At 45.0% G+C, this 71,482-nt stretch overlaps 2 protein-coding genes across 2 annotated transcripts; both read left to right on the forward strand.

Annotated features, from left to right (window-relative positions):
* The first annotated feature begins 21,268 nt into the window (after positions 1-21,268).
* Positions 21,269-27,437, forward strand: LOC309436855 (lymphocyte antigen 6E). Its single transcript, XM_082046419.1, has 3 exons — positions 21,269-21,419; positions 25,381-25,500; positions 26,606-27,437. The coding sequence occupies exons 1-3, from the start codon at positions 21,368-21,370 to the stop codon at positions 26,812-26,814; spliced, it is 381 nt and encodes a 126-aa protein (XP_081902545.1). The 5' UTR covers positions 21,269-21,367; the 3' UTR covers positions 26,815-27,437.
* Positions 27,438-40,860: 13,423 nt separating this feature from the next.
* LOC309436217 (ly6/PLAUR domain-containing protein 2-like) lies at positions 40,861-48,318 on the forward strand. The gene is made up of 3 exons (XM_082045203.1): positions 40,861-41,085; positions 46,044-46,163; positions 47,767-48,318. The coding sequence occupies exons 1-3, from the start codon at positions 41,034-41,036 to the stop codon at positions 47,976-47,978; spliced, it is 384 nt and encodes a 127-aa protein (XP_081901329.1). The 5' UTR covers positions 40,861-41,033; the 3' UTR covers positions 47,979-48,318.
* Positions 48,319-71,482: the final 23,164 nt, after the last annotated feature.

Here is a 71,482-nt window from a genome sequence, read left to right on the forward strand (position 1 = left end):
TGTGTGTCTGCTGAAGTCTGAAAATTTCAGCTTCATCTGTAACAAAATACTAACTTTGAAAATAAATCTTTTATGTTTGCTGGTCAAGTTCCCTGTTGGGGTTAACATGGAAGGAATTAGCTCATCTGCACTGACCTTCCCTGTGGATCGTCTTAGCAAGGAATGGGAGATTTGCTCACTCGCACCTTTCCAAAGTGAGTCACAAGAGGCTGAAATGCTTTCTCCCGAGCTGAAGAAGCTCTCCACTAGGATTAACCCAACAAGGTCTCCCAGGGTAATTAGTTGGGTGCAGCTCACCCAGCTGGTTTCCTCTCCGTAGACTCATTGCACAGGGAGAGCAGCTACACACTTTGCTCGCTCTACCAGGTATTTGCCGAGAGCATAGGAATAATAACACTCAGAAACAGCCAGATCTTTATAACAGGTTTGCAAAGGAAATGTGGTCTCATGGCTCACACTTGCTCCCATTCCTTCTTGTCCACCCTTTCTCCCATCCACATCCGATATGCAGCTATGCACTCCCTGGTTGTTTTCTCTCCCAGCCTTCCTCATTGTATCCTTCACCCAGGCTTAGTCTGGGCTTTACCTCTGACCTGTATTTTCTTGCTATAGCCACAGCTCAGGTTTTTTTTGCCTTGGTGCAAAGGCACTTGGCCAAGGATACTCTGTCTTAATCCATAAGACTCCCTGTTGTCCCCGTGCTTTCTATCACACTGTCATCCCACTGCTGAGCTGGCTCAATTCTTCTGTCCATTCTTCTGCCCTATCTACTCTCTTCAACTTTTCTCCCCTCCTACCAGATCTAGAGATACTCAAGTGGCACACATATCTGAACATCTCAAACAAGCCAAGAACGGTTCCGTCACCTTGGATGGCCATACTCTGCCTCATACCCAGGTGATAAGATGGTAATAACTGAACTATTGGAAATAGCCTCTATCCTTTTCTATTCACAGCTTTAGGATTCCTTAGGGACAATGCTAGTTGGCACCAGCCAAGGCTAAGCTGGGGCTAGTGCTGTCACAGGTTTTGTCCTGCTGAGTTTGTGAATATAGACCCACTCTTGGCATCCAGGTTTAAGATAAGGTCTTTTATTGTGTTATCTGAACTTCACAGGTGCCTCTGGTTTGGGTTGGCAGGGAAGATGGCACATGAACAAAGGTATAAAAGCATGTGGGCAAAGGAAGTGAAAGCAGGTGTTCAAGCTTGCTCCTTCTGTGAAGGGTTTCATGGCCTGCTTGTGGCTGCTGCATGGAAAAGTTATGAATGGCACCGGGAAGCCAGAATTCCTGAGCTTAAGGAAGCAGCTCCATCCATGGGCACCATCCTGCCTGGTTTCTCCCCAACCCCACAGGTTTTACATTCCCTCCTGCCCAGCAACACCACTCATGTGTGTGGGCCAAAGATTGACCCACATCTCAAGTTACATAAAAGTGTCCTTATCTGTGGGTGGGAGCAGCAATTGCCCTGAGAGATGGGAGGTTCTAAAACCATGAAAGATCCCTTAGGGAGCCTTCCTTTGGCAACGGGTGTTGTATGTGAGGAGACTTGTCTCTATCAGCCTTCCTGAGAAATCCTGGTGTGACATCTCCCACGCAGATGCTGCTGCCCAATTCCACGTCTCTCCTCCCATGTTTTCTTATTTGTTGGCTCTCATGGTTGCATACTCCTTGGACGAGAGTGGCAAGCTGCCATGCAGAGACATCTGGGATGCCTGGAGGGCTCTCAGGAAGAAGACGGGCTTGGTGTCTCACTCAAATATTTGGGATTACTCCTGGGAGTTAGCTGGCGGATTATATAAGAGTTTTTGGTGCTTGGAGTCATCGTGCTAGGACCTGAATCAGCCAAGAGGGCCTTGCTCTGCCTTAATTAGGCACCTGGAGGATGTGGTTTAACTTAGGCCCTACTTTTCCCTCACTCAGGACTGTATCATCACTGATTCTGAAGCACCCATGCTGCCTTCTGCTGTCCTCAAATAATTTGTCTATCCTTTCCCTCACAACGTGAAATTTCTTCCCTTTCTCTCTGCTTATTTGTCCAGATCCGATTAACACCCAGTGAATCAATGACAAAGCAAGAAACAAGGTGGTTGCAAAACAGCAAAGCAAGGTCTTCACTAGGTCTGGAATATGTGGTGACAAAAGCATCCCTTTTTCAAAATCAACTGCTGTTCTGTTGTCATACACTCAATTAATGGCTCCTTTTTGAGGTCTGTTTTAGTTTTCCCAAATGGGCAACAATGAGATTACTCCACAGAGGTGACTCCGTTTCCTCAGGTTTTTTGCCATCTTCTCAATCTTACATCTCACTTGGTGTCCCTGGCTTCCCTGCTCCAGGCTCTCCTGCAGGCTGAAGGATATGATGTTGGGCAGCAGGAGACACCCTCCCCATACTGGATGCTGAAGTGTTGCCTCTGACTGCATTTGAGTTTCATAATCTGTTCTCTTGAGAAAGAAGAAATCACTGTGATTCAGAAAAATAACTGCTCTGCAAATGCTGGGAAGAGGGATTACAGTATGTCTAGGTACTAACAAAGACATTATTGTCCTGAGGACAGCTCCCAAATAACGATTTGACACAGAGGAGCTTGTTTCCTACTCAAATTTCTCTCCTTACTACACATTTTTTGGCAGTGCCAGGGCTGTTTTTATAATGAGGGTGGTAAAATACTGGCCAAGGTTGCCCAGAGAGGTGGTGGATGAACCATCCCTGGAGACATCCCAGGCCAGGCTGGACGGGGCTCTGAGCAACCTGATCTGAGTGAAGATGTCCCTGCTCATGGCAGGACTTGGACTGGAAGAACTTTAGAGGTCCTTTCCAACCACTACTATTTTATGATTCTATGTTTTAGCTTCTCAGTTCTTTCAAACCCAATTTGCACTGAGCCAACATCCTATGGCATGAAGGTTCGTGTAGGAGCAAACGGAAGTTTGCAAAGTCAGCATGAGGGGGGATATGGCAATAATAACAACACTCTTTCATTAATGGACGAAGGGAAAAGGAACATATGTAACAGAAGTCTATGGGATAATTAATAGGAAAAAAAAACAAGGAAAAAATGGTTGCTTCCTTTTTACCCTCATTGTAAAATGCCAGCAAGAAGACACACCCACTAATTACGAAGAGCAACCTGTTTGTAACACACTTGGGCTGTAAAATGAGTTGCCTTTTGCCAAGCAGAAGGCTCTATTTGATCATTCACCAGCACATCCCCTGTTGACCTCACAAACCTCCAAAAACAAGAGTGGGGATATCTATTTTGACATCGGTCTTGAACAACTCTGGAATTCACCACCTGATGTTGTCATTCTAGGAGCAGATTATCAGGGCCTGAAAAAAGTGTCAGAAATTCACATGAATAAGGAAATCATCCAGTGTCAGAATGATTCACATTAGAAAGAGCCAAAAATACCCTACTGATGGCTACTTCTAAGGAACTGTCTGTTATGTTATTCCATGATTGGCAATTTTTTCTTTTGCACATTCTGCTACCTGCTGTCCAGGGCTAATTTCACTTTGGAAGAAGCTCGAGATGACAGCTCAAGCTCTTACAAGATGCATCTTGTCTTAGGATCTATTTCCCAGAATGTCAGAAACAGATTTGAAGAAACTCAGAGGAGTCTAACACAGAGGAATAGAAGAAAAGGGATGGATTTAAGAGGAAAGGTTGAAAAAGAGACAGTTTAGGAGATTTTTTTTTCAAAGTAGAGCATCAATTCCAGGATCTCAGTTTGCGGTACTGTAAATGGAGGTCTGATTTCCAGAAATTGTTGGGCATGGAGAAAAGCAGACCCTCTAAATCAGAGGTGTCCAACTCCTTTTCACCAGGGGCCACGTCAGCCTCGTTGTTGCCTTCAAAGGGCCGAATGTAATTTTAGGACTGTATAAATGTAGGATATCCAGTCCTAAAATTACATTCGGCCCTTTGAAGGCAACTGTGAGGCTGATGTGGCCCCCGGTGAAAATGAGTTGGACACTTCTGCTTTAAATGATCCTTGAAACAGAAGCAAAACTTCATTAAATAAAAAGCGTAAAAGGTATTTGACAGTTACAACCAAGGGTGGAGCAAGCAGAGCGATTAATTACAAGTAATGGAAAATTGATAAAGAAATAAAGACTGACATGAAAATTTGAGGAAAATCTGTTTAGCTAACCATCAACTAACTTCATTTAGTGTAAAATACACTGATTTTATTGGAGGTAAACCAGCACAGGTGAGTTTAGAGTCCGAGCTTTTGGTACTGTGGAATAATTAAAGAAAATGAATGGTATGAACCCTGGTACATCACGTGCTGATTATTCGAAGGGATTATAAAATTGCACTGGTAGGACTATCTCCCCGTGCCTCCAGGCTCCACCATTTCATCAGTGCAGATGCTGCTTCTGCTGGGAGGAAGGAAAGGAAGAAACTTGAAGGAGAAGAGATCAGATCCTCATTTCCCATCACTCACATGACTGGAAGAGCAAGAAATGTGTTGGCAAAAGGACTTTTCCCCAAGGTGCCAGCCCCATGGACTCCATCACGGAGAACTCCCACATGCACATTACACACCCTTGGGCTGATTTCAGGCAGACCCATGAGCCATCTAGAACCTGTAAAACTGCTGTTCAAAAGATATAAAACCTGCCCTCCAAACATCTTCCCAGTCTGGCTGAGAGAATCTGGTGGAGATGAGGACTATTCTTGTCATCTTGCTGGCTGCTGTCCTGTGTGTGGAGCAAGGTGAGCCTCTAATCCTGCTGCTAGTTAAGATGAGTCTTATAGAGAAGATGGTGAAAACGTTGCATGTGGCAAAAATGTAGAGGGCTGTGACCAGCTTTGCAGTAATACAACACTGCAGCCACACTGCCACCAACTTCCTTTAGCACCTTGATTAATGATTTGCTGGAGAAATAAGGTTCTGATAAATAATTCTGCTTTTCAGCAGGCAGTACTGAGCAATAGAGCTCTAACTGTACGATGCTGGATGTCAGGTTACATCCGTGCAGCGGTCTATGGGATCTTCCCAAATCATGCAGATTGAAAACATAACAAAACATATTTTTTTATGCATATTGAATATTTTACAAACTTTTCTGTACTGCTGCTTCCTCCACTGTGGCAAACCATGTGTTTTGACATGTGTCTTGCTTCCTAAGAAATGCACCAGTGCGAATTTTTACAGACTAAATCAGAGGTGGACCTGAGAGCACTTTTTCACACTGAAGGCATCCTTCTCCCAAAGGGAAGCCTGAGGTACTTTGAATATGTGTCCTTCTGGGACAGACACACATGTTGCTACATCTCTGTTTGCACATAGGAATACTGACCAGATTGCCAATATTTCCCCCACGCCTGATGGTTTCCCAGAAACCATGATACATATCTAGCAGGGGTTGAGAAAGAGGAATCTAATTAATTCTTGCTTTCTGATCTATCAGCCTGCTACTCCTTATAGTATTTGGACAGATGGTTCTGCATGCCTGAAAGATCGGAAGTTGTGGGCAGTTTTGGGGTGGGGAAAAGGGTATTTTATTATTAAAAAAAAAAAAAAAAAAAAAGAAAAAAAGAAAAAAAAAAAAGAAAAAAAAAAAGGCAAATGATTTGATCTTAAAGGTCTTTTCCAACCAAAATGATTCTATGATTTTTATGCCCATAACTCCCTAATGCAGTGACACAACATGGACAAAAGGAAGTAATTATCAAAGGAAACATCCTCAGTGTTATCCACGATAAAGTGGAAAGCTAACAGAGATATAATACTCTGGTAGCACCCATCCATGGTGGGATACCATATTTCTGCAGTAAGCTCATGACATTTTATATTGGCATCACCTTCCAAATGGACTTCAGGGCAGTCTTTCACACAGCACCTTTCTGTAGCCCATTCTAGATAGGAGAAAGATAGTAATTCTAATATCAAGACTTTCATATTCAAGAGTAAAAGATCCTAACTTTCTAGTCTAGTACAGGGAAAAAAGAAATCTTGGAGACAACCATTATTTGATCATTTTCATGTATCTGGGGTCCCACTAAAGACCAACTTTTGATTGAAACTTTTGACCTCAAAGGCCACCAAAGAGAGTCTGTTGCCATTTGCTTCCATGAACTCACTGTGACAGGTATATTATGTCCAGAAGAAATATTTAAAGGTCATGATCTTTTTTCCTGATCTAATGCTGGACCAAACCAGGTAGAAGTTTGTCTAAGGTGTCCTCGAAGATTTTTAAGAAAGAACATTCTGGAGTCTGGAATTGCTCAGATCCTCCTCCCTTTAGAACGTTAATATATCTTAACATCTTTTTTTTGTACCATTGTCCTGTGTTTTCACCATAGAATGTGTAGAACAGTTTATTACTTTCTTCTTTGCATCTTCTTTTTGTTTGCATGAAGAAGGGTATCGTGTCTTAGCTCAGCATTCTATCATTTCTAATTAAACTAATGCTTCTAATGTTTTTTTAAGAGGTCATATTTTCAAGATATCTGACCATTTCTCCTCCTTTCTCCAAGTGGTTCACATATTTTTTGAAGTGCCGCATACAGATTTGGCCATTGGCATTCCACCTGAGGCCTTGCCAAAGTGGAAAGGCCACTTTGCGTATCTCGCACATGACATTGCTGCCTGTTGTTCCCTTTGTTTTCATTGCTGCAGTGTGACACGGTTGACTCCTGCTGTTTACACCTTAATTTAAATTGCTGTTTACACTCAACCAGTTGTTCCTCATCTTACATTTAAGTGGCTGACTTTTATCTTAGTGTAATGTATTTCTCTTTATTGAAATGTATCCATTGCTTTTTTTTATTCTTTTATTACATCCATCTGTCAAAATCACTTAAAACTCTATTTACAGCATGTTTTCAGCTCTTTTGTCTTCAGGACCATCTGAAAATGTGATGTGCATCCTCTATCCCATCCCTGCTGTCACTAGTCATGAAAATATACAGATCTGAGCCGGCAGCAAAACTTTGGAAAACCTTATGAGTTGCATTGGTCTAACTGCTTGGTCTAATAACCATTGTGAACCACCTTGTGAGTGTGTTTTTATGTCTGGCTTTGCACCCATTCTGTTGCATTTTCACTAGCTTGTATTTCCTGGGCTTGTTCATTACAACGTCGTTCAAGATTGTACCAAAAATTTTGGTAAAATCTTATTGAGTCTCCTCTATACTTAAATGAAGATTCAAATTTTGTAGTGGTGAACAAAGCAAAAAAAACACACAATGTTACGTCCCTCTCAGCACCAACAGTTTATAACTTTTCCCTTCCATTCCCTTCATTAGGAAATTCTCATTTAATGGACTCTCTGACCTGACTGCCCTTCCACTTTCTTGCTGCCAACTGCTTATCGGGCAAAATGTCACTCACAGGCACGTGTCCTCAAGTTGTTTTCTGCCCTTTACATACTGACAGACTGTCCCCAGACTTACTAGGAACTTAGCAAGCATTCCATGCTATGTTTGCTTCCCTTTCCAAAATGCCTGTGTTTTTAAAGTAACTCATCTCCTCTCCTACACACAAAACCACAGGCTTTGCTCGTGGTGATTTCACAAGCTCAGAACCCAACCACCACCACAAAACCTATAAATCAATTAATCTGCCTGGCTGGGGAGTGCTCTGTATACACTTTGGTGTGGTTTCTCATCCAGACTGTGTTTTCGCTCTTCTCCTTTTTTATCATTACTTTCCAGAGGCTTTCCAGATGTCTACCTACCACCTTCTGGATTTGAGGGTAAGTGGTGCATTTTTGACAGACAAGACTGCTCATCCCTGCCTGCCAGTCATCTTCTATATCTGTGTTGCAGATGTATGAATTATCCCACAAAATCTGTGTTTACCAGTTAAACCATTCTTTTGATTAAGACTTCCCATTTATTCTCTATCTCACGGTAATATGCAGAAGAGTTCGACGGAGTGTCTGACTACTGTCACCAGGCTTCCTAGGACTGAGGTTAGGCCAGTTCAGTTGGTACAGTTCAACCACAAGAAAGGGTATGTGGCAGTAGTCTCTGAGACAGTTCAAAGAGAAGTAGGACACTGGACATTGTCCATCTCCTCAAAAATACTCCAGGCATGCTCAGGTTCTCCCTGGCAAGTCCTGTATAGGCTTGGTCAAGAGAAGCGACTGAGCAGTAATTGGGAATTCACGTGGCAGAGCTCTCAGGACAGAGAAGCTATTGCTCAGCAATAATCTCCATCATAAAAGACCTCAAATCCTTGAATTCCACTCACATCTACTGCTGCCAGAGATTGCAAACAGATCGATAACACTTCGCAGTCTGAGACGTATGAGACAGAGAGGGATTTAACATTGCTGCCATGGGTCAAGGGATAAAGAAAATCACTGGTCATTCACACACAAGCATTCATCAGGCTATAACTAGGAAAATGGAGATATCAGGATTGTAGGTATTGTGGTTCCTAAACCATGTAATGTGCTTTTTCTTTTTTCTTTCTTTTTTTTTTTTTTTCTTTCCCTAGCTTACCCATTTATGTGCTACGTGTGCCAAGAACAAGAGTCCAACAAGAACTGTTTGACCATTTCCATGTGTGCAAACGAAGACAAATACTGCGTGACCATTCGTAACAACACTGGAACAAGTACGTTTCTGAACAACACCTGTTTCTGCTGTAGAAGAGTAGTCCCAGAAACAGGCTTTCATCCTGGTCATGGTCACATATGGAAACAATAGCCCCCAGTAATTTTTAGGAAATACTGACCTTGTTTTTTGCTGTTGCATTCACTGTGGTGTTGATTGCAGTCACTGAGGTGTCAATACTTACTTGATATTGGTACTTGGAGTGGGGAAAATGCTGAAAATACATCCAGCAAACCAGAAAGTGAACTCAAGCCTGGGTCTGTGTGCATTGCTTCATGGTTAGGTCCTTCCAGCTTTCTGCTGACCACTCCAGCCAGCTCCTGCTACAGTAATTTTCACTCCCAGGGTTGTTTTCAAATATGTTTGGGCAAAACTACACCAGGGCTGAGTCCCTTTGCCATGCACAATCCTTCAGGTCTGTCCTTGGGGCTCTGCACCCTCAAACACCCCTATGTGCCCTCAGACCAAATCTCAGGTCATTTAACACATTCCCCCTGCTCTTATGCTGTGGGAAAACCACCCTGGTGGGCAGTGACCCAGCCTGAGCATTGCTTGAACTGAAAGGCACCTGAAAACTAATTCTGCTTTAGAGACAGATAAAACATGGAGCCCAGAGAAGACCAGCATCATGTTGCAGCACTGTAGACATGTCCAGACTGTTGCTAGTCCTGAGCAGAGGACAAATTTGCCTTGAGGACTAGCAGCTGGCCGCCTTTTATTCACCAATGCAGATTTAGCCATGGAAACATGTTAACAATAATTCTTACACTTTTTTTCCCCTCTTTCTCTTCTGCATTAGAGCCCGACAGCCTAAATATGTCATCTCTAAGATGTGCTCTCCAACGTGTCCAGCAACACAAAACCAAACCTAGCAGAGGGTTTCTTGCTGTGAGAAACCATTATGCAATGTGAATGGAGTCAGCAGCAAGCAAAGCAGCTCTGGAGTGATGTCCCTGGGTGTCCTGGCCAGTATCATTTACATCTTTGCCTGTGGACTGTGATGGGTTAGGAAAAGCTCTCCACAATGGTATTGTTGGCTGAAATAAAAAGTGCGTTGCTCTGGGATAATTACTGCTCTCAGAGAGTCGTGCTTTGCGGCTGAGCTTCCCCTGGGGTTTTTGAGAGCGTCTAAACAAGTTAGGTGCTGAACTCCCATTGATTTCCTAAGCCTACTTGAATCCTGAGTGTCCCCAGACATTGAAGTCACCTACAAAAACACACAAAGCACAGCCTTTTTGACATGTTTGGGCTTCAAATCATTACAGCTCTGAAGAGATCCTTGAAGACATATTTTTATCTCCTTGAGTTTCAAAGCACTGTGAGGAATAACAACCCACCCTGCTTGAAAACACAGGTAAATAGCTCAATAGTTATGTCAGCACAGAGGGGATGTTCAGTACCTTCTGTTCACAGCAAGTTGGTTATCACACATCAGTCAAGCAGTTCATAAACAAGCAAGCAGAGGTAAAGTTTATTTCTGGCAGTATTTTGGACATTCCTCCAGCCTCAGCGAGCAACAATTTTTGGTTCTTCTGGCTCGTTGCTCTCATAGGAGTGTCACATTTTGAAAAGAGCATCTTTTATCGCCCAGCTCCTATGTGTTGGCTGAGTTCAGGGAAAAGGCAAATGTGGCTGAGAAAGGCAGCAGCAGGGAACCAGAGGGGAGATGGAATGGAGAAGGGAAGGGTGAGGAGCAGCATCATGAGCACTGAACTTGGAATTGCCTGCATACTGCCTCCTCATGGACCTGCTCCAGCTGGAAAAGGCGATGTTCTTATATCCATTTCCTTCTTTTTATGCTGTGCCAAACCAACCTGACAGCTGCTGCCAACCCTGGTCATTTAGAGATTGTGAGATGGTTTCTACAAAACCGTATTCCTGGCAGAGAAACGACTGATTGTGCTGGGCTTTGTTTGGTTTTGCACTCCAGGCTCTCCTCTCCCTCCTTTCTCTGTGAGAGCTGCAGTGGAGAGGAGACAGAAAAGCTCTTTAGGAGGCCTGGGAGTGTCTACAGAGAAGAAGGGCAGGCAGCCAGAGACTAACACAAACAGCCTAGAGCTTCTTGGTCATAACCCCTGCTGCAAGATCATTTTTCTGGGGAAAAAAAAAATAAAATAAAAAAGGAAAATTTGGCAGCAACACTAGCTCAGCTGTTTTCTGGGGAAACCAGAGCTTGTCCAAGCAATTAAAGTGTTTGAGCTTGTTTTTGGATGAGATGTTGTATCTGATGGCTAAATGACATCTCTGGTTTATCTGAAGTATTTCCTTGGAAGCCTGCTCTGTTTTGGTTGCACATGTGGAAGGGTGCACATTTTTGAGATGTTTCATACTACCTGGGTTACAAAGCAAGAGGACGAATATGCTCCATCAACTTGTTGTTTCGTACCAAGAACTTTGAAGGCTGGTGCCTGGCTTTAAACATTTTGTTTAATGGACAGGAGGGAAACAAAGCAAATGAAGGAGGTGACACCACAGTGCTGGGCAAAGACAAGAAGACTGTGATGTCCATTGATCTGTGAGCCATGCCAGGGACAATAGATGTCAATGCTGCCAGTTCAGAGTCTCCTTCCCAGACACAAATCATGTTTTCTGTCTGGCCCAGGTTGCTCAGAGAGGTGGTGGATGCCCCATCCCTGAAGACATCCCAGGCCAGGCTAGACGGGGCTCTGAGCAACCTGATCCAGTCAAAGATGTCCCTGCTCATGGCAGGGGGGTTGGGCTAGATGATCTTTGAAGGTCCCTTCCAACCTAAACCATTCCATGATTCTATAGTTCCATGATTCCACGTCAAAAGGGCCAAATGTGAACTTGCCAGCAGAACATGCTGTGAATTTTCTCTCACTAAATACAACCACAAGAGGGAAGGAAACCTATGATGGTGAAGGGGAAGAGAAAGACTTTTTAAATTAGAAGGAAGGAAGAGATGTCCAGCTGCTAAGGGCAGGGGCTGGCAGCCCTGGTATGGGCTGTAGTGTCTGTGCTGCATCCTGATGCCATGAGCACATGCTCCACAAATACCCTGCACAGAAGGAAGACACTTCTTTCATTAAATACATCAGATGTTTTCAAAAAACTCCATGAAAGTTGGGCTTCAGGCCAAAACTGTCCATTACTGTCTTCACCACCAGGCAAGACGGAGCAGAAAAGCAGAAGCAAAAGGAGCAATTTTTATCTCAACCATTTTCACTGGATGAACAACTGGTGGGTGTGAGCAGCTGGTAGGGAGGGAACGAGTCAAGGGTTGGGACAAGTCACAGAATCACAGAATGTCAGGGATTGGAAGGGACCTCGAAAGCTCATCAAGCTCAATCCCCCCACTGGAGCAGGAACACCCAGATGAGGTTACACAGGAAGGTGTCCAGGCGGGTTTTAAATGTCTGCAGAGAAGGAAACTCCACAACCTCCCTGGGCAGCCTGGGCCAGGCTCTGGCACCCTCACTGGGAAGAAGTTTCTTCTCAGATTTAAGTGGAACCTCTTGTGTTCCAGTTTGAACCCATTACCCCTTGTCCTGTCATTGGTTGTCACCGAGAAGAGCCTGGCTCCATCCTCCTGACGCTCACCCTTTATATGTTTGTAAACATTAATGAGGTCACCCCTCAGTCTCCTCTTGTCCAGCTCCAGAGCCCCAACTCCCTCAGCCTTTCCTCACACAGGATTTGCTCCACTCCCTTCAGCATCTTTGTTGCCCTGTGCTGGACTCTCTCCCTGTCCTTCTTGAACTGAGGGGCCATGGAGGCTGGTGACATGTGGGGTGCTGGATAGGCAAAGTGAGGAGGGAGAACAAATGTAATTCAGATCTTTCCTATAGAGCAGCAGAATGGGAGCTGCTGTAGGGTCTGGAGGGAGAGCTGGTCTGCTCAGAGCACAGATGAGCCCAGAAACCACTACTGAGGGCTCCCTTTCGTGGGCTTTCACTTCTGCACTGGGATCCCCACCTATCGTACACTCTTTAAAAAAAGATTTTTGGTTCTGCTTACAGGGACTTTCTCCTGCTGGCAGACTTCTGCAGGCATCGTTCCCCCTTATAGGCCCTATTTTTCTTCTTAACTCTTCCCGTTATCTTCACCGCAACAGTTTAAGTGCTGCCTGCTGATAGCACCCAAACAGACATTGCCTCCAACAAGATAAAATGTACAGAGGGGTTCCTAATTCTTCTACAAATTTAGAGGAACCCTTTCCTTTCTTTAAATTTCCAGAAGCCATAGCACCTGACCACACTAGGATTATGCTGACTGATCCTTTGCAGATGAAGTGCCTTAGGGTTTTCACTGTGTTTAAAAGGATTATAGCAGGGCCTATTGTGATAGGACAAGGGGTGATGGTTTTAAACTAAAAGAGGGGAGATTCAGGCTGAACATGAAGAAGAATTTTTTTACAATGAGGGTGGTGAGAGCCTGGCCCAGGTTGCCCAGAGACGTGGTGGATGAACCATCCCGTGAGACATCCCAGGCCAGGCTGGACGGGGCTCTGAGCAACCTGAGCTGGGTGAAGATGTTCCTGCTCATGGCAGGGGTGGCACTGGATGAGCTCTGAAGGTCCCTTCCAACCCAAACTATTCTATGATTCTATGATTTACTGGTTGCATTGCCAGTCATACCAGCAACCACCTGGTTCCTGGACTAAAAGCCCAGAGTCATGAATGAGGATCTGAAAGTCTCCGAAAAGTGAGTGTGTGGGTAGGATTTATGAATGGACTTTGTCAGAGCTGATGCTCTGAGTGAGAAATCACTGAAACTCTTCCAAATACATAAAGAAGGAAGTGGGACAGTTGAAATCTGTCTGAAATCTTCTTGTTGGGGATAAGAAGTGAAGTACCTGTTGGTCTGGTTAATGACAAGGCCACAGCTCCCTTTCCACACTGGCACCTGCCTTCTCTGGGCTGAAGGTGCAGGGGCTACATGAAGATGAGGGTTCCTGTGGCCCGGGAGTCTAAATACAGACAAGTCTCCTCTTCCTCCTCACATCATCTTCATCAATCACATTTGCCTCCTCAAATGAAGCTGCAGTACAACATTTTGTTGATGGTGCTCTCCAGGCTTAGCTGAGCTTGCTGGGAGAAGACATCCAGATGATGGTTGGAGGTGCCACTTCGGTGTAGAACTTGTTTTGCAATCTCACAACAACTTTGAATTGCACACCCAGAGTCAGGAGATGTGTTTTTGCTTCCAGCCTGCAGTACGTGCAGAGTAGAAGGGAGGACAGGTGTGGAAACACTGACCACATCTAATACAAGAGTAACAGCCATTTTGCTGCCGCAAATGTTCAGGAGATTGACATGGATTAGCCAACTAACACATCAAAAGCAGGAACATTAAAATGAAGTGGGGCACAGGTCTAAGCAAATAAAATGTGGTGTTTTCAATATGAATATGTACATCAGCAAGGGATATCAGCCAAATTAAGTGGTGTCTAGGCACACTGGGAAAAGAAATCTCTGGCATCCATCGCAGCTACCAAACCCATCCTGTTTCACATGCTCCTGTTTCCTCACAATAGGGAAATCTGGGTATTTCAGAAGACTGGATGCCACCAAATGCATCATCCACCATTATAAAGAGGATGGGGAAGACTCTGGAGACATACAGAGCATCAACCTGGACCCGAGCCTTGGAAAAAAACTCTGAAATAAATCATCAGACAGTTTGCAATGGTGTAGGGGCTATCAAGGAAATAGGGATGAGCAGCAAGAGCTTTGTGACAGATGGGTGTTATTCCCACCTGTGACAAGATGGCAAAATGTGTAGTTAGGGTAAAAGTGGTACCTGTCACATAACTCAATGTTCATAAAGCTTTTGGCACTGTATCACATCACAGCGTCATAAGCAAAACTAAGAAAACACAGGCCAGCTAAAATCATGAGCAAATAACTGCCAACAGTTTGCTGTCAAACTGGAATGATCTATCAAACAGGGTTCTTTGTGGGTTGCCTTGGCTCTGGTATGATGCAATGTTTTAATTACCAGTTTTAATGATGGATTAGAGAATAAATTGATTGAACTTGCAGGTGACAAACTGAGAGAATCTGCAAGCAGGAGAATTCGGGGTGACTCGGGTAAATCTAAGCGATAGTCTGAGAAAGAGGATGTAATTTAGGAAGAACAAGAACAAAGCTTCACAGTTAGTGTGGACCCATCATCTGCACAAATACACGATGAGGAAATCTCCCTTGCAGAAAAAGAAGTTGCAGTGGGTGTTGTATCAGATCACAAGTTTAACATGCATCAAACTTCGGGAAAAAATATGACAAAGAAGGCCTTGTTGGAACTCTGCAATTCATTGAAAAGTCTTACCCATTTTACTGGGAAGTATTAACTGGTGTGTGATGGGATGAGATCTTCCCAGTCTCTTCTCCAAAGGGAAGGCCTGGGCTGCTTCATTCTCCCCACTTTTTGCTTTAGGGTTCACACAGCAGCAAAGAAGCTTTTAGATTGGATCAGAAAGGTTTCCTGGCATCTAATGTATAGTGAAGGGCAGGAGAACCGCCTCTAGCATCAGCAGCTTGAGCATCATTATCAAGATGCATCAAAGCATGATAGAAGAAGACCGTCTTCAGTATCTTGTTGGTGTCTCCACTGGGGCTGGAGGATGAACTCTTGCATTTCTTGATTCTCTCTGTCTCCTTTCTGTCATTCTTGGGTATCCATTCTTGCTCCCTTCACTAAAGCAGAACTGTGGTGTTCAGGCTTGACTTCTCTTTATCATAGAATCAAGGAATGGTTTGGGTTGGAAGAGACCAGTTCCATCATCCAGTTCCAACCCTCCTGCCATGGGCACGGTCACATTCCACTAGATTAGGTTGCTCAAAGACAAATATATAGCCCTGTCTAGCAGCAAAGCTGAGCCAAAGATGCTCTTCCACTGACATCATGTAGGAACTTTACTCCAAAGTATGTTCAACTTTCAGAACACCTCCAGGTTTCCCAGGATCTCAATTAACAGTAAAAGCAAAAGTGGTGCTGAGGTAGTGAGTGGAGGGAAAGCATTATATGAATGACATATGGGGTTTTTTTTTTCCTCTTTCAGCTGGTTTCTCACCTACACAAATCCCTAAGCACCACACAAAGTGTTGTCATCATGCATGGGGGTGATATGGATTTAATCTTCCTTGGTCCAGGAGGGCCAGAACGCAGTCACTGGCTCCTTGCCTGGTTCTCACAAAAGCTCATCTGGGACATGCATCCAGCTCCAGGGCCTGCTCCAGCATTAGATGTTAATCAGCAATTAGATAAAGTGCAGACACTGCTCCTGGGAACAAGAAACTCCCTTCTGCAGCATACAGGAAATTAGTGTAATAAAACTTACTGCAAGATCTTCTGGGAGGGGAGAAGAAAGCAATTTTTATCATACAAAAATCTCTAAAAAAGTTGATTTTGCCCTCTCACAGTCGTCTGTAGGGATTTAATTTAATCAGTGTCTCACAAACACCCACACATGTGTGCCCAATTCATCTGGCCAGTGTCACTTCTCTGCCACAGGTAGCCAAGAGATGACAGCTATGCCATTGTCATCATGCTTTTGAGGTTCTTGGCAGAGCACTACAAAACCGATTTTGGACTTGCCTTCTACAGCTTTTAAAAAGATGTTTTGATTCGCTTTCCCCTTTATTTTGCCCCTTTTAGGTGAAATTCCTGTATTCCCCAGTTCTTTTGTTTCCTTTATCTGGGTGCTTTATGCCTCCCACCCTGTTCTTTGACATCTGGAGACTCTTATCTAAGGTCAGTTTGTTCCTCCTCTTCATTTGAATGAAGTCAGACACAGGGTGCTCCAGAGCATTTAACACATGCCTCTCATTTTAACCCTTGCTCTGCTGTTTCTTCCTGGTGCTTTCACACACTTGCACATTCCCACTCCTCTGTCTTTCATACCAAACTTTACATTTCTACTACAAATCTCCACAAGCCCAGCACCTTGCCTACAGCTTCATCATGGTTTATGCAGCCTCCCTGGAGCCTGGAGTCTTTTCTACAGAGAAGCATATTTTTGGTGGAAGGGATGGGGAAAGGCCTGAAATGCTGCTTCTCTCCCCAAAACAACCAAGTGATGAGGTTCTTGCTGTGGGAGAGGAGATGCCCCCAGGCAGAGGAACCTTTGCAGGTCACTGCAGAACCTCAATGATGGTTCAGAAGAGGCCAGGGCTGGAAACAAGGCTACAACATGGGTCCAAAGTTCACCCAGGAGATGGAGATAGGACTAGAGACAGGTGTAGCTGCTACATATGTCAAGGGCCATCCAGCAGATAGAGTTAGAGACAAAGTCACAACCTGAGTCCAGTGGCCATCATGAGGCCAGAAACAGAGCTGGCGGCAAACTACCCACAGCACAGGTCCAAGGTCCATCCAGGAGATGGCTGGAGATAGGCACACTTACAGCATAACCCTGGCAAGGACAAAAGGTTCAGGATCGAGCCTACATGGGGCTCCTGGATCCATGGGCACAGTCTGAAGAGAGGTCCTTGATGAGACTGTCCAGGACAATTAAGGCCTGTGCATGCACTCAAGGCATGACAATGTGAGCCCATTTGTAGTTTATGATGCTGGACCACCCTAGAGCAACCTTTCTTCAAAGGCAGTCTGGTTTCTCCAGACATGGACATATCTTCCAGCACACTTCCAGCAGCCTGGAGACACCACAGCAGCAATTAAACTCTAACTTTTTGCCTGAGTGATGACCCCTGCTTAAAGATTCACAATTGTTTTCCTGTCAGAAGCCCAGGATAAACAAGACAGGGGGTGAGTCATGCAGACTTGGTGTGAAAATACTGATTTATGCTGTACCGAGCATGCACCTGCCAGCGAACCACCTTCACCTTAGCCGCTCTGGGAGAGAAGGAAAACGGAAACATTGACGTCAGTGGCCAGAAATGAAAGTTCATAAACCTGACAGCCTGATTACGTCTGCAGGCTGTGGTTTAAGTGAGCAGATGAAGGTCCTATTCCAGTAGGCACTGCAGCCCAAAGATGTACCTGGTTATGCACCCACATTTTCAGGAACCTCAGTAACTGAGAGCTGCCTCAGGTCTGTCCCCATGGCCTGTCAGGGTGACGGAGGACAGATGTTTGACACTGTAGACAGCAAGAAGTCTCAAAGAAGCACCTACGGCTTGATTTGCCCACGAAGAACCTGTGTCTGGAGCATCCTTGAATGATCGAATAATGTTCTGAAGGTTTTCTGGGAACTATGAAACAGAGCAAACAGGAGCTTCAGGAGGAGAAACATCCAGGGGTGTGATGGTGGGGAAGGTCTAGCAGACTTCTTATTCATCCAGGTGGAGCAGGACAGTGTGAGCAGGAGTCTTGGGGATGGTTCATCATGGCTCCAGTGCTCTTCACAGTGTAGAAGGCTGTGGAAGCTGCTGGGGTGGTGAGGACCTTTATACCATGACCACATTGCAGCAGGCTGGTCTGGGCAGACTTGTCTGTTTGAAAGGAAACACACCTTGCAGCAAGGATGGAGATCCTGGGCTCCTGCTCTTCCAGGCTGGAGAATGGATCATGTCCTCCCAGTCCTCTGCTCTGCCAAACTGATACTCCACGTTTTACTATGAAATAGCTTGGACAGGACTTTTCTATGAAGCAATCCCTATCCTCTCTGGCAGAAGAGAAATCTGAACACCTTTCATTTCCAGAGAATAACGTATTTATTGAAAACAAAGGACTTTGTCCCCTTCCTGTGCCACGTATGCAGGGCAGTTTCAGCAGTTTTGCTCCACCGATCAACTCTGCTCCACTAACTGGGGAAACATCTCATTTGCAAACTTGACTGGGGGTTTAAGTTCCTCACAGGGACCCACGTGCACAAGCTTGGCCAAGCTCAGGAAGTTTCATCCAAGCCTTGAAACAGAAATGTGGTTGTGAAGGAAACTCTGCATGCCACCTGTGTCCACAAAAGCTTACTCAAGCTTTTAGCAGGCCCATGTTTCAAGCTGAAGTTCCTGAAGTGCCAGTTAAACACCAAAACCTTTCACACCTGGTAATTCTAGTTTTAATTGCTGCACCCACCTCTGCTACCCTGCTCCCTTGACTCATGAAGGGAGCAGCCATACTCTTCATTTCCTGATTTTAAAACCAGCCATTCCCCCTCACAGTGCAAGCAAACCTTGAGGTATTTAGTCCATCTGATTTATGATCCAGCTGCTTCTTATCTCCTTTTCCCTTAAGCATGTGTTTGTACCTATCTCCACCTTTCCCCAGCACAGCTCACATTCCTGTTGCTGGACTGTACCCCTGCTGCCTTTCTTACCACCTCCCGCTTCTTGTGAAGAGACATTTTCTTGCCTTGCACTCACAATACAAAGCAAATGGTTCAATGAAGACCTCCAACAACTCCCAAACTTGCAAGTAGAGCATTCAGTGCACTGTTTTGCTGCGTGTTGGTCTGGAACAGAAAGCCCCGACATCAGAGTCACTGTGTTGAACTTTGCAGGCTGTTGTTCCAGAGCACAGCCTTGGCAAGCAGGTGGGAGAGATAGGCTTAGACTAACAAGCTTTCAGAAGAGCTTCCTTACCTGGCGCATCTTCCACCATAGTGATTCGGTCCCCAGTTTCTTTGCCCACCTCTTCCGTTTGCAGCATCCTGTAATTAATTCTGTCCCCACCCAGACATTTCAGCAGTATTGGGGTGACTCCAGATCCCGTGGTGAGTTGTTCTCCGTGTGACTCTTAGGTCCTCTTTCTTCCTTTCTACCAGCAGACAGGTCCTCTCCAGGAAACAGCAGAACTGATAATGGTAAATTTGTGTGGGGGAGAAAACCAGGAAGCTGTAGGCCCTTCTACACTTCTTATGTGTGTAGGAGACAATTATTTTGCAAATATAATAGGCCCAGGCAGGATCCCTCAGCAAAGCATATTTTAATAATGATTTTGCAAGACGGGGTGTTCTACCTAAAGGTAGGCACACCTAATAGGGCAAAAAGCCCCTGCTTATATCCCCCCAAAATCCCAGCTGCAATTTCCTTCCCCTGTTCCCCATTGGTTGGGTACTTCAGGGTTTACAGACTACACTGACGCATACAATACCCTTCCCCTTATCAATCTGTTTAAGATATGGATTCCTGGTACTTTGGCTACACTTCCCCTAAATTAACTTGTAAATACAGGTTTCAGTATGTATACAGGTGTCAGGGAAAAGACTGTTTTACATTAAGGATCCACAGTCTGATGCCTCTTGGTCCTTCCCCCTGTGCTGGGGTCAGGTGCCAGGTCCTCAGTTATGTAAAAACAACAGTTCTTTGTTAAATGTTCCTTACATGTGGAAGACATCTATGGAAAATGAGAGCTGAGGGGACATGCTATGCCTTCCTGATACCCAGAAATTAAATCTCAGGTGCTGCACTTCAAAGCTGAAATAAATGCTATGATATGTAGGCTACAAAAAGCCAGACTGACTCTTATGGGCACAAACAGAACTTGTTCTGTATGAGACATGGGTCTTCTGAGTGTATCTCAATTATGGTTGCTCAGGCTACTAGAAAGCTAAAACTTCCCAATTTTTTAGTATTCAGTTGTAAACCAGAGAATGAAAGAGTCCCAGCAGCCTGTTCCAGTGCAAGATATTAGACCACAGAAACACACTGCTCACAGTCAGTTCCTGCCAGAATAACTGGCAATGACAAATAAAAATGAGCCGTACAAGAGAAAAGGGAAATGAGGGTTTGCAGGCATGGATTTGTTTTTCAAGTAGAGTGCTCTTAATGCACCCTGACAAGACAGGAGCTGGAATTTCTTCTGGCAGATGCATTTGTCAGGAAATGCTGATTCTGCAGAATTAAACCCATCTGTGGCATATAGAGTTTGTCAAACCTGCCTGTTTCTTGAACTCCTCCATTCCCAGGCTTCCTTGACAGCCAGCTTCACAGGGTCCCTCCCCCCATGCCCTCCCTGCAGCTCATTTCCTAGAGGATTTGACTCTTTCTGTGGGACCTACTGAACGTGAGCCGCTACAATAAATCTTTCTGGTGGTCTATCCTATTCTCTGATGACCCATCCTGCCAAGCAGCACAGGCTGCCCTGTGCCATCCCAGTTGCTGGGCCTTTGTACCTTCAAGTTTCCCAGCCCTGTATGTCTAATCCCATTTAGGCTTTGGTAAATTGGTTCTGTGTGTACTTCAGTTTTGTGTGAGACCTGTGTATGCAGAGGGGTTATACATGAAGATGGGATGTCCTGCTTGCAGGGGGCTTGTCTTGCATGCAGGACATCCACGGGTGAAGGGAATCCTGCACACAGAGGTTTGCATGTGCATGGCATGCGTGCACACAGGGTGGTTCTGAAGGTACAGGGGCTGTGTGTGACCAGGGAATCTGTGAATGAAGATGCTCAGGAGAGGGAGGCACGAATGCAGCAGGTCCTTGTGGGTGAGGGAAGTCATGGATGCAGGCGGCTGCACTTGAAAAGGGCTGTGCACGAGTGGGGTCCGGCATGCGGGGTCCATCCTACTCCTCCCTCTTCCTTCACGGAAAGGGAGGGGAACTGAAAGGGCGATGGAAAAAGCCTTTGGGACAGGGCCAGGGGAGAGGTGGCTCTGCTCCGGCCAGGCTCTCAGCCCACTCGGCAGGTCTGGCCCTGGCAAACCGAGGCGCTACGTGGACTATCAGTTTCCCCGAAATCTGCTCTGCGGAGCGGGTAAACGAAACCAGGCGGACCCGGGAAGGGGGTGGGGGAAGGCGGCGCGGGGCGCGGGCCGGCCCGGGGGCGGGGCCGCTGGCCTTTCCCCACCCCCGGCGCCCGGCCCTATTGCCAGCCCTGCGCGCAACCAGCCGTCCTGCGCATCTCGCTGGCCGCACCGCCGCACCATGAAGGCGCTTCTGCTCGCTGTGTTGGCTGCGGTCCTGTGCGTGGAGAGAGGTAAGGGCGGGGGTGGTTTCCCCATCACCCAACCATCACCACCCAGCCACCACCTTTTCTTCCCGAGGTCCCCCAGTCCCTCCCCCCAGCCCTGGGTTTCGGATCAAACTGGGGAGGGGGGAGGTGTGCTCTGCGTCTTGCGGGGTGAGCTCTGGAAGTTGGATGTTTGCAAAGGGGAACGAGGGTTGCGAAGAGCATGGGGGTAGAGAGAGCTGAGCCCTGCCGAGGTTTGCTGGGGGGTGAGGGGGTGTCTTTCCAAGCCCTGCCTCACAGCAGTGACCCTCTTAAAGCAGGAACTTCGGGGCTTCCGTGCCTCTGTGTGTAGGTGTCCATCTCCAGCTGTGCGTGCAGATATTTCGGAGCTTTTTCCCAGTTGCAGCTCGAACAAAGACCAGGGCTGACTCCGCTCCCCCTTTGCGGTGCAGCCAGCCGGGATAACGGTGCCGAAATGGGCTGAGATGCAGCCCGAAGGGAAGGAGGGTGGAGGGGAGATGGAGCCCGGCAATGGCTGATGGAGCCAAGTCTGGGCAGAGCCACTCGTGATCCTGACTCCAGCATCCTCCGGGCCAGGCTGCGGTGGCCAACACGTGGGGTGGTGGCCCTCAAGGGACTGTACCCTGTGAAGCACACCTTGGGGTTGCCACCAAAGCTTGGGGAGAAGGTGCTTCCTGTTGCTGGGGCACTGAACTGCAAGTTTTCCAAGTCGCTGGGTCTGCAATCCTTGCCTTCCAGTCGACTCCCATTTCTGACCATCCAAACTCAACGGGGCCGTGCAAAAAAAAAAAAAAACAACCCATATTGCTTCCATATGTCGATGCTTGGAGAAGCCAAACAAAGAGCAAACAGGAGAGTTCTGGCCCCTCTGAGCCCCCAGCTCGGGAAACACGCGCCCTTCTTGTTTCCTGAGGACATGGGTGAGAAAAAACTGGTTGTTTGTTGCCCTTTCCCATGGGGTTCGGGAAACAACTGGCAATTCAAGCGTTGGGTCTCGGTCAGAGCCCAGCTGGCATGTGCTCAGTTCCAGCTGGGAGGATGGGCTGTCCAGGCCAAAACAGTAAAAAGGTTTCACTCCCCCTCCTATGCCTTCAAAAAACCTTTCAGCTTCAAAGTAAGTTGTTAGCCAGGCAGAAGGGTTTGTTCCAGGTCGCTTTATCCCCAAACACATCATGAAGTCTTTTACAGAAAAGCTTTGCCCCCCTGCTTGAAGTGCCCTGAAGATCTTGCATATGGTATATTCTTGTATATGATGTGGACCTTGTCTAAGAGCAATGGAAAAAGCACTTGGCATAGGGACCGAATGGAAGAGCTGCCGAACCAAATTGCTACTGAGCTTCAGAGTGGGCTTTTAAATGCTTTTTTTTTCCTTTCGTTTTTTCCTACATTGCTCTTTGCAAGAATGAATTCAACCTCTCATCTTGAGGAATTCCCCCAAATGATCTGCTCTGTTTTGGTAGCTCTTTGTTCCTCCGAGAAGCCAAGCAGCAAACAAATAAACACATAAATTCTTCCCCTGGAAGAATGCTGCATTTTTCTAGTTTATGAAAACGAGGCTTCCCTTTTGCATTGTTCAGTCTTGGGCACTTTTTTCTTTCCTTTTTTTGTAGCCTTGAGCTCCAACTCTTTGCTTTGTCTCCAGCTGCGTATAATAATTCTGCCACCTGTCTTCTGCCTTTTGTCTTAGACACTCAGCCTGCCTGTTCACTTAACTCTGCAGTGGGTTATTTAGTTATCATCTGTTTTGCTGGGGCAGAAAGTGGCACTAGTTATGACTCTGTATTTCCTCTCTTAAACTATGTTGAAAGACTTGCTTCTCCTGGAAAGATTTTGTCTGTATTAACGCAAGGGTTAATAGGTAGGTGTGACAAAGAAAAGCATGGGGACAGGTAGGAGATGCTGTGGTAGGAGCATAGACTTAGTCGCATGGTGGAGAATTTCATGCCTAAAGGCACTTTTATGTGCATGTACAAATATTTCTGATGTGTTTGTATCTGGAACCTTTAAAGCCTTAATGAATAGCACTGCACCACTCGACTTCTGTGGTCAGCCTAGTGCGCAAATACACATAAGGACATGTGTTCCACCATAATGTCCATGGAAAGCCTATAATCCACTTCATTCCTGCTCACAGATGGTTCCTGTGAAATAGGATGAGTCAATTTGCCCTCCTTGCTTTACCCACAGGGTGGTTGCAAAGACAAGGGTTTGGGACAGGTCACCTGAGATTTGGGAGCAAGAGAGCGCTGGGCTTCACTTTTGAGGTCCCACACTGGGTTTTGGCCAACGTGGTCAAAAATACCACCAATGGAAACAGTCTGAGGGTTCAACAAGGGACAATGTTGGCCTGTAGGCTCCATGTCTGGCTCCATCCTCCTGTCTCCTAGATCCAGAGGCAATGTCCACTGATGTATCTCTCCTTTTGACTCAGGTGGTGGCCCTGTAATCCTGGGTGCTCTGTGTAGGCTATGGTTGCTATGTTGAAATGCTCAGGTAACTTGGTTTTGTCGCAAGGGTCATTTGGAAACTGATGATCATTGGAGGATGGATGAGACAGTCCAGGAATTCTTGCTTAGGGGGTTCTGGTGTTGACCTTGTCACCAAAGCAGAATTATAGGGCTGCCTTGATGTGGCATTCAGGATCTCCCGCTAACCTGCTTTAATCCAATTCCCTGAAATGATGTTTTTGCTTTCTTTCCCTGCCTTGAAAGTCACTGCTCAGAAGTCATTTCTCAGAGCAGAATTGTTATTTTTATCTTGATTGCCCCGTAAAAAGCTTTTATTTTCCTGTATGACCTAAAGACTCCATGACAGGGACTACTGAAGTGAGCTCTCCCAGGGCTTCACCACCTTCACCTCCTTAGGATAAGCTGTTTGTGGTGGGGCTGAAAGAGGTAGGAGCAGGAATGACACTGCCTTGCACTTCCCACCCTGAATCAGCCCCATGCTCCGTTTTGCATTCCATAAATTCAGAAGAGAAAGGCAGTGCCTCATGTAAGGGCTTGCCCATCCGAGCGCTCAAAAATCGGAGCCCTTGGAGCATCGGGAGCAGACCTGATCTGTCTGCCTATGTAGGTCAACAATTGCAGTGTGGATGTGATGTTCTTTCATGTAAAATACAGAGAAGATCATCCGTCCACTGTAAATTGTGTATGTCCCTGCTGAGTCACCGGTCCAGGCTGTTTCTGCAACTGTTGCCCGCCACTGAATGCTGTTTTCCAATCTTTTGTGCTTCTTGGGTAGATCTAAAGGATGAGGAGTGGGAGCCAGCTGGGGTGGTCCATCCTGCTTGTGTAGGATAAACCATTTTAGGGGACCTGCAGTGGAGGAAGGCATGCTTTTTTTCGCTTTTCCTCAAATTAAAAAGCTTGGTTTAATGTGCTACCTTCATAATTCTATGACTCCCTAGGTAGTGGGACAGTGCATGTCCTTGCAGGTCTTGGTGCAATGCTGGGCTTGGTCTAGCTGAGAAGGCATTTCCACTATGTGTGCCAGATCAAGCGTAGCCTAAGCTTTGTGCCCTGCTACCAAAGGCAGGTCACGGAAATACTCCAGGCCACACCTGGAGCATTTTCCATCAGTGTTCGTGGTAGCTGAGCTGAATAAGCCCAAATATCAGGCTACAGGTTGCAGGCTCGAACTTGTCTCCGTTGCTTGGTTTCAAGTTGTCAACTGTATCTTGAACCCCCTCGTGGTGCAAACAGGAGCTTGCCATAAAGTACCAGCCTGACCTGTGGTTGTGTTGAGGCTTTAGCTGACAGTTGATGCTGCCAAGAGCTTGAAATATATGTTTGAACCCTTCACTTGGCCATTTTTTTGGGGAGAATACCTATTGCGGATTGATACAGCCAAATTAGCAAGGGTGGCTGTGGCCAGATGCAGCGGGTGCCGTGTGTCAGAGGTGGGGACCACCAATCAAGGAGGTGTTCCCACCAACCCATAACTGAGGTGTATCCTTCCCTTGCAGCCCACACGCTCGTCTGCTTTTCATGCAAGGATGCCTCCACCAACTGGGCCTGCCTGACGCCTGTCCAATGCGGGGAAAATGACAACCACTGTGTGACAACGTACGTCGGAGTGGGATTTGGTGAGTGGTGACAGGACCTTCTCCTGCCCCTCTTGGCTGCTCTCCTGGGCCACTCGCTGATCTGCTGAAAGCCTTTGCTTCCTTTGGCTGGAAAAAAGGGGAAAGTTCTGCTTAGCAGCTGAGTGTCAGTCCATCCCAAGGGAATTTTTACGAGGGACGTGCTGCCGGATGGAGTCACGTTAAAGCCCACGTGCCTGCACTGGTGGCAAGAGTACGAGGGGAATTTCAGGGTGTGGAGGTTGCTGAAGAATAAGTGAAAGGGTGGAGGATGCTCCAAGCTTCCTCTGGAGGAAGCTTCCGGGTTGCCCTTCCTGTGTTCAGGTTGCTCATCCCTCAGTCCCATCCTCTCTTTGGATGAAGTGGGATTACCAGGAAGGGAGATTTGCACATTTTCCTCCCTAAGGAGGTGGCTCTGTCCTTCCTGGACACTGTTCCTAGGGAAGAAGGCTGCTCTGGCAGGTCTGGCACCGTTGCAGAGACCAGAGCCCAACCTGGACTGCGTTGCTCTCCCTTGCACGTGGGAGGGGTGTTGCATGCCCGAGCTGCACAGTCTGCAACGTGGGCGAGTCGTGCATGCACAAACGGAGGCTGGGAGCTTTTACAAGCCTGTTGTCTTAGTGCAGTGCTAATGGTTTCCTATTTCCTGCTGCTAAATGTGTGCTGTGCCTCTCTCTCAGCTGATGCTCGAAACGCAGCCTTCGCTCGTGAGTGCCTCCCCTGGTGCTCTGTACGCCCTGTGCTCCCCGTCTCGCTCTAGGAGTCCCAGGGTCATGCTCGAGTGAGATTTTTGAGATATTTCAGTGGAGCCGTAGTGGCCAGACTTTGGCCGACAGCCTGGAAGGGGTGTCCCTGGGGTGTTGCACGGTCTCTAAGGGCCATGTGGGAGGTTATCATGGGTGTTCCTTGAAATGTGTGGGCTGGCTGAGATTACTGCTGTAGCCTGACGCCGAGAAGCACTTCATCCTCTCTGTGCCACCTGTGATGCTTCGGCTATTTCAGTACTGTTATTTCCTTTGTGAAACGGGTGATCAGAAAGCCGAGAAACATTCTAACCCCGTCTTCTTTTGCTTTTCTTCCTTTCCCACCCCCCTTAACCTAAATTCAGGCAGCAAATCTGGCCAGTCCATCTCCAAAGGATGCTCTCCCATTTGCCCCAGCGCCGGGATTAACATCGGCATAGCGGCTGCCTCCGTTTACTGCTGCGACTCCTTCCTCTGCAACATCAGCGGTTCCAGCAGCGTGAAAGCCAGCTACACCGTCCTGGCCTTGGGTGTCCTCGTTAGCTTCATCTACGTCCTCAGGGCTCGCGAGTGATGGGGCTGGCTGAGGAAGACCCACCTTTCACGGGCCGTCGCAGGTCTGATTAGCCAATATCTTCTCTGTTGCTGTCTGCAAGGAGATCTTCTACTTCTCAGCAGGCTTCCAAGGTGGTTATTTCCCAGACTTTATGCTCTTCCAGCATCGGAGACCTGGGTGGTTTGGCCAAGCTGTTTTCCTCCTTCTGTGGACATACCCCACTGCACCTTCACACCTCCTTGGCAAAGGTGGATCATTTTGGAAGGGTTTCTGCTTTTATACCTAATACTTCCCTCTCTCGTTTCTAAAGTTGGTTAAAACAAGGCTGGGACTTTCCAAGAACCAATTAATTAACTCGAGATACCACCCGGTCAAGCGTTCAGACGTTCCTTTCTCTCACCACCATGGAGGTGCCCAGCACTGGCGTGTTTTGGCACATGGGTGTTCCAGGCACCGGGAATGCATGACCCGAAGGGAGACACATTCCCAGCCCCTTGCAGCTGCAGTCTCTTTTTATAAAGTAGTTTCGTTTCTTCTGATCCTGGGCTGACTTTTTCTGGAAAACAAATGACGCGTACCTTGTCCTTCCAAGATCTGTAAGTGCCCGACCTCTGAATAAACATGCTCCTGTTGTTACCTGAGATGGGAAGTGTGCTGTTTGTGTTTTCTTGCTCCAGACAGAGAGATTAGAAAAGCTCTTAGAAGAAACTCAAATATTATGCTCAGCACGAGGGCTTGTTACCCTCTCAAGCGGCTTTTGAGTGCTCCATATCAACATTCTTTCTGGTTCACCTCTGAGCAGCAAGTCCATCTTCTCCTTGTCCTTTCTGATAAACACCCCTGGGCCAGTTTGTTTCACCTCTCTTGGGAATCGCCTTTTCTGGGTGCATTTTAGTGAAAAATGCCAGTTATTGGGGTCTGAGTCAACCCCATTGCTCCTAATGGGCCAAGCGCACTGGGAACAAGATCTCTAAAAATTAGTCTGCATGTTACAAAGACCTTGATTTCCCCACTTTGGACTTGTGATGGTGATAGACAATAACATGAATACCCAAATGATCCAGGGCAACAGGTCTGTTCACAAAATGTAGTGAAGTCAGAGGCAAAGATATCAATACTCAGATCTTTAAGTTCAATCTGCAATCACTGGCTGATGGTGCATGTGGACTGCAGAAGGTGACTTCAACACCAAACCTGCCACTCCTGCTGTTCCTCAGATTCCAGGATCTTCCCAGGTCTTTCACCCGCGTTGCTCCTGGAAGTTCTCTGCTGTCCCATGGGAGATGTGTCCTCCTACCATCTCTGCGTTGTGTTGGTTTCCTACCTATGGACCTGCTAGACACAAAACAAGCCAAAATTGAGCCTTAAACTGTCAGGTGAAAAAATGCTGTTACTTCCTCTGATTGATCAAAGGTGCACTGGCTTTTTTTCCTCTTTAACAACAGAAATCAGGAGTAGCCTTGGCACTCTTTAGCCATGCCCTCCTTGTCTCCTTTGTACATGGTTCTCTTATTTTGTATCAAAAAACAAAACAAAATCCTCTCAAGCTGCACATGGTTTGATTATACCTCTGTCCCCACTTAAATGAGTGATAAACAGCTTCTTTTGAAAGATGTGTGCAGATGTACAGAAATATTTGCAACAAAAGGAGTTGCATGTTTTTTTCCTCCTTCTTATCCCCATCTTTTAATTAAAATGACACAGATGCTAATGACAGCTTTTACAACAGGAGGGACCGTGACATGACCTGCAATTAGGTGATGAGTTTGGTAAGAATGCATCGCTTGTCTCGTTGTTCCTCAGATGTGCCTTCCTCTGGTTAATGCATCCTCCCTTTCCTGCTGGGACCACGGCAAACCTCTGCTATGCACATAGAGCACAGGGAAAATTGAGGAAAAATTATGAGAGATGGGGTAAATATTTCCTGTGCCTGAGCCTTCCTTCCAAGAGGGTTAGAGACCTTGTTCGAAGGGTTGATTTGTTCCTCACCACTTGCTGTGAGTAGTGAGACCAAGGCAGCACCCAGAGTGTTCTACCTTGCAAGTAATGGGGCTGTGAGTCTTTTTTAGCCACCTGGTAAAGATACCTTGATTTTGGACTCAATTACCTTCACAACATCTCTGCTGTGAGCAAAGAACTAAACTTATAAGCCATCAGCATAGCTGTGTCCTGATGCCTGCTCATGCTTTTGCAAGGGTCTTGAGGATGCTACAATGGACAGCCCCATGGGCTAAAAAGCTACGAGCAGGGTTATGAGACCTGGCTGCCTCCTCCAATCATAGAATCATAGAATAGTTTGGGTTGTAAGGGACCTTCAAAGGTCATCTAGTCCAACCCCTGCCATGAGCAGGGACATCTTCACCCAGAGACCCGTCCAGCCTGGTCTGGGATGTCTCCAGGGATGGGGCATCCACCACCTCTCTGGGAAACCTGGGCCAGTGTTTCACCATCCTCATAAAAAATTTCTTCCTTGTATCTAGCCCGAATCTCCCCTCTTTTAATTTAAAACCATCACCCCTTGTCCTGTTGCAACAGGCCCTGCTAAAAAGTCTGTCACCATCTTTCTTATCAGCCCCTTTTAAGCACTGAAAGGCCACAATAAGGTCTCCCTGGAGCCTTCTCCAGGCTGAATACCCCAACCCTCTCAGCCTGTCCTCCCAGCAGAGCTGTTCCAGCCTCAGATCATTTCTGTGGCTCCCTTGGCCCTTCTCCAGCAGGTTCAAGTGTGTCCTGTGCTGAGGACCCAGAGCTGGACCAGCACTGCAGGGGGGTCTCACCAGAGCAGAGCAGAGGGGCAGAATCACCTCCCTCCATATGCTGGTCATGCTCCTTTTGATGCTTTGGCCTTCTGGACCATCTCCTTCCTATCTTAACTTCTCAGAGTTTGCTCATACCAAGTACTTAGTTATGCAAGGGAACAAGGGCTGATGGGAAGAGCATTCAGCAGGCTACTTACCCTATACAAATAGCAAGTTATATTAATGGTATTGCCAGGGGACGTATCTGAAGGTCAGTTTGCACATGCTCTCGAGCCTATAGATGAGGAATAGATTACATATGCAGATCTTTTTCTTTTCCTCTTCACTCTCTTTTTGTCTTTCTCTCCTACTCGTGGGCTATATTCTTGTACGCTTAGGATATGGTAGAAGAGATATTTGCAGTTTTTCCTTTTGAACACATGTGGCAAAGATTTCTTTGATAGATATATGTATATTTGAGAGAGAGGGAGGGTATGACAGCTTGTCAAATGCAAGAGATGTTATTCAACAGTTTAATCCCAAGCATGATATGATCAGTTCTGCCAACTCTCACAATTTCTGGTCCTACTATACATCTTTTTTTTAATTCCCAAGACCCCAGCACCAGAAATTATGAGAACCTCAGCTACTGTAAAGCCCAGGAGTGAAAGGCCTGAAAATGTGCAGCTACAATAATTAAAAACATAAATAATAATGGGAAAATAAATAACAAGAACCCAGCATTTATAGAGCATTAAAACTAGTGGCTCATTAAACCCAACATGTGATTTGGAACTTGAGGGCCATGGTGGGACAGCCCTTAAGTGCTTTGAATGTGTTTACTTGGACTGTGGAGGTAGAGATCGAAATCTCAGCAGAAAATTCAGTTCTTCATCTTTTCTGACAAGACAAGAGGTTACGAGGGGGGGCAGATTTGCTCCATACAAGCATAAAATATCCCCAACAGTTCTCACTGGAAAATGAGAAGAGCTTAAGTCAGAACCTGCCCATTTTGGAGCATGCTAATGAGAAAGTGGTGTCTGTGCTTCCACCCTGGAAATTGCTGTATTTCAGTGGCAGCTGCTGCCATCTACCACTATGCCAATGTCGCAAGGGTTCTTATTTTTGTGTATAGTCCATACAAAGCTTACTGCGACACCAGCCCTTTCCACTCAGGTTCGCTGTTTGCTGGAGGATTTAAAAATGAACAAAGTTCTTCCAACTGTTTTTGAGATTTTTTTTTTTTGCAAAAGGTGTTTTGGAAAACACAAACCTGATGTGACTTTGTTGCACAAACAGCCAGAACAAATAAGGCCAGTTGCTTAATGATTACTCAAATGATCCACCTCATTACTCAAAAAATGTCCTTGCTTGGTGTTAAGTTACTCAAGTTACAGATTATTTGAGGTTATTTGCCTCCCAGGGACCCTATTTGCCATGAAGGAGGCTGTAGTCCCATCACACTTGCGGGAAGCTTGGTAGCTCTGGTCCAGGTCGCTATTTGTCCATGCTGGAGTGAGATATAAGCATCGATGCTCTTCTGTCTCTGGAAAAGCAGATGTGGTGCACATCTGGATGCTTGGAGGTTTAGAGCCCTATCACAAGCCTATTACTCCTGTGATCCCAATGCTTTTGCACTTTGAAGTTGGGCTGTGCTATCACTGTCATCCTTGGTGGCGAGGTGTTCCGGGTCTCAGCTGTTAGGGGTGAAGATGGCTCTGAATCCTTCCTTGATCCCAGAGGAGTTATTTCGCCCCTGGAAAGCTTCTGTCTGAGGCTATAGAACTGGAATGGGGATAGACACACCCCATTTTGCATTTTGGGAGCGCCCATGGTGCCCATGGAAGCGAAGTCCTGGGTCGGTCCTGCCATCTACTGGCTTTTGACAGATTTGGTAGAGACACTTTGAAGCCCAGATCTCACAAGTCAAGGAGGAACCATCAACCCGTGGAATCAGGAGTAGGGAGCCAAGGGCGAGTTATCTTTAACCAGATAATTGCATGCAAAGCAGGGAATCAGAAACCTTAGAGACAGATTGAATGTTTTAATTTGTCCACCTTTGCTCTGATAGTGTAAACTGAGAAATTAAAGGCTTAACAGGCTTCCCAGGTCCAATGCTTTCCGAGGGAACACTTTTTCCAGCTCAAAATCTGCCATTTCATCAACACTGAAACTCTTAATGAAAATATAATGAGGCAAATAAATTTTTGCAGAAAAAATATTGACACATTTTATTTCAGCTTTGTTGGGTGATTTCGCTTCACTGCGATGGTTACACTCAAATGTTGATTTTACTAATACATATATGTGAGATTTGTAATTGTGTAATACCTTTATTGTAACAGAATAAGCAAAATAAAGTAAAATAGATTCCTTTAAAAATATTAACATAAGTGTAGTGTATGTTACATATCATTTCTTATACTCTAATAAAAATATATAGAATTAATAAAAAGGTGCACTTGGAACAAAATTTTTTGATGGTTCTGCAGATATTACAGATATTACCTCTTGCTTTGTGTGAAAAGAAAGTCCTTGGGTTGGATTCAAAGCCCAGAGCTGAGGCTTGCAGGCTGGTCAAAAGGACAGACATGAGGCTGAGCCTGTAGAATATAGGGACACATAAATCCATAGATGCCACCTCAAGGCCACTGGAGTCTCTTCCTGGTGATGGATAAAGAACAGGGATTGTCTTTGCCTTCAATAGTCGTGCTCATAAATATCATTGACTTGCCCATGACCCTACTGGGAATGGAGGTGGGATTTGTTCTGTGAGCCTGCTCTTTTTTTTTCGTTGGAGATGGTGGCTATTTTGGGCACATAATGGTCCCTGTGTGGGTGTCTCTGGGCAGCTGCTCCTATTCCTGAGCTCTCCAAGGCTTCAGAGGCTGCTCTGGCGTCTCTAAAATGAACACATGGACACACAGACACATGGACATGGGGCTGGTTGCTCTGGAGATTGCCCCCTGCTTTCCTGAACTCATGCTGCTGTGCAAAGATGTTTTATTCTATTTTTTTTTTTTATAAGCTTTATTATTTTTTTGGGAGCCCACTTGGATACCATGGGAGAAGGGCATCATGTTCTCTGGAGAATGTAAGATAAATGCAGAATAATAACGATGGGCTCTCAGGAGATTCTCAGAAGCAACCACAGGCTGTTTGAAACAAAGACATAAAAGTATATTTCTTTTTCTCTAGATAACCCCAGCCTGGACTATCTCCTTCCTGGGAAAGGATCTTCAGCCCCTGCTCTCCCTCCTTGCAATCCAAATTTTGCAGCCTTCCTTACAAGTGTTTTTGGAGATGGGAGGGCACCAGTGGTGATGGGGAGTATTCTGGGAACTGGAGGGCATTGCACAGCATGTGGTGACATAAGAAACTTGTCCCCGGGAGGCGACACATCCCTCCTGCTTGGCATCCCCACCGTTTCTTCAAGAATTGCCACCCATGTCTCTGCTCCTACTGCTCCGTGGGGACCTCTCTATCTCTAGACAGGCCCAGGATGGGCTGTCCCACATTTCAGGTGTTCAGAAAGTTCAGGGAAATTGTGCCTTCTGTCCAAATCAAAAAGGAGACGCTGTTAATGTTTTGACACAGAGGTAACAGAGCTGCTTCATTCATTATGGTCTGTATTTCCAGGTGAGCCTCGTTAGGGGATGCAGTGATACCAAATGCCTGAAAGTATTTCTGGAAACTAAGCAACGTGGGCTGTTGCCAGTGTTTTGGTTGGCTCTGCAGGTGTTTCTCACTGGCATTCCAAGGTTGTGATGATTATCTTGGGGTATGAGACACCACGTGCCAGCAAATAGGTCTGAAAGCAGGAGAATTTCTGCATCTGCATCCCTGCCCTTTTCTGTCTCTCTGGACATATCTCCTCTCTAGCTGTGGCAAACACAGGTTTTAGAAGAAGGAATAAGTCTGGGGCTGCAGGAGAGCCTCCAGAAAATGAGTTCCTTTCCCATTTTTTGAGGTGAAGGAGTAAAGAAAAGCATGTAGGTAGATAGTTTGCAAGTGAAAATGTGAGTGGTGCTGAAGGAAGAAAAAAAACTAGACTGAATCAAGAGCTCCACCTTCCTGTCAGTGCTAAATCTCTCCACTTTCTTTCCCCTCTGTTCCTTTTCTCCCCAGTTCTGCGTATTGAGGTCCGCATGAGAAGCCATAGGGAGCAAGTGGGAAGATGGCACCTCCAGGCCACAATGTTGACCTGGGCAGGAACCGAAATGGGAGGAGGCTGGAAAGATGGGAGGTGCTTTGTGTGGCTTTGGGAACACGTTCCTGCTTATAATCTCCTGAGAAAAAGAGTTTTAAAACAATGCACAATATACTTTGGTCTCCTTGGGTTTGGTGATCTGACCCTTCCTGTGACATCCAAACTACCATTAAGTTAATAACTCCTGTGTACAAAGAGTTAAACTAATGTGACTAAAATTTAACACATACAGCATCAAACCCATGGGGGAAGAGGTGTGAATAGTGTGCCTTGTTCTCCTTCTCCATGCCGATTAACACAAACGACGACTGGGTGTGTTGTGTTTCATACAGATTCTTGTCATGCCCGTGTCACCAAGAATGATGTCACGTTGTTGTCCCTGAACACCAGGTGCTCCTGGCTCTGATTCTGTCTTATTGTTAAAATTGAGGGATGTGGTGACCCATTCTCGGATTAGAGTCTGAGTTTCATATGAGGTTCCCTTCCTGAGCCCAGACCAGTTAAACCTGCTGGTTTAAGGAATGGCACCCATTTGTTATTATAGAATCATAGAATAGTTTGGGTTGGAAAGGAACTTTAAAGGTCATCTAGTCCAACCCCCCTGCCATGAGCAAATTATTAGAGGAAAGATGACAAAAACCAAACACAAGAATAGATGTGGGATGGTGGCACCTTGTATGTGACAGCTTTGCATGCAGTACTCAGGTTCTTTATAAGGGCAAGATGTATCTACTCACATTGGAGTTTAACTTATGGTTTGTACAAAGCAATTTAGATAGACTGACTTGAGTTTCTCCCTTTTATTTTTAATTTTCACATGGATGTTTCTCATCCTAAATCTGGTTGGAACCAAATGAATATGAAAACTGAATAATGGAACAATGAAAATTGAAAAATACAAAAATAATCCTAAAAATACCTCCCTCCCTTCCTTGGGAAATGAGCTGAGATCAGAAATTTGCATTTTCTTCTCTTGTCGGAAGGTGGCAGTGGCAGGCCCCAGATCTGCCAGTGCAGTCTCAGTAGGATGTCCTGGGACATGTTGACATACCAGGACAACATGCCTATTTGCTAAGGGACATGATGGGCAGACAACTTGGGGACATGCTCCTGCCAGTCCTCAGCCAAAGACACGTGGATCTTTCCAGCTTCAATGCCAAGCACTGAAGTATTAGATGGAGATGAAAAAGGCCTGGAGGCAAAGCTGCTTCTTTTCATTCAGGACATTTACTGTTTTATATGTGTTGTCCTTGTTCTTCCCTTCAGGCCAATGAGAAGTGACTCAGATAGGGAAGTATCCCTTGTTCATCAGATGAAGGAACATAGGGGATAATTAAAACAGGTGACACCAAAACTGAGCAAGGACATGGATGATTGAGTGCACCCTTAGCGAGTTTGCTGATGTCACCAAGCTGTGTGGTGTGATTGACACGCTGGAGGGATGGATGCCATCCAGAGGGACCTTGGCAGGCTTGAGATGTGGGCCTATGTGAACCTCATGAAGTTCAACAAGGCCAAGTGCAAGGTACTGCACATGGGTCAGGGCAATCTCAAGCAGAAATACAGGCTGGGCAGAGAATGCATTGTGAGCAGCCCTGAGGAGAAGGACTTGGGGTTGTTGGTTGATGAGAAGCTCAACATGACCTGGCAATCTGCACTTACAGCCCAGAAAGCCAACAGTGTCCTGGGATCTGTCAAAAGAAGTGTGACCAGCAGGTCAAGGGAGGATTCTCCCCATCTACTCTACTCATGTGAGACCCTACCTGAAGCTCTGTGTCCAGCTCTGGGACCCCTAACATAAGAAAGACATGGACCTGTTGGAGTAAGTCCAAAGGAGGCCACTAAGATGATCAGAGGGGTAGAACACCTCTCCTATGAGGGCAGGCTGAGAAAGTTGGGGTTGTTCAGCCTGGAAGACCTTATAGCAGCCTTTCAGTACCTAAAGGGGACATACAAGAAAACTGGGGAGCGACTTTTTGCAAGGGCATGCAGTGCTAGGAGAAGAGATAATAGCTTTAAACTGAGAGTGGATTCAGATTAGATATAAGGAAAAAATTATTCACCACGAGGGTGGTGAAACGCTGGAAGAGGTTGCCGAGAGAAGCTGTGGATGCTCTGTCACTGGAAGTGTTCAAGGCCAGGTTGGATGGGGCTTTGAGCAACCTGGTCTAGAGGTAGGTATCCCTGACCATTGCAGGAGAACTGGAACAAATGATCTTTAAGGTCCCTCCCAACTCAAACCACTGTATGATTCATAGGATTCTATGAAGTACTTTATGTTCCTCCATCATTAATAATACCTTGGGAAGCTGGATGGAGTGAATAATCTTGAAACAAGTGATTACTGCCCCAGTCTGTCAGGGTTGATGGGAAGGAAAAAGATACCAGCTTGAAAACAAAAAGAAAAAAAACAAAACAAAACAAAAAATTTAATAGGGAAGGAAGACATATTCCCAGTAGTCATAAATATATGATCAACCCTTTTTATGCACATTATGAACACAGAGGAAGGGCACGTTTTAGTAGTCAGTAACTCCCGTAAGATTCTCCCATAGGATCACTGTATCCGTGTGCTGGCCACTGGCCAGGCAAGTGATGAATATGAAGGTCCCACCGAGAAAGAGTTAAGTGCTACACAGAGGTTAGTCTAGATAACAACCTGGAGATAAGAGGTGCCTGCATTGAATTCAACAGGGAAGAAAAAAAACAGGTTGGAAAAAAAAAGGTGAATCATTAAATACAGGGAATAGGACTCCTTATAAAAATAAATTATCTTGTCCCCTACCTTCCTGTCATGGTGAATATACAAAGCATCACTAGTTCTCAGGCACAACACATGCCTGGGGCAGATGGAATAGCTATAGCGCAGTCTGGTGGGAATATAGGAAGAGCAGCAGAGATAAAGAAACCCTTTGTACTTGTCGTCTGGTCTGATCTGTCTGCCCCAGGTCCTGCACTAACCAGCATCCCTCATGTCCCAGTCCAATACCAAGGTGGAAACCAGTGTAGAGAGATCTGCCAAGCTTTCTGTACCCACCTACAGCTCCGATCTCTAGCAGACTGACCTACTACCAGGTGTGAAAGTCACAACTTTTTGCTCAGAAGGAGTGTTTTGAGTCTACGACTTGTCAGATTGAGGGGACTCATGTCCTTTCCCCAAGGGTACCTTCCAACAACTTGGTTCCAAGAATCACCCAACTTTCACATGCTCAGTAGGGTTGAGGGAGGGATGATATGTCTTGCAAAGATGTGTATAATGGACACATGCTGGATATTGGCCACACGTAGCAGGGAACTGTAGTAAAATCGATCAGTAAGAATCAGGCTGCTAATGAGTGATGCCTGTGTGGAAATGGCTCTAAAAGAGCTGCAGGGTTGGATTCCTGACACATTATTCATAGGGATAGGCGAGATTCAGGCTTGGCACTGTTTATTTTTCACTTTGCTTTCCCAGGTTTCTCTTTAACTTCTAAGGACATTCCTCATCTGTGGAGGAAATGTAGGAGGGCAAAGATACCTGTTTAATTCCTCCCTTTTCAGTGCAAAGTAGCTCTCATCTCTGGAGAATTGTGGGTTCTAGACAGTTAATAGGGAACATGATGCGTCAGAGATGAAGTTCGTGGTAATTTAATCTCTGGCACACTGCACAACAGCAGATTTACTGGTTAGACTAACCCACCCTTGCTGCTGGCTTCCTTAAGCGATTTCCATAATTGACACTGTTTTGAAGCTACTAGGAGAAAACTGTGAATTATTTAAACAAATCTCCTCTTTAGCCTTTCCAATACATAGTTTATACTGTAGTTATGGTCAACCCTATAACATAAACCAACTTAATATCTAGCATGGGGAAACCGAGTTTAATTTTCCAAGGTTGACTAGCAAATAATTGACAGAACTTACAGTAAACCTCCAAGTATGTGGTTTTCAGGCCAGTGCTCACTCTTATTTCTTCTAGTAGCTCATGAACTGCCTATCAGGATTGCACAAAAATAGCAGAACATTGATGAAAAAGAAGCATTAACCAGTGGTTAAACCATACGGAATATTTCTGCAGTAACTACTACCTTGCTGCATGAGCCTAATTAATCTCTCTGCATCTCAGCTTCCTTATACATATTGAGATAATATTTACTCATCTTACAGGAGTGGTTTTGGGTTTAACCTACTTGTAGGTGTACAGCAGAAGCTTAGCACTAGTGTTATGACATTGTCATGTCAACACCTCTCCACATTTACCTTTGAATCTAATTGTAGCTTTTGCTCATACATCTGTTTGCTCTGGAAAGCTGTGGGATTCCTGGAAGATATAGAAAGAGCTGATTAGAATCAAGAAAATGGAGAGTTTAAAATGATCAAGCCAAGAAGGCTCTCAGTTGTAACATGTGCCTGCACTTCTCTAAGCACACGTGCAGCCCGTGCTCCCTGAAAATGCCCTGGAAGTGGATGGAGATATCTTAGGAATTCCCAGTGTGACTTTCTCAGTCTGGTTATTAGGCAGCGTGAGCAAGTCTGTTGGGAGGTTTTGGGATTTGGAGACTATTTGCAGTGTGGATGCAACTGTTGCATGACTGCTCATCTCAGGTGAGGATGCTTCCACCCAGAAACTGTCTCATCTGGCCAGGTGGGCAGCAGAAGTGTTTGGCATGGCTTTCTCAGGCTGGAAGTGAAAATTCAGCTGAAATTTATTGATGATAACAAACCCCTCTGAAACACAGAAGATTCTTGTACTAGTTTGCCTTTGACCACATACTCCAGAAAATATATATATATATTTTTTTCAAATCCATCTTGTGGGTTGTTGAGGCAGATTTATACAGGTTGTGTCTTTTTTTTCCCCCTGTAGTTAATGGAAAACTCCCAACAAAACAGGCCCTAATTACCCACAAAAGAAGAAAAGGAGTTCAACAAAAGGCTGTTTGGATGTTGCTATTAATTCTTGTGGTCTCTTTGGTGACTTGCCAACACTGCAAGGCAATTGCTTAGGGTGTGCATAAAAGAGGAAACATTTCAGGCAATGCTTAAAGACTCAGACAAGATCAGCTGGAACTATAAACAAGTGAAGTATGTTGTCACCCCCCCACAAACAACCCTTCAGACTCAAGGGGGGCACAAGATTTAAGCAGGGTGCTGACGTATATTCTTCCATCCAAAATCTTATAATGTAATGAAGATCACATTTCAGATGTACATGTGAAACCAATCATCTAGCACACATTGTTTGAGGCCACTTAATACCAGAAACTAGAAACCACACCCCTTTCCAAGTTCTGTTTTGTTTTTCCTAAGAACAAACTGATATGATCGATCAGAGTATTTCCCCATTCTTAGTAGGATTATGAATTTCTGCTGAACATGAGCAATGCCAAACCAAGAATGTAGGAAAAGCCTTTCCCTAGATAATTTTGTGCTGGAAATAACTGCTAAATTTTCATAATCAATGTAATGATTGTATTATGGAGGCCACGTGAAAATAATGAGTCTGAATTCCTGAGGGTGTAGATCACCCAGAATTGTTTGTAAATGAGGCAGGGCTTGCTAAAATGATGACACTGTCACTGGAGAGATAAGGACTGGATTGTTTATCTGGGAATAACAGAAGACCTTTCAACATTTCAAGTATTCAGTGATACTAACCCTGAATAAAGTTCCTCCAACAGTGTGACAGATATTAAAGGTGGTGGGAATATCTCCAAGAACATCTTTATTTAAGTCTTCCCTCCTTTCTTATTAAAATTGTGTGTTGGGTGGGCACCTGGCATCACCACATAAAGGCTCTTCCTTATCAGTTTTTGCAATTCCACTATCAAACTTGCCCATCAGACATTGTGGGAGGATTTCCAAGCACAGGGCTGGCCTAAGGCACAGGAAAAGCAGTCAGACGCCTGGGGCAGCAGGGTTGGGGATGAGAAAGCCAAGATGTTTGGCAAGCAAAGAAGTCATGGGCTTGCCAAACACTTGGAAAGGTTTGGCTTAGAGCAGATGGGTTTATCCAGGCATCATGCTCCCTGAATGACTCGGGGTAGCAAGCCTGAGATGCTCCTTTGGCCCAGACTTGAGCAATCTGGTCCTGTTTTCTTCCCAGTACTCCCTCCACCTCTGTCCATAGAGGACAGGGAGAATAATGTAATAATTTATTGCATATATATTATTAATATCTATTACTATATGAATAATACATATTATTGATATATATTATTGTTTATATTTATGTTAGGCTGGATGGGGCTCTGAGCAACCTGATCTGGGTGAAGATGTCCCTCCTCATTGCAGGAGGTTGGACAAGATGATCTTTGAAGGTCCCTTCCAACCCAGACTATTCTATGCTTCTATGATTTCTGTTGGAAAAGACTTTTAAGATCATTGTGTCCAACCGTTAATCTAACATGAGGAGCTTAACACTGAAGAGAGAGGGAAACAGTGTGGTCCCACCCATAGCCCCCTGAAACCCTGCTCACAGCTTGGAGAGAGGTTTTATAATACCAAAAACCCAACCATGCGGTTTCCAATGGGTACGGGATTGCAAGTCTGCTTTCCACTTCTCTTCCTCATGATCGCCAGGGGAGGCTGAGGTTGGATCTTGGGAACAATTTCTTCCCAGAAAGGGCTGTCGGGCATTGGAACAGGCTGCCCAGGACAGTGGTGGAGTCACCATCCCTGGAGGGGTTGAACAGACACGGAGATGAGGTTCTCAGGGACACGAGTTAGTGCCAGGGGTGGGGTAACAGTTGGACTCAATGATCTTAAAGGTCTTTTCCAACCAATATGATTCTGTGATTCTATGATCAGCTCTGGCTCTTGCTAATGTAAAAACACAGAGGAGAAAAGTACATGAGGTTCAACACCTTGCTGTTCGCAGCTACACATGCTTTTTTTCCAGGACTCATGGAAACAACCCAAGTCTCTCTAACCACTACCAAAAAAAAAAAGAAAATAAAGAAATAACACCAAGCTTCAAGGCAAGGTGTAGGCACTGGGATTATTTGATACTCCTGGGTTTATGCATCATGCCCAGATACAAACAACCTGGCTTAATCCGGCTATTGTCCACTGTGCAAACCCTCATTTTCTTCTCCAAGGAATATGAAAAGACATGACAGTATGGCAGGAGGTGGGGACTGCTTCTCAGCTCTTTCTATTCATTTGTAGCTCAATCAGACTTGTTTTTCTAGTAGAATTGGATCTTGGGTCGGAAACGGTTCATGGCAAGCCAACAGGAGGTGTGCCATTAAATCTGGTGGTGAAGAGCGGTGGGAGCCCAGTGACCAGGTGTCGAGGGTCCCTGCAAGATGAAGGTGTTTCTGTCTCTTCTGTTGGTTGCCATCGCTTGCGTGGAGTTCGGTAAGTTCCTGCTCTTGCTTATCTAAACTCTAACAGGAGATGTAGTATGGCAGGGTGACGTGCATCCTGTTCCCTCTGAAGTCCATGCCTCCCACTTTGAACAGTTTTCAGAAAAAAAAAAAATCTGTCTTTGGAATATTTCCAGCTTGTCAGATGCTCAGGAACATCATGGTCTCATTGGGATTGTTAGTTCAGGCTCTTTAGGAAGTGTTACAAGAAAGACATTGACTATATCATGTAATTTCTTGAATGCAAATTTCAGCTTTCACTTTTTGCTGTTCTTGTTCAATCTGACCTTCATCTTCTGGATCTTTTGGTTGTGCTTTTCTAAAATTTCTTCTCCTCTTTTGATACTTAACCCTTAAGCCAGCTAGCCAGATTAATGCAGTATGTGTAGTGGCTCTCTCTAGATACAATGTTGCATGTGTGGTTAATTAAACTTCAGCCACTAGAAATGGGAAAGATGTTCTGGGACACAAAGCTGGTGGCACAGGTAGCACAGGGCCGAAGTTTCCATATCTGTTTAGTAACATACTGTGGTTTGCGTGAAGTCAAAGACAATTTAGGCAGACCAGCTTGGAGAACCACCAAATACAAAGTGTTCTGGGAACTTTCCCCATTTGCAGGAGGATGTGAGAATTTGTCACCACAGGGAGGGACCCCAACCATCTTCTCCCACTCCTTTCTGTCTGTATTAGGCTACTATGGTCCACAGCTTCCTCACAAGGGGAAGAGGAAAGGTAGGCAGTGATCTTTTCTCTCTGGTGATAGAATGATAGGACCCAAGGGAATGGCAGGAAGATGTGCCAGGGGAGATTTAGGTTGGACATTAGGAAAAGGTTCTTCACCCAGAGGGTGCTGGAGCACTGGAACAGGCTCCCCAGGGAGGTGTCACATCCCCAAGCCTGACAGTGTTCAAGAAGAGACTAGACAATGCCCTCAGACACACGGTGTGAATATTGGGGTTGTCCTGTGCTGGGACAGGAGTTGGACTCAATGATCCTTGTGGGTCCCTTCCAACTCAGGACATCCTATGATTCTATGACCTGCCACCTCGCTGGATGGGGTAGGCTTGAAGCACACAGTCCAGATGGGAAGACAACAGCAACCTGATTTTGGGGGTGACCCATCTGGGATGTGGAGGTAGGGGACCAGCCCCATGAGTCCAGTCTGTACAGGGATACAACGCAAACCTTAACCCTCGGTTTCCATCAGTGGGATTCAGTTGTTTCTCCTCAAGCACCAACTCCAAGAAGCCAAACACACAGGGTTGTTTGAGATATGAGTATTTCCATTCCCTAGGAAGCAGGGAATCCACTCATTGCAGGCAGCCCCATACAAGTGGTGATGCCATAACCTCTAATGGTGGAAGGTGACTGCACAGTGGAAAGGACATCCTGGCATAGAGTCCCCTTTCTGGTGTAGACTTCCCACCCCTTGATGCTACCACCAGAATAACTTATTTCACAACAACTTAATTCATAGTAACGATCCCAAGCTCAGAACTGGTGTTAGCCTGTATGGGCAAGGTAAGTCCTGTGTATTGTCACTGCTGGAGCTGTGATTTTTAAATTGGCATATCTGCATGCTCTGCACAACTCCTCCAGATCTAGGCAGTTTAGAGTCTGATTTTATCTGTGCCTGGCTGGGAGATGGAGCTATGCCAGGATTTTTTCTTAGAATTATTGAGTCATAGAATCACGGAATGGTTTGGGTTGGATCTTAAAGACCATCTATATCCAACCCCTCTGCCATGGGGAAGGATACTTTCCATTAGATCAGGTTCCTCAAAGCCCTGACCAACCTGGCCTCTCCTTTGGTTTTGTTTCCTTCTTATGTAAGGATGTTTTCCTTTCTCCACTTTGGGATCTGCAGAACAGGTTCTGCAAGGGAGGGAGAAGTGTGTGAAGAAAGAAAGGGGTTTTGCAGGATTTTTTGGGGGAGAACACAGCTGCTGTTTGGAAAGGAAGATCCAGAGCTGCAACAGTAGCCCTCTCCTTTTTATGTAATGCACTATCTTGTTATCTCTAAGACATGTGTCCTGACTCTGCTCACTGGTAGTTAAAAGTCTTGGGGTGCCTCCAGTGTAGCGAGATCTTCATGTGCTCACCACAACTGCTGCAGTAGAGACCAGTCACCATTGGTCTCCAAACCAGGCAATATTTTCTTTCATCATTATATCATGTTCATTCTGGGGATTCGTGTTTGCTTGTCAATGGAGAGACAGCAGTTCAGAGAGGAATGTAACTGATTAATAGAGGATGGCTTGGAGACAAAGGGACTCTATAGTTGGATATTCTTAAGGGATGGGCAGGAGTCTGAAAGTCAGAATGGAGCAGGAAGAAAATGGGGTGGGATGGATACAGATTTACTCTAGGGTTGACTCATCAACTTAATTTTGCCATCTTACTTAATAAGATGTTGTCAATAGTTGGGCAGCTGGGGAGGAGAAGCTCCTGCTGTGACTTGGTGTTGCCACATTTCTTCCTTCTGGTCCTTCCCCACTTCCCTGGCCCACTCAGGTAGGTATAGTCAGGGTGGATGGTTTGTTTTGGCAGGCAAACATTGACAGAATTTGGAAGCTTCACGGTGGATTGGGCAAGCAGAATTTTCTTCTGCATGGTCTCTCCTCTGCAAAGCTGGGATAAAACCATGATATATCAGCAGTTCCTCCAAGCTTTCTTCTGAGCATGAGTGGAATCTGTGTAATTTTGGCATTTCCTTGAAAGACAGTCAGAGCTGAAGGAGATAGAAGATCTGCCAACATCCAAATGAAGCTACTGAAATCTGTTCTAATAAATTCCAAGCTTTTCTGCACTTTTATCTCATCTTTTGCTTTCAGCTCTCCAAAAAAAAATGTGCTATAACTACACTGAATCGTTTTAGCAGTTGATATTTACCTCTGATTTTAAAGAAGGCTTCTAATGTGTCTCTATTCATTTTTATAGTGTAATTTCATTTTTATGCTACTACATATCTGCTTGTCTGTGTGTAAGTTCATAAGCTTGCAAAAAAAAAAAAAAAGAACCACTATAGTTCCATTATCTTCACAAATATGTGCCCTTCACAAATAGGCCAGATAGATATGCCAAAGCCTTCCTAAAACTGGGCTTTTAGACAGCAGCTCTTTAAGTCACTGTGTTTTCTTCTTTCTCTGTGAGATGTCAGCTGAGTATTGCTGCTGAAGAGCTGTCTCATTTGCCAAAGTAAAGTTGTTTCATTCCAGCTTTTGGTTATTTTACTGTGTTAAAAACTTCCTGAACTTTTATCTTTTCCATCTTAAAAAAAAAAAATATATATATATATATATATGATCATAACTATAGCTACTTTTTAGCATATTTAGCCATGTTTGACCATGTTAGTTTGGGTAAGGTTAATGAAAATACCTGTTTTGCACATGTTGGGGACAATGCTTACTTTATTTTTTGCCAAAGAGGAACACAAATTCGGTAGCTTTGTCTTGTCTAGTGATGATTATCATGATCCAATGATGAAGATCCTCCCTAAAGCTGTATTTGACAGCTGTCAGAATTGATGCAAACAACACATCAGTTCGAATTGAGGGAACCACAATAATCCTTTGAATAAATGCAGGATAATTGCTGAGTTTGTTTCTGGCTTACTAGTTAAGGTGAAGTTGCATTATTTGTTATCATAAGGTGGCTTACTTGCCTAAGCCTGCTGTTGTGACACCCCATCTTAGGTGTGCTCAGATGAGCTGAATTGTTTTTCTTTTTAAATGGGATTTAAAGGGATTTCATCAGGGTTGTCACACGGATGGGGTAGAACTGTTTACCAGATTGACCAAGGAGGGGCTGCTGGTCTGTGATGGTACCAAAATGCATTGCTATGCCTATAAGGCACACGAGTTCTGGTGTTTGGATGGGGGATGGGGGGGGTGTTGGGTTCCTCAGAAAGCCCTGAAGAAAGCAAAGTTCCCTGGAAACCTTGTCCAAAAATGGTGATGGGAAATTCCAGACACTCTTTTGACTTGATGCATTTAGCTTAGAGTGCTCTGGAAGTACTGCATCGCAACAATCTGGGTTCTTCAGTGTCTCTGTAAAACCTGTCCATCTCAAAAGTCTTTAGACACAAGTTTGAAGAACCTGGGCTGTCGTTATTCTGGATGTCTAAGAGCCAAATGGAACCTGCAGGCTTGCACAAGCCTTTGCAACTCAACAGGGAGGTGATGAAGAGCATCTAGGAGCTGGTGAGTGAGGAGGCAGGGTGATTTAGGGACTTGAGTACCAAAGTCTGTTTGTCATGGTGTATATCTGAAGCAGTACATGTCTTAAGGAGTCTATTATTATGACCATTGTCATCTTTTTAAAATAACTTTTTACACGTTCTTCTGGCAAAACCAGAATCTCAGCATAGGGGAAAGTTGTGTTTAATTTCTTAGAATCATGGAATAGTTTGAGCTGGAAGGGGCCTTCAAAGCTCATCTAGTCCAACCCCTACCATGAGCAAGGACATCTTCACCCAGTTCAACTTGCTCAGAGCCCTGTCCAGCCTGGCCTGGTATGTCTCCAGGGATGGGGCATCCACCACCTATCTGGGCAACCTGGGCCAATGTTTCACCACCATCACTGTAAAAAATGTCTTCCTTGTGTCTAACCTGAGTTAGATGATCTTTCAAGGTCCCTTCCAATAGCTAACATTCTGTGATACTGTGATTCTGTAATAGGACTTGCCCGCATCATGGGGTCTTCCATGTATGTGGCTCTGTCTTGATGGACTTGTTCCAAGTGGTGTGAACCCACATCTGAGGCTTTGCTTTGACCACCAGACTGTTGTGTTTCTCACTCCCATTGGTACAAGCACTTTTTACTTTTCCATTTCTGTTCTCAGCAGAAGTATTTTGAAAAGATACCCTCTCCAGAGGTACCTGGAGGGGCACAGACAGAATCTCGTGGTCCACACTGAGGTTAACCACATACTTTTCCTCCTTGCAGTACAAACCTTACAATGTTACTCTTGCCCTGAACTCACTGCTGTTGAGCACTGTGTGACGATCCGGAACTGCACGGAAGGTGAAACCATGTGCAAGACAACCATGTATTCCCTGGAGGATGGTAAAAATAATTACTTTTTTATCTATATTTTTAACATAAGTCAGTGTTTCTACAGTGAAGACTTTGGATGTGGGGAGTAGTACCTTTTCTCACTTAAATATTTAAGCCTGGAAAAGAGCTCCTGCAGGGCAGAGAACGTTCTCCTGCTGTTGTGGAAAGCAATCTTCATGTGAGTGAATACTTAGTAAATGCAAGCTCATAGATAATGCTCAGTGTTGAGCACAGTTAGAAAAAAACACACTGAATAGAACTTGAAATATGGAGATAAAGAGTTCTGCCTCTCCAGACCAGTTGCATGGTACACACAATGGGTGAGGTTTAAATAATACTCTCCTGACCCAAAAACTGTTTATGAAAGCTGGGTGGAGCAGAGAGGCCAGTAGATGTGAACCACGCTCAGTAAGGTGGAGCCACCAACTTCTGGTGATTTGGGGGCAAAATGGAAATTCTCTTGAGTTCTCTGGAGCTATTAGGAAGGAATCATCAGTCTGATTCTATGACTGGTAACCTGGTCATAACCTGCCCAAATAACCAAATGCACTGTGAAGGTAGAGGTTCTGCTGATAAAACTCTGGTTCACATGAGAGAGGGAGAAGACAGAATCATAGAATCATTTTGGTTGGAAGGCACCCTCAAGATCCTCAAGCTTAACTGTTAACCTCACACTGTCACTTAAACATGTCCATAAGAACCTCATCTACACATCTTTTAAACCCCTCCAGGGATGGTAACTCCACCATTTCCCTTGGCAGCCTGTTCCAATGCCCAACAAACCTTTCCAGGAATACATTTTTCCTAATATCCAATCTAAGCCTCTCCTGGTGCAACTTGAAGCAATTTCCTCTTATCCTATCACTTGTTACTTGAGAGAAGAGACCAAGCCCCTCCGTGCTCCAACCTCCTTTCAGCTCCCCTCAGCTCCTGTTCTCCAGGCTGAACCTCCCAGGTCCCTCAGCTGCTCCCATCACACTTGTGCTCCAGCCCCTTCCCCAGCTCCTTTTCCTTCTCTCAACTCGCTCCAGCACCTCAAGGTTTTTCTCATCATGAGGGGCCCAAAACTGATGCCAGGATTTGAGGTTTGGCCTCATCAGTGCCCAGTACAGGGGACGATCACTGCTCTGGTTCTCCTGGCCACACTAGTGCTGACACAAGCCAGGACACTGGTGGCCACCTGGGCACATGCTGGCTCATATTCAGCCACTATCAACCAACATCCCCGGGTCCTTTTCTGCCAGGTAGCTTTCCAGCCACTCTTACCCAAGCCTGTAGTGCTGCCTGGGGTTGTTTTGACCCAAGTGCAGGACCTGGCACTTGCAATTGACCTCAGTCCATTGATAGTGAGTGGTGTCAAAGCAGAGGCAGCAAAAGTGCCTAATTGACCTTTTGCAAGGTAAAGGTGATCCAGGCAGGAGGCAGAGGATGCAGGGTGCTGTTCAGATTGCAGCCATTACCTGGGAAATTTTTCCTATATTCCTGGAAGGAAGTAGACCAATTGTGTTTGAACTGGAGCTAAGACTTTGGAGGTGAAGGCATCTAATATTTCACTGAGGAGTTCTCTATTCCTCCCATTCCTAACTGTTCTTTCTTTCTTGATTTGTTGTAGTTTATCCCTTCACAGGAGTCTTGACTGTCACCAAGATGTGCGCGTCCGAATGCGTCCCATCCGATGTGGATGGGATTGGCCAGACGCGCCCCGTCTCCTGCTGCTACACTGACTTGTGCAACTATAATGGTGCAGCTGGTTTGAGGACCAGCTTTGTGCCAGTTGGGCTGCTGGCAAGTTCCCTTTGTGCCTTCTTCTGGACTAGACCTTGAGGAGCTGATGGGGAGACCTTTTGTGCTGAAGAACCCAATGAAGAAGAGAATTAACACTTGCCAGCCCACTTTTCTGTTTGGATGCCTCATGGACAACCCTCAATATCTCCCAGAAATTGCTTTTTTTGTTACCTGCCCTTTCCCCAGGACCAAGAGAGAAGGAAGACTCGGGAAGTCCTGACATAAAATTTTAAATTGACTGTTCAACAGCTCCCACAAAACTGGATTTTCTTTGCTCTGTTGGTCTGTCTCATTTTGAACTAAAAAAATTCTACAGTATGAGGTACATTTAAAACAAAAAACCTTGCACTAAGAAGCTGTCATACCTCCTTAGAACATTTTTCCCCAGGTGTTATCCAGCAGAATAGCTGAATTGGGCAGTGTCCTCAAATAAAATTCAGTTATGGGCTCTTTGTGCTGTCTAGATCTCCTTCTTTGTACACAAGAAATTAAGGAAACAGTTCTGTGTCCAAAATATAAGGCAGGAGACTAAACTGCCCATGCCAGTGATGTGATCCAAAGAGGCTAAAATCTTTTGCTTTCTGTATCCTTTTGAGCAGAATAAAAAGAATGTTGTGTTAAAGATGTAGTGATCACTAAAGTTATTTATAGTGAAGTTTATTTTTTAAATTTTGTTTTGTTTTGTTTTGTTTTATTTTATTTTATTTTATTTTATTTTATTTTATTTTATTTTATTTTATTTTATTTTATTTTATTTTATTTTATTTTAATTATTTCCAAACTCCAGTTCCACCTTTCAGTATTGTTCATACAGTGATATAAGCTAGCTTTGGTGGTACATCTTGTATTAGATGTGAAAGACATTTCCCATTATCCCCCACTGGCAATGACCTTCCATCCACGTTTCTTCCACCAGCTCCATTGGTCTGAAACTGCCTTTACTGGCAAGAGTGAATGGTTTATATAATGGTTCTAGCCTGAACTGGGTATTCCATGGAGTGACTTTCTCCCTTGCTTTAGTCCTCCAGAACATCACCTGCAGTTGCTTGTGTGTTGGTCAGGGCTACTACATTTCGATGTTACCCATCCTGATCTGGTTCTGCATTTTCCTATAATCCCCTTTTTGAGATTCAGTAAAATCATCCTCCTCCAGTTATCACTCTGCTTGTGATATTTGAAATAATCAATAAGGATGTGATTTAAAATCTACCATGTAGCATATGCATAAGGTCAGGTTTCTAAGAGAGTTGGTACAATTTGCATCCTTCCATCCTTTGTCAGCTGAATGAAGTCCTGAGAAACCTGGGCTGACCTCATGATTGAGACCTTTGTTCAGGAACTTGTGTTAGACACTTTCTGAGTTCCCCATTCCAATCCAGATTTCCTATGATCTTATGATGCACCCGCTGAGATTGTCAGAGCACAAACCATTATTTCCAGGTGTTCTGCAAATTCTGGCAGATGTTCCTGCAATGATTTTCACCTGTCCTGCGTTGCTTCTCATTGCCAAAATTAGATCAAATTTGGAACAAACAGCAATTCTGGATTCACACACAGCTCCCAGGTTGCTCCAATATAATTTCTTTGCTGGAACAACATTATGTAAGTGGTCAGGGTGTTGCATGGGTGTGGAGGTGGCTGGATGAACCACATCCCTGGCTATGGAAGGACTTTGGAAACCAGCTGCAGGCTTGCATTTCCTGCCAGTAAGTGTTTTGCAGTGTTCTCTACCTGTGAACCATGCCCAGAGCTCAGTCCTCAGATGTGTGAGGTAAGTTTTTGGCTTTCTGATGCACAAGGGTGGTACATAGAGGTTGTCCCTTTTTACCTACCAGTTCTGTCAGTCAATGATCTCAGGCTTTGTTGGCCCAAGGGCTGTATCAGGATCACTGTGTATGGTAACCAACAGTGAAACAGCACCAATATATCTTATTCTTTTCAGACGTGTCGAATTTTCTCACCAGTCCCAGGACATGCACATGTGCCAAGACATGAAGTGGGAACTCCATGTTCTTGCTGCGCCGTTGCTAATACCTAATACAGGTGATTTATCATGCACTGGTAAAATAAGATGGTGACAGATCACCTTGTGGCCACTGGGTTCCCTCATGGCCACCTCTCATTCTCCAAACAAAGTTGAAGAGAACCCCATTGATAATTTTGCATTGTTGTAAATGGAGGGTTTATTAGGAAATGGTCAAAATACCTGGATACTCACTTGCTAGGAGTAGAAAAGTTATTAGACATTTCTTCTTCACTGTCCAGAAGCATATGTCAGCACTTCCGCACAGGAAACCAAGATTAATTATAATAAATACTAGCAAAACTCAGGAAGAAATACGACTTTACACACTTTTTTCACTGCACGGCACCGCTCTTGCTCAGGCATGAGTTACTGGGCTCAGACTACCCTGTCCTTAGCCTGCCTTGGTTGATAAGCAGTGCAGTCATAGCCCAGAATATCATGAAATTATCATGTCAAAGAGCATTTAAAAACAAATACATCAAGAGCCAGATTATTGTGTTATATCATCATTTTAGAGAATGACACTAAAAATACCACTGCACTCATGGACACTGACAGTATAAGTTATGGACAGAGATACCGAAAATGCCTGAAACCAAGCTGGGCTTGGGAAGGTCAGCAGAGCACATCTGGCTGCTGGAGCTGAAGTCACATCACCAGAAAGGTGTACAGAAGAATAACCATTAGCTCCCAACTGCAAGAGATGATGACAGAGGTCTAGTAAACACAATACTGGCATGGCTCATAACAGGCCATGCTCTTTTTATGGAGTTCGCAAGTCCTCAGGGATAAATCTTGTTGGACTTGCTTTGTCTGAGCTTGCCTTGACCTGCCTTCAGTGTTGGTTTTACTTTGCTCAGCTGTCACAGCAGTTTTCCTAATTGGCCAGGTAATTCTGCCTAATTTGAGTTACTTTTGTTTATCTTTGTATGGTGCAACTGTAAGTTTACATAGACAGCTGTAATAAGGATTTGTTTTATGTGTAGAATGAGTTATTTACAACTCTGAGTAATGATGGGGTGTAAAGAAATACAGACCTGGTGTTGTAGCAGAGACCTGGAGAGGTGAAGCTGCAGCACATGGCCCAGAAGACTGCAGGCATGGGGTGATAAGAGGTGGGACACTGTCTTGGCATTGAAGACCCCTTGGCTATGAACAGATCACCAACAGTAAGTTAAAGAAATGCAGATCCAAAGATGGTCAAAATTGGCTTTATGGATAACAAGGAGAGTAAAGACCCAATATCAAATCAATGCATCATATGTGGTAAAATCAGATGTGAGGTGGACTGGCACCTTCCAGCCAAAGAGAAAAGAGCACGGTATAAAAGTGTTTTAGCAAACATAATCAAAATGACTCCCAGTAGATCCTTGGTTGAGGAAGAAGAATCAATTTTCACCATCATACTCCTCCCAGTGGAGGACTCAGGGTGAAGATAACTCACTATATCTCTGCAAGGTGGAATGTGGCAACTTCAGTGGAAGAGTGAGCATAACACCAGATAAATGGGTGGAAACTAGTAAGTATGTGTATAACAATTTTAACTGTAATGTTATCAAAACTTTTTTTGTAACAATAATAATTTCATTTTTCTTTTTATATCTGTAATAATTAGATCTTCACTAATCATAATTCTTTGATTAAAATATTAATGTTTCATACATAGTAATAATAAATTCTTGGCTTTACATATAAGATGTGTTTCCTTATTGCCCACAGCAAGATTTTGGGTGTAACAAAAACACAGAGATTCCCAGCTGGGTATGGAGAGACAGCCTGATGCACAGATGCTTAAGTAGACCTTATTTCAAGGGATGCTTATTTGGCTGTAGTGGACCAGTGGGATTTTCTGTGGCAGGACATAAAGGAGTAGAGCTGCACTTTTCTCCTTTCTTTTGTGCTGTACCACTGCTTGAAAACACTCGTATTATGAGTTTGAGAATGAGCCATATAAGTATTTCCATGAGAAAAGGAAATCTTATAACACAGGACTCTTCACTCCAGCAAACAATGGCATAACAAGATGCTATAAGCTAAACACAGACAAATTCAGACTGGAAATAAGCTGTGCGTATTTAACCTCAGGAACAGTTTACTAAGTGCTTGGATGGATTCTCTCTAAGGGGAAATATTTTTTGTAGAGAGTACTGTATCTGAGAATGGGGCAGAATTACAGTGAAGTCATCTACACTTAAACCATTCCTTGTGGCTCCCTTGAAAATCAGTGGAAAGACAGAATCACAACTAATTTGACCAGGGCGCAAGTAATTTTATATGTTGTTAACAAACATCTATTCTAGGATAGAGGGGGATGGAAATGGCTCTTGCTCAGTTGTGGTTGTTCAAGGAGCTTGAACAAAAAGTTATGGTGGAGCCTTCCACATATGAATGTTCAAGATTTGGTGAGCTAGGCTCTAACTTCAGTGTCTTTTCATGTTAGTAACAAGACTGGCATCACAAAAAGCCAGAACAAGGAGCACACACTGGGAAAGAAAGTCAGATGTGAATACACAGCAACCCTTGGTGGGGATTTCTACACCAAAACCACAGAGGCAGACGTGGCAAAGGTGACAACTGGGAGAAAAGAAATCAAAGTATCCCAACAACCTGACTGTCCTGTGACTTCTTCAGAGGTGAGCGGTGGGAATTCTTCATACAGCTGCATGCTTCATCCCTCCCTTTTATGATGCCCTTGAACCAAGGAGATTTGTTTGAGATTCCCACCAGCTAAAAAGCATTAGACACAGCCGATTGCTGCCGTTTCTCATGGCTCGTGCTCCATGACTTTAACTTGTGCATCTGCGTAGCTGTCATCACTTTGACAAACTGCATGTGGAGGAGGCTAATCTTCCCCTCCCTTCATCGACCATGGATGCTTCACCTCTTTGATCTCTGGCCAGTTTGTCATCACGTTTCCCACATTTCAGCTATTACGGCAGGGATCACAGCTTCTGGATGAGATTTAGTCTGAAAAGCATAAAATCTGTGTGGGCGAGGAACTGTGCTTTGTAGCTGCACCCCCAGACCAAACAAAGCTCTCAAACCACAGGGCAACTCTATCTGGTTAAACATAAACCTGAACTTCTCTTGCAAGGAGCAGGTAGTGTGGCATGAAAAATTAGTATGTATAATAGCTCTGTTCCCATTGACCTGGTGTAAAACTTTCTGCACGTAGGCTGCTTCTGGAAATGATGTTTCTGCACATATGTTTCCCTCCAAGAGTCACATAAGGGTGGGAGTTTTTTCGTTCATTTTTGCTAAAATACAATTTCATTCCTCATTCAGTTCACCTCCAGGTCCATCTGTGTTTTTCTGTCCTTCTCAGTCCTGAGGAGTGTTCAAGGCTGAAGGTTTGCCTGCATTTGTTTAGGAATGAGTCTTTTGCTCACTTATGACCTCTGTCCCTAAGCTCTCCCAATGCCTTGGGTCTGTTGCCTCTTATCCTATCACTGCACATCTTCAAGAAGACTCTGGCTCAGTCTTCGCTATTCCTTCCTGTTGGGTCATTGTAGACAGCAGTAAGGTCTTCCCTTAACCTTCTCTGCTCCAGGGTGAAGAAGACCAGTCCCTCAGCCTCTCCTCATACCTCTTGGGCTCCAGCCCCCTGAAAACATCTGCTGGAGTTGCTCTGGCTTCTCAACATCTTTCTGGTATTGGTGTCCCAAAGGAGACGTATTTGTTATGATTTTGCAGTATCAAAGCTCCTCAACCGTGAAGCTGAATGACATTTTTCCTTCTCCTTTGCTTTTCTCTCCTTTACTAGGAGAGTACATGGGCATGAACCACATTGTGCCATCACAGCACCAGCCCTGCCATCCAGCAGTGCCTTCTTCATGTTACAAATGACCATGGGATTAACAGCATTTTTAGAGTTGCCTTGAAACCAGGTGGCAACAACATGACCCAGGTGGGCTGAGAGAGCAGTCAACCTGTTTTTTGATATGCCAAAGCACTTGGCACTTGAATTAAGACTGAAAGATGGTCAGGGCATGAATGTAATATCAGGTACTTTGCAGGGATGAGGTATCATCACCCAAAATGAAGCAGCCTGTCTGCACACTGCTGCTTCACAAGCCCTTATGTATCTTCTTGCACAACAGGTTGTCGCTTGAGACAAGTAGGAGGAAGTGGGTTGTTTTCATGCAATTTCCAGTTAGATTTTTTTTTCTATTCCCCAAAAGATTCTGAACCTCACAATATTTTGGGTAATATTTTCCTTAGTAATTCCTAGAATGATGTTTGGTCTTTGATTGATGTTTTTGAATAGAAGGATGGAAGTTTAACAAACTTGCCCAAACTAGTGAAAAATCAAAATTATTAATTTTGTTTAGAAAAGTTTGGAGAGTAAAAAAAATCTGGGAATTTTTGGCTCAACAACAAAGAACAGCAAGCATATTTCATATCTGAGCTCTCTGTAAACAATTCCTGGAGATTCTTTGTTGACTGCTTGCAACAATGACAGAAGCGGGCTGTTTATTTTAAAAATGAAAAAAACCCAACACCTATGTAAACTATCTCAGGAAGTGTTTTGAAATGCTAGGAGAGTGCAACAGTTCATGTTCCAGGTGCAAGGCAAGGAGAATTTCAGGGAGAGATGGAAAACTTGATGTGACCAAGAGCTGTCTGAGGAAATCAGGCAGGACTTTTCTTGGTCATTGAAGAAGAGACTGGCTTTGAAGTAGACAACCATTCATCCATCCATCCATCCATCCATGCATGCATCCATCCATGCATCCCACACCTTCCTGACACCTGTATGGGGCTGGGATGAGTTGATACCTAATTTTTTTGTTAATGTGAGTATCTCTCAAAGTAATCTGCATTCTCATTCTGTCTCAGCTCAGCAATAAATTTTTGTAGATCAACCTGGCTGTAGCTTGTTGCTTCAGCTACCAGCCCAAGAGCTCTTCCCCTGGGCTTTGCAGCCATCTAAGATAGATTTGTCCAGGGAGAAGTAGGTATCAGCCAGCACTCTCGGTAAACACATCACTGTTTGTAGAGCTAAGCTACCTAAAACATATTTATCTGAATACATTGTGTTTTCTCCCTTTCCCCAGTGGCAAAGGAAAGGGAGTGAGTTGGTTGGGCAGGTGAACGCTCTGCTTGGAAGCTCTCCAGGTAAAATCCAGCTTTGTGACTGCACCATGTAGCACAAGCAAGGAAACTAGAAGGCAACAAACACCCCTGCCAAAATGCTCCAAGTCTGAGACTTGTCATGACTGCCTGTGAAAGGCACAGACTCATAGACTCATAGAGTGGTTTGAGTTGGAAGGAACCTTCAAAACCCATCCAGTGCCACCCCTGACATGAGCAGCGACATCTTCATGCAGATCATGTCGCTCAGAGCCCCATCCAGCCTGGCCTGGGATGTCTCCAGGGATGGTTCATCCATCACCTCTCTGGGAAACCTGGGCCAGTGTCTCACCACCCTCAGTGTAAAAGATGTCTTCCTCACATCTGGCCTGAATCTACCCTCCTTTAGTTTAAAACCGTTACCCCTTGTCTGATAGCAACAGCTCCTGCTAAAAAGTCTGTCCACATCTTTCTTATAGATGCCTGTTTTGTGCAGAAAGGCCACAGTAAAGTCTGCCTGGAGCTTCTCTTCTCCAGGCTGAACAATCCCAACTCTCTCAGCCTGTCCTCATTGCAGAGCTGTTCCAGATCTGAGAAGCATAGACCAGTATCATGCTTACAGTCCTCACAGAGTAGTATGAATCTATTGTGTTTACTAATTCTTCCCCAGAAGAAACATTTCAGGAGGCCACGGCATTTGTGACCTCCTGCTGAGATTGCAGAGCCATTCAGTAATATCTGTAGGAGGAGGCACGGAGGTTTCCTTTCATGTCCCTGCATAAACACGCACTTTGCTGCTGCTGACAAGGTGAACTGCAGTCTGAAGTTCAAGGCGTGCTTGTGCTATCCCCTCTGGAAAAGCATCACTAATTCCCTGCTGCCCGCAGATCTGCACAGCAAGACCTCATCTCATTTACTGCTTATTTATTATTCATGGCTGTTCTCATTTGCTGTGTTTCACCATGCACCTTTCTGATCAAGCCTGGAGAGGCACACCTTCAGCAACACAGAGCTACATTACCCTCCTGGAAAAAAAAACCTGGATAGTTGTACCTAGAGTGAGTGTCACTGTTTGCTAGTAGAGTTGCGTATGTGCATAGAGAGCAAAGCAGTTATGTACACCTGTAAAATCCAGGAAGCTCTTTTCAAAACTTACTTTTAAAACAAGTCTAGGTGACTTATTTCAATCAGAGAAGAATAGCCATGGTTATATAACAAGAAGATTATCTTTCGCTTAATGGCTATATAAATATGAGTCATGGCCTTAAGAGGAAGGCTGTGTCATCAGTCGATTATGCACTTGCAAATCTGTGCTCCCTGTGCAGCGTCCCCTTTGCAAACAAACTCTGAAGGACTCGATATAGCACAATCACTGTTTTGTAGTCCTCTGAAGAAGAAGAATACAGACTGTTGTTGTAATATTGAAAGATATCCAGATCTAAGTGACAGAAACCGGTGTACAGTGAAAGGCATTTTGAGAGTAAAGCAGAGAACAAGGAGTTACCCCCAGTATGGGTCCAGATCTGGAATTATCACACAGAATCACAGTCAGAAGGGAGATCTCAGGTCTGCATTCTAACCCCCTGAACAAAGCAGGGCTGGTTTGGGGTTCAGTCCAACGAATTTCTTCACTAGCTGTTGTTATTCCACACATAAGCAGAACCTGTGTGAGCACAGATCTGTCCTCTCCTTCCCCAGCCTCAAGGCAGCAGCATGAGCGACAGTTTTGCTTTGCTCAAACAAATACCTGTGAAACATCTAAATTAAAGTCCTGATCTAAAGTTTTTGGTAAATTATATAGGCTGAGAGACTTTCCCCACCCTACAGTAGGATGAGGGTGGGATGGGAACTGAGTCATCATCATAGTTGCTCTGAACCATCAGCTCTCCCTTATTCATGGCTGAACAACATTTCTTGCAAAACACACTGTTTCTGCTCTTTGGGACATGTTTGCAACCTGCTTCTGATTTTCTTTGGAGTAATCAGTCATTTAAAAGTGTTCACAAACCACACAGATCCTTTGTTTTTTATTTTTGCAAAGGGCTTTATTTCGGTGTCATGTATAAGGATGCACAGTTTATAGCATGTCCTCTCTGACTATAAAATGGGAAGAATATTTATCACTCAGCTTTGACGCTGAAATCCTTGTGTCTAAATTCAGACTCCGAGCTCCTCTGAGGGAAAGCTGCTATAGAGCTTCAAAGCCTTGTTTCTATGATTTGCTAGCCTAGCAATGAGTCCTTACCAGTGCTGCCATTTGATTTATACCCAGGGAGTGCAGGATGCTTTCCAGATGCAAAGGTACTGGTTTTTCTGAGAGAAGAATCTCACAGAAAGCCTGAAGCTTGGCCTGAAATGTTGCAGTTTTCTTACCCCAAAATCAAGGTCTGGATACCCAGCGCATCCTTGTCCTAGTTATGAGACTGAATTAGAATATGCAGCTATTTATAATGGAAACCTACATATCAGTACCAAAAATAGAGAGGAATAAAACCTCATGAGGCATTAAAGAAAACATTAGAAATAACAGCCCTGCATTTCAAGAGCTGCAGGTATGCCATGGACCTGATTTGCTTTAAAAACTGTTTACTTAGGTGGTCACTAACTCAGCTGCATCTTTCCAGTCCTATAGTCACGGAAGAATTTGGGTCAGGATGTGGGTAGATATTGAGTTTGAATAAGAATATGAAATGAGGAAAGGTTTGGCACTATGCCTGCTCCTGCAATCAGGTAAAAGATGATCCTGCTCTAGGCTGGATCTGCTTGGGCTGCAGAGCTGGTTAGTACACCCATACAGCAACTTGCCACCACCGATCCCTGTGGCATGGTCAGTCCCTTGAGACTGGGTGCACCCAGGACATTGCAGAGACCTTTCTCAGGGCTCTTTCTACTTGAGTTCTGGAGTCAGGAGGAGCTGACTATGTCACTCCATGTCCCCAAAAACAAAGCACGAGGATCTTGGAGACAATAAGCTGCAAATTTGTGGGGGGTTGTAGGTGGTGTTTGACAGCTAGCTGGTGCTCGACTACAAACAAAGTGTCTCTCAAAAGCCTCATTAATCTTTGATGCACCTACTTCTACTTAATGAAACAATCATGTTGTCAGATGTTGTTTCAAGGTTTGTGTGATTACAGAATACCAGAAACACCATTAACTCTCCCTTGGCCTCCAGGGCTGTCAAGATTATGCCAAAGTAAACAAGTGACACTATTGAACAAATAGGGATAAGCAATAATGTAGGCTGGATGGGGCTTTGAGCAGCTTAGTCTAGTGGAATGTGTTGCTGCCCATGGCAGGTTGGAACGAGATTAACTTTAAGGTTCCTTCTAACCCAAAGCATTCTATTCTATTCTATTCTATTCTATTCTATTCTATTCTATTCTATTCTATTCTATTCTATTCTATTCTATTCTATTCTATTCTATTCTATTCTATTCTATTCTATTCTATTCTATTCTGCTACCCCGAGATGTTTCCAGAAAAAAAAGAAAAATTGAATGTGTGAACATCCATTTACATTTTGCTGCTACTTACGGCATGGTGCAGCATTTTCTATAAGGATTAGAGTCACTTGTGTGACCAAGTGATTGTCTCCTGATCAGAAAATTAGTGCTTGACTGCTCACACTTTATATTTCTTTCCCACAGACCTCGTGGCTTGTTGAAGTAGCAACGTATCAGCAACTGCATTTTATTACATGTGAAAAAAAGGGTGCATGTTTTCTAAACTTTTTCTGAGGATTTTGAGAGGATTTTGACATGGGACCCTAAAAGCTGAAGCTCAGCCCTGTGCATGCATCCTCACACTGCCAGTGGAGGGGAATTACTGTGCACACATGTGTGCTCTGATTAGGTGACAGAAGATCCTGCTCATCCCCCTTTTTCATTTAGTGAAAAACGTTTGTTTTTCCTGCCCCATTCAGGAGAACTAGCATAACAAGAGGACTCCAGTGAGAGTCTCATCTATGTTCCTCCACTGAATAAGGATTCATGAATTGCTTCCATAAAGGGATAATGTTGTAGCACAGAGACTGCCACAGCAAAACACCTCTCAGCTCCTTTATCCAGCCCAGGAGACCACTGCAACAACAGATCATCTAAGGATCATTTTTGTATGGCCTTCTAGCTCATGAAATCTTGCACATAGCTTGGATCTCTCAAGGTAAGCATGGCTTGAAGATGATACAGTCACAAATAATGAAGATTATTGTCCTTGGAGAGTTGATCCTCCAAGAGTATATCAGAACAGGCTGGCTTGTTTAGCTTAACTGACCATCTGAGGCAGGACCAACTGCCCATAGAAATAACATCTCAGAACAGGGAGAAGCAAGAGAAACGTTTTATTACAAATGCAGTTTTTGATCATCACGGCATTGAGGGTCTGGAACCACCTCCTGCTAGCAGAGCCATGGACAGGCATATCCTTCTGGACATTTTTTTTCTTTAAAGGAGTGATAAGAAGAATCATAGAATAATTTCAGTGGGAAGAGACCCTCAGGATCATCAAGTCCAACCATAACTTAACTAAACCATGCCCCTAAAAACCTCATCTAAATGCCTTTTAAACCCCTCCAGGGATGGTGATTCCACCACTGCCCTGGGCAGCCTGTTCCAATGCTTCACAACCCTTTCCAGGAAGAATGTTTTCCTAATATCCAATCTAAACCTCCCCTGGTACAACCTGAGGCCATTTCCTCTTGTAAGGATATGGGTTGAGTATGATAAGTTTAGGAGAACCTTTAAATGTGCTTCTTCAAGTTAGCACTAAAACCCCCTTGAGATATGTAGACTTGCTTCCTATGCATGAGGAACCCCAGCTCTCCTATGAGATTTTTGCAGGACTGACACAGCAAAAATGAGCTTGCAGAAAAACCTATTGTGATCTGAGGACATCAGAAAGCAAAACAAAACCAAACCAAAAAACACCTCCTAGTTGAACTCCTCGAAGGCAAAGATAAACTAAACCCCTTTCAAAAGTTGGCCATGGCAGGTGGCCTATAGCAGTTTGGCTAAAATCCTTTATTTTCTAGGGTAGAATTCAGATGTTTTGCTGCTAACTCTCCCCTCCTCACCAGCTTGGCTTTCCTCCTCTACCGTTAGTGCATCAGTCTGTCACCACCTCCTGGGTGTTTGTTTCACTTTCAGATTTGTATGTCATCTTCAAACACAAAGACAGCTGTCTTTACACTGAAAACACCTAATTCCCCTGTGTTCTGCCTCCCCAGAGCCAAGAGATGGACAGCATCCAGGAAAGAATAAACACAAATTCTGGCTCGTTTTTAGCCCAGCTTTACAAGGACATGGCTCACGTAATCGCGGATTTACGTGTATACAGGTAATAGCATACGACTGATAGTTTGATATCGTTGCATGGCAAGATTTTGTGAGGTCCCCGTGGGTTTCAGGAAGACAAATATTCAGATGGAAGAGACTCTGCTGAAGCCTTCTGTGAGACTGCAGAGAGCTCAGCCTTTTTTAAGGCTTCAGAGGATCCATGATAAAGAGATACATCAAAGCACTTTGTTAATGAGGCTTTGATATTCTGCCACTTGCAGCACATGATGAGTGTGTCCTGATGCCATGAGAAACCCAGAGCCCACCCTCTGCCTGTGGGTCAGTGCTTCTTGCTGAGGGTGGTGGCAAGTTGCTCTGCAAGCATCTCCCATCATTCGAGGTGCAGCCTTACCAGTGCCAAGTCCAAGGCAGTGACTGTTCCCCTGTACTGGGCACTGGGGAGGCTACACCTCAAATCCTGGTTCAGTTTTGGGCCCCTCACACCAAGAAAGCCCTTGAGGTGCTGGAGCGAGTTGAGAGAAGGGAATGGGGCTGGGTAAGGGGCTGGAGCACAAGTGTGATGGGAGCAGCTGAGGGACCTGGGGGGTTCAGCCTGGAGAACAGGAGCTGAGGGGAGACCTTCTGATCTCTGAACTGCCTGAAAGGAGGGTGGAGCATGGAGGGGGTTGGTCTCTTTTCCCAAGTTACAAGTGATAGGATGAGTGGAAATGGCCTCAAGTTGCACCAGGGGAAGTTTAGGTTAGATATTAGGAAAAACTTCTCCATGAAAGGGTTGTTGGGCATTGGAACAGGCTGCCCAGGGCAGTGGTGGAGTCACCATCCTTGGAGGTGTTTAAAAGACATGTATCTGAGTTTCTTAGGGACATGATTTGGTGGTGAACTTGGCAATGTTGGGTTAACAATTGGGCTTGATGATCTTAAAGGTCTTTTCCAACCAAATGGTGCTATGATTCTATGCTTATTGGGCAAAAAGAATTTATTTTGCAAGGAGATGAAGGGATATTAATTCCAGTCCCAGTTTCAGCTGGAGTGAGCTCTACTTCTCCAAACACCAGGGCAAAGCTATCATTAAAAGAAGACAATGCTTCAGTGCTGATGCACCATTGCTGGTGTGATCGAGGGCACAGCAAATTGCCCTTGCAATGGGGAGGAACAGCCTGAAGACACAGAAAATCTACTCACCCCTTGTATTCAGAGACCTGCTGGTTGTAGGGTGCACATAGTGATTTTGTTCAGATGACTGGGTTAGATTTTTGGGACTCTGAGCCATGGATTTCATAGGCTATGGCTTTCAATTGCCTTTGATATTATGGGTAGGCATGGATTTCAGCAACATGCCCATGAGGGACTAGTGCAAAATCCCATGGCACAATGTCCTTACCCATGTTTACTAAGTATATTCACAAGCTTAAATCTTGGTCAGCACTAAAGATGTGTTGCAAAACCATTCCTGGAGCTACCAATGTGTGACAATTCCCATCTGTTTCATAGGGGTGACTGAGGATAGAGGATCAGGATCCAGACCAGACTCAGTTAGGGCACAGAGTGGTTAATTGACGCATCTTGTGTTTTTAAAAATCTCATGGCAAACTGTAGACTGGAGCCTCAGGGAATGGGGATAAAAGATGCTGGGAAGGCACTTGAAGCACACACAGGACATCTGCACCATCCTTTTACAATACTCTGAGCATCCCTCTTGAGTTCAAGTGACCCTAAATGTCTTCGCCCTCTCAACATATCAATTTCAGACACACTAAAATTTCTGTTCACCTCATTTTTAGGGGATTTGCCTTATTTTCAGAACTGGGGCTTCACTGAATAAAGAGGCTTTGAATTTATGTTCCCCTGGAATTGGGGATGCGAGAGTCGTGCAGGAGAGCAATGAAGACATTCGAGAAAGGATGTGCTGGTGTGTCAGAGGCAGCTGTTCCAAGTCATCCACAGCCTAATATGGAAAAATAGATCTATTTTAAGAAGAAAAAAAAAAAGTGCACGTGATAGATTTTAGATGAGAAATAATTTGGGACTGGTATTGAAAATGATATCACTCCTGCTGCACTTCAGTCCTGCCAAGTGCATTCTATAATTAATAACTACTTCAGATGAAGTGACTTTCTTTTGAATGTGCAGTATTAAACATTTAAATCCCCATCTGTAAATACGAGACTGTGGCAGATATCTCCATAAGCCTTGCAGCTACATGCTAATGTATATTTATATTCTAGATAAGTATTTTTAGAAAGAACTACAAGTTCTTTCTGTATTTGATTACATCAGAACTCTGTTTTACATTAAATGTCTGGAATGCAAAAATATTCCCCTTTTTTTTCTTCTTCTCTTGGAGTTCTGCAATAATTTCTGCCTTTGTCTTGTCTCTTTTTCTTTCATGCCCACATGGATTTTTGTGTCTTCCAAGGGGGCTGTATTTTTTTTACCTCTTTTCCTCTCAAAAAAGACAAAATACATAAAATTAAAAGAAACCAAGCAGAAAGACAGCTCCTGGTGTTTCCCACCTTGTAGCTTGAGCCAGCCTGCAATCAGAGCCTGCCAGGATAACTACCATCATTCATGGCTACACCTGATGTGACCAGTGTCCTGCTGTGGAAAGCAACTGCAAATGATCCCTTCTGGAAACCCTGGTACTCTAAGTGTTAGTCACACTGTTTGATGCTTTGCTTTCCCACAGCATCAGTGATGCTTTTGTGGAAATCAATCAGCAGGGTAAAATCTGGGTCCTGATCTAGCCCAAGCCAAGGCTGGGTGTGAGGAGGAACTGTCTTTTGAAATGTCCACATCACCTTCAATACTCATGGAACCCATGAAGAAAGGCCATGCCAGGCAAATAAATCACCCTGATGGTTGGCTGGAGGTGAGACTCAACAGGGGATACCAGTTTGAATATCCTCACCTGTGACAGTCTGCAAACAGCTCTCCAAAAGTTTCACCTCTGTCATGCTTTAATCTTTAATTTCTAGACTGATGGAAGCAATTACAGGTTGCCCAGAGGGGTGGTGGATGCCCCATCCCTGGAAACATTCAAGGCCAGGTTGGATGTGGCTCTGAGCATCCTGACCTGGGTGAAGATGTCCCTGCTTATTGCAGGGAGTTGGCCCAGATGACCTTTGAAGGTCCCTTCCAACCCAAACAATTCTATAATTCTATGATTTGCAACTGAAAGCAGGTGATGCAGATCAGGGCTGCACATCTATAGGGCTGCCCCACGTTTGCAGAAAGGCTGGAAGGTGATGAAAAAGGCAACTTCTTGGCCAGATAAATCATAAAGCATCGAGGAGTGCCCTAAAGTCTGGAAATAAAGTCTCTGGATGTGCACAGAATGACTTCTGGGAAGAAAAAGCCCCCAGTGGGGCAGGTGTAATCCTTCAACACAGCAACAGCAGCGCTGCATGCTGCCTGCTGTGAAGCCTCATTTTGTAGGGCTGAGAGGCTCCAAGTCTTTTTATGGCCCTTTGGAGACACATGTCTCTGTGTTCTATTTTATTCAGCCTATATTTAAAGTTCTTCTGCTGTATGTCCACTTGACCCAGTGACGCAAAAGTCTGCCAGCTCCTTTGAATCCTGTGACAGTGTCCTGCATTTGCTGGGGCAGTGGTTCTTGCTGGGTTCAATTCCTAGGGACCAAATAGCAAGAAAAAAATAGAAGCAATAACCAAAGCAGCAGCAAATCAAATTTTGCAAGGACTCCCAGTGACAATGTTCATGCTGTGGCTTATGGCTAACACAGTGTGTACCTGACACTCTGTGTGAAGGCTTTTCACCTCTCCCAATTTAGGAACATACTGCAAGTGCTTTGAAGCTAAACCCTGCCTTTGACTCTGTTTTGGTTACAGTAGACGCTCGCTGCTCTGATAATGGAGCCACATTAACAGGGATGTTCCAGGAGATGTGCAGTGTGATACAGGATGCTCACAACCAGCACCAGTGACAGAATCACAGAATGTCAGGGTTTCGAAGGCTCATCCAGTCCAATCCCCCTGCCAGAGAAGGAACACCCAGATGAGGTTACACAGCAATGTATGCAGGTGGGTTTTAAATGTCTGCAGAGAAGGAGACTCTATAACCCCCCGAGGCAGCCTGTTCCAGTGTTCTGTTACCTTCACTGAGAAGTTTCTTCTCATATTTAAGTGGAATCTCTTGTGTTCCACTTTATATCCATTACCTATGGTCTTGTCATTGGTTGTCACCGAGAAGAGCCTGGCTCCATCCTCATGACACTCACCCTTTACATATTTATAAACATTAATGAGTCACCCCTCAGTCTCCTCCAGCTCCAGAGCCCCAGCTCCCTCAGCCTTTCCTCACACGGGAGATGCTCCACTCCCTTCAGCATCTTGGTGGCTGCGCTGGACTCTCTCCAGCAGTTCCCTGTCCTGCTGGAACTGAGGGACCCAGAACTGGACACAATATTCCAGATATGGTCTCACCAGGAGACACAAGGAGGGCAGTGCTCCCCACTCACAGCATCTTTGCAGAACAGAACAGAGCCCGAATGGTTGCTCACAACTGCCTGCTTGCCTTGCAGTCTGAGCTCAGATGTTTTATCTTCTTCTGCTGCAAGAAAAATTGCACTAAAAAAAAGCCCAGTTCTCCCCATGCATGCCACTGCTGAGGCTCTTTTAGCCATGGATAGTACTTTACATTTCTTCTACCCTTCTCTCCCTCCTCTTCCAGTGGGGATAGCCTTAAATCCAGCTCTTGCAAGGAGAATTTGGGCGCATCTTTGCTTGTCCCTTTCTGTAGCTTTTCCTCTCTCTGGTACAGGGCAGTTTGGAACTGCAGGAAACCAGCCAGAGAATTGTCCTCCTTGCAGGCACTGCTGCCCCATTCCCCCTCCCTGGGCAAAGGCTGAGTGCACAAGAAACATGCTGCAGACTGAAAACTGGAGGTTCCAACTTTATTTACTAGATTCTCACCCAGCAGGCAACTCTCATCCTCCCAGTCCCACTGTATTTTGACCCTGCCCCATCTGCATGTGGAATAGATAGAGGAAAGTTCAGCCCCTGTTAGCACAGGATGGGACCCTGCAGCCAGCATAGAAAGATCACTGGGGACAGTGACTTACACCAGAGCTTGAATCCAGGATGGAAAAACTGATTTTGTGGTTCTGTGATATGACAGTGATGGTGGTTTGTTTCTGGCCTGACACATCAGGCTGGTTTTGGAACAGGGAAACAGAGAATGGACAAATAAAAAGCAGAAGCTGATGCTCTTTGTCTGCAAGGGTGGATGCAATATCAGTATTTGAGTAGCTCCCAGTCATTATCCTCTCAATGACATTTTTCCCACCTCAGCAATGAAAGGGTGCCTCAGGGAAGCTGTGGCTGTTTTACTGAAGTACAGTGCTGGGGGAGGTTTAGATTGGATATCAGGAAAAATTTCTAATGGAAAGAGTTGTCAGGCATTGGAACAGGCTGCCCAGGGAAGTGGTGGAGTCACCATTCTAGGAGGTGTTCCAAAGACGCATGGAAGAAGTTCTTAGGGATGCGGTTTAGTGACAGTGTTAGGTTCATGGTTGGACTCAAAGATCTTGAAGGTTTCTTCCAACCAAAATGTTTCTATGCTTCTATGATTTTACCTCCAGAAAAGAAGGGTCTCATCAACCTCCTGAGCCCCAGGCTTGCACAGGGCCCTCCGTCATGGAATGCAATGCCTTGTCAAGGTTTTCTTGCAAATGGTACTTAGACAGACGTTGAGAAACAATTACCTCTCTGCAATGAAGAAAAACAACCCCCCTGCTTATTCCTTTAGTTTCCTGGCTGGTGTCTCATGGAAACAGAGTAAAAATGGACTTTGCCACAGAAAAGTTTGCAGGGTTGGTATGAGCACACAAGGATGGTCCATGGGATGCACCCATGCTCCCACTCTGCCCTTGCTCTTGCAATTTGTCCCCTGGACGAGCTCTGGCAATAGGAACAGACCACATAGAAAGTTCCCTGGATCTCCCCCACTGGAGAGGGCTGATAGATGGACACACCTGGCTCATTTATATCTATTTTCACTCTATCTGGTTTTACAGCAGGTGGAACGTCAAAATCAATCTTACAGCTGCTCCAAGGGACAATGCAGCAAATCCTCAGCTGGGACCCAGTAGTACTGTTAACTGTTGTGAGTGAAGCTGTTGGGTTTTCCCAGAGTTAAAGGTCTGGGATAATCGTTACTTTTCCTTTCCTGAAGTCTATACTGTGAAGCGATTGGGGAAGGCAGAGAAGCAAAAAATGTTGCTTGAAATGTCCTGTAAAACATCTGGGAAGGGTAATCCAGGAACTCTGATTATAACCTGAGCTCAGGAAAAGGGCTGCTGAGGGTTTTGTCTAGCCAAATTCCCAATCCCTGTCTACAACTACCTGAAAGGAGGTTGTAGCATGGAGGGTGTTGGTCTCTTCTCTAAAACAGCAAGTGATAGGACAAGAGGAAATGGCCTCAAGTTGTACCAGGGGAGGTTTAGAATAGATAATAGGAAAAAAAATTCTTCATGTGAAGGGTTGTCAGGCATTGGAACAGGCTGCCCAGGGCAGTGGTGGAGTCACCATCCCTGGAGGTCTTTAAAAGGCATTTAGATGAGGTTCTTAGGGACATGCTTTAGTGCTAGAGTTAGGTTAGGTTATGGTTAGACTTGATGATCCTGAGGGTCTCTTCCAACTGAAATAATTCTATGATTCTATTCTATATTTTTTCCTTTGTGCGTCTAATCTGCCCTGGCCTGGTCCAGGGTGTACTTTGAGCTTTCCAGAAATAGATCCCATCACAACACATGAAGGCTGAGCCCTTCTGAACTCATTCTATAGCTTATTCTAGACATAACTAAGTGCCAGCTCTCTAAAATTGCAAACCATACTCTTCTGAGCAAGGTAGTGAGAGCAGAGCAGCATCTATCTGCTGCTCTGACTCAGGAGATAACACCGAAAGTGGAAAGAAAATAAACCAAACTCCTGATGGAGGGTTGCAGGACATTTTTTGGGGGTTGTACATAGGAATATAATGGAGATCCACAGATGCAGGTTGTGTGGGAGGTTGAGAAGATCGGGGAAAAAAACGCTGTCCAAATCCAGTGTGTGTACAGCCCCTGATCTTGCTGGGGGTGAGCCCAGAGCAACAGCCTTGATGGCCCAGCCCAGTCCCTCCCACTGCGCAGAGCTGTAGTGCTTCATCCACTGCTGCTCCCCACAGATGAAAGATGCAGGGGGAGATGTGGGTCCTGAGGACCAGAAACAGCTGAAGGTGAGGAACACCTGCTTAGCAGCTGGAAAGTGGAAATTTGAAGGTTTTAGGTCCAGGCGCCCAAACTCCTGGCTTGAATTCAGTCAAATTCACAGCACCGAAGCTGTGTGAAGCTGGGTGAAGCTACATGTCAGTGAAGAAGGTTATTCCAAAGGTATCTAAGAGTTCACAAGGCAGCTTGGCAGAGAGAGGAGTGGGGATGTTTTGGCTGGAGCATAGGTACTTGTAGTGTTACAGAGCACACTGGTGGAGTGTGCCAACAACCATGGCCATCAGACACAGCGCTGCAGACCTGCTTCCCATCCTACTGATGCTCGAAGCCCCGTTGGCCTCCTCCGGCTCTATTTCTTTGGTTCTGTTGTCGTCGGTGCAGAGGTCGGTGTAGCAGCATGACTTGTGTCTCTTCGCCCCTATCGCGTTATGAAAGAGGATGCATTCCACGTCACAGCTTCTGGTCACGGTGATGTTGCCAAAAAAGGGATAACCTGAAACAGGTAGATTGGAGAAGAGGAGAAGGAGAAGAGAAACAAATCATGAAGGAAGGTGCAGACAGCCGTCATCAAGAAACACTGCCTGAGGGAGGTTGTCCTCCCCCTCTGCTCTGCCTTGGTGAGGCTGCATCTGGGGTTCTGTGTCTTGTTCTGGGCTTCCTAGTTTAAGAAGGGCAAGGAACTTCTGGAGGGAGTCCAGCAGTGGCCTATGAAGATGATTAGGCGCCTAAAGCACCTTTTTTATGAGGAGAGACTGAGAGACCTGGGTCTGTTCCGCCTGGAGAAGAGGAGAGGGGATCTCATCAAAGTTTATCATTATCTCAAGGGTGGATGTCAAGAGGATGGACCAGACTCCTTTCAGTGGTACCGAACAATAGGATGACGGGCAACAGGCACAGACTGAAACACAGGAGGTTCCATCTGAATATGAGGAGAAACTTCTTTCCTTTGAGGTGCCAGAGCCCTGGAACAGGCTGCCCAGAGAGGCTGTGGAGTCTCCTTCTCTGGAGACATTCAAACCCTCCTGGACACATTCCTGTGTGATTTGCTCTGGTGAACCTGCTTTAGCAGGTGGGTTGTACTGGATGATCCCCAGAGGTCCCTTCCAACCCCAACCATTCTGTGATTCTGTGAGGACGAATAACAGTAAAGTGTTTACAGGTAAATAAAGGCAAATAATGTGTTGAACATCTCTAATCCATGGGTGCCTGTAATCCAGACTGCTCTTTGTATGAACAGGTCACCTGGTTCTCCCTTTTGCTTTCGTCTCTCCCTACTGCTCTTTCTAAATTTATTCTAGTGTGGACAAGAGACTCAAGTCTCTTGCTCCTTGCTCCTGCAAGGGCTCTCTATAAAGGATGGCAGTGCTGAGATGCACTGGTGTAACACTGTCATGGTCACTGGTGAGACCATTAGTGTTAGGTGAAAGTGTCTACAAACAAGGAAGAAGCCTTTGGCTTTCTGTGATGTGTTTGTACACATCTGTAGGTTCAGGGTCTGTAAGGGCATAGAGGTAGGAAGGGCAAAACAGAACGAGTAAGCAGGGTGAGTCCTTCATGTTTCACTATGAAGCTCTGAATCTGATGGATTTCTTTCCTTGGATGTGTCCACCTGAATTCTTATAGAGACATTAAAGGATAATCCAAGCTGGGACTAGGAAGGGGAGAAGGAAGTGTGGCCAGCAGGTTGAGGGAGGTGATTCTGCCCCTCTGCTCTGCTCTCATGAGGCTCCACCTGCAGTTCCGCATCCATCTCTGTGATCCTCCGTACAGGACAGACATGGACCTGTTGGAGAGAGTCCAGGAGGCCACAAAAATGATGAAAGAGATGGAACAGCTCCCCTGTGATGACAGGATGAGGTGGGGTTGTTCAGCCTGGAGAAGAGAAGGCTTCAGGAAGACCTTAAAGCAGCCTTCCAGTACTTAAAGGGGGCATGTATGAAAGATGAGGAGGGACCCTTTATCGGGGAGTGTAGTGATAGAATGAGGGGTAATGGTTTTAAACTGAAAGAGGGTAGACTTAGGTTAGACATAAGGAATAAATTCTTTGCCATGAGGCTGGTGAGACCCTGGAACAGGTTGCCCAGAGAAGTTGTGGATGCCCCATCCATGGAAGGCCAGGTAGGACAGGGCTTTGAGCAACTTGGTCTAGTGGAAGGTGTCCCTGTCCATGGTGGGGGGCTGAAACCAGATGATCTCTAAGATCTTTTCCAGCCCAAACCATTCTATAATTCTATGATTTCTCCCTGTGAACACTCACAGCAAGCAATGAGACTTACCTGAGTCTACGGAGTGCAGTGTTGTTGTGCACACGGTGGCTTCCGGGGGACACTCGGTGATTGTTCTGCACTGGGCAATGTCCCTTTGGTCTGTGCACGTGTAACATCGTAAGGATTGGGCTGCAGAAGGGAACAGAACCATGTCCAAACTGGTCATAGCAGTGAAGGTAGACATCAAGTTTGCACCTTCTCTGCTCTATGGTGGCGACTATATGACGGTCAGTCCCCTTCACCCACCCTTGACCAAGAAGCAACAGCCTTAGAAACTTAGCACAGCTGGAGGCAATGGCAAAGCTTGGATGTGTCAGGGGGGAAAGACCAAATCCCAGGACCAAACGACAAGGATGGTGGTGTGGGAGTTGAGTGTGATCTGGGGAGCTCAGCAGCCCCAGAAGAGCAGGGATCTAGAGGAATCTATTTCTTGAGCAGCTTTGATAGGATCTTTGCATCCTCTGTAAGAAATGCTGTAGCAGAGAGCAAAATAGCTCCTTTTTTGAGAGCAGCATTCACCAGCACCGGATGGCTGGCAGTTCCCCCACCCCTCCACCCACAGTGACAGCTCCTTCCTTCTTGTTTAGAGGATTTTCTGCAGAAATCAGTAACTGGGAGCAGAATTTAATTTTCTGAGTTACATCAGAGATCCTAAAGGCTGAATACAGCCTAAAAAGCACTTTCATCAGGGGCTACTGCTGCTTTTTAAAAGAGATGATGCTACAAAGCTCTTGCTGGCTGCCTGCTGACACAGAAACATCTTTACATATGCAAGCACTGATCACAGCAGTTGCTCAAAAGTCTCTCTTTGAGACTTGTCCATCCACAGCCAGCAGATATCGAGTGTGCATATTTTTTGGAGTCATGCTGGTGTTGCTTGATGACAGAAACCAGCCGGGTCTGTTATTTTCTGTTCAACGTGTCTTCTACTAACATAGCAGCTGAAGAACCACCCAAATGTGTCTACTGCCATCTACTGGTAAAATTGAGGAGGGACAATGTTTTCCTGTTCTGCAGCATTTGCTGTCAGAAAGAAACTTCTGGGACTTTGTGATAAGGACAAACATTTTTGAAGGCAGTTGTCTGAACATCTGACTCCAGAAAGAATTTTAATGGCATCTAATTTTCGTAGCACCTCCTTTGGAAAATTCAGCTGCGCAATAAGAGCAAAAACTTTCTTTGTACTCTTTGCAGGGATAGGAAGGACTTTTTAGTGTAAGCAGTGGTGGTGTTCTTGTGGCCATATCCTTTATAAACTGGTGTGGTGGAGTGATCCCTCTTTACCTGAGCTGAGAACCTCAGCAGATCCCTTCCCAATGACCCATTTAAGGCTGTTTTTATATTTTAACAAATTGTGCCCACTGAGAGAGAAAACATAGCATTGTCAACCTTGCAAGCATAGGGAGGTTCATGAGTGTGTAGGACTGGCTCATGTAGGGATGGAGCCACACTCATTTAAAGCATCTGAGAAGCTGACTTACAGCTTTTGATTTGAGCTGGTTTCTAAATCTCATCATTTTCATGAGTAAGCAGGGTAATGCCATGGGCTCTGGAGGAGTTAATTCCAGTTAAGAGCGGGTTTAAGGAAGAAAACCTTCAGCCCCCTTGTCTTTCACTGATGCTAGTGGAGCACTCAGAGGACACTGTTTTTGTAG

The sequence above is a fragment of the Streptopelia decaocto genome, assembly GCF_964273445.1.
Source record: "Streptopelia decaocto genome assembly, chromosome: 2".
NCBI classification, from domain to species: Eukaryota; Metazoa; Chordata; class Aves; order Columbiformes; family Columbidae; genus Streptopelia; species Streptopelia decaocto.

Coding starts and splice junctions, on each gene's coding strand:
- LOC309436855 (XM_082046419.1), top strand. CDS start 21,368: ATGAAGGCGCTTCTGCTCGCTGTGTTGGCTGCGGTCCTGTGCGTGGAG. Junction 21,420..25,380: donor GGTCCTGTGCGTGGAGAGAG/GTAAGGGCGGGG, acceptor CTTCCCTTGCAG/CCCACACGCTCGTCTGCTTT. Junction 25,501..26,605: donor GTACGTCGGAGTGGGATTTG/GTGAGTGGTGAC, acceptor ACCTAAATTCAG/GCAGCAAATCTGGCCAGTCC.
- LOC309436217 (XM_082045203.1), top strand. CDS start 41,034: ATGAAGGTGTTTCTGTCTCTTCTGTTGGTTGCCATCGCTTGCGTGGAG. Junction 41,086..46,043: donor CATCGCTTGCGTGGAGTTCG/GTAAGTTCCTGC, acceptor TCCTCCTTGCAG/TACAAACCTTACAATGTTAC. Junction 46,164..47,766: donor CATGTATTCCCTGGAGGATG/GTAAAAATAATT, acceptor GATTTGTTGTAG/TTTATCCCTTCACAGGAGTC.